Raw genomic sequence first — 63381 nt, forward strand, 5'->3', positions numbered from 1 at the left:
AATTAGCACCTGGGGAACTTCATTATCTATAGGGTCTCCCTCTTCAGTGTGAACTCTGCAATGTAAGTCTTCGGTGATAATGGCAAAAACCTCTGCTGGGAAGACCTCACCTTGTTTTATGTTTCACTTGATATTAATAATCAGAGGGTCCCTGAACAAAGTTATTTCTATTTGAACATACAGTATCCATAAAAGCCAAATATTATTTTGGTGGTATTTGTGTTTGCTGACAAATTGCTAGATTCCTAAAGGTGTTCTAATTAGGCATCTGTCCTCATTCATACCATTGTAGACCATTAGAGCTATAAGGGATCCTGGAGATTATCCAGCCCAACCCCAGTGTCTTATTTGCTAACTAAATCTTGAGCTTCTGGTAGATAAGGCCTTCACTGTATTTTGGGTTAGTGCCTAGCTCACATAGTACTGCATATAAGTAGGCAGTTTGATAGATGAATCAATAAATCAGCCAATAACACAGTGTAAGAGAAAGAGCATTGGCCTAGGAACCAAGGGACCTAGGTTGCAATTTTGGTTTGGTGTGATCCTGACCAAATCACTTAACCTCTCTAAGATACAATTTAAACATCTAGTCACATGGTACTCACATCAGTCCTTCATTCAACAAAAATTTATGGAATGTCCACACAATAAGCACTCAGTAAGGATTTGTTGAACAAATCTAAGGTACTGTGACATATTTTGGGAGCTACAAAGTTGTATTAGAGATAATCCTTGTTTTTAGAAGTATTTAGAATCTAATTGAAGGAAATAGGCATACAGATACACATAACTGTGATACAAGGCATACATTTATTATGATACTAACAAATGCTATATCCTTTTACAAAGTGCTCTACATTTCAGAGGAAGAAAAGATAACTTACAGCTGGATCAGGGAAATCTTCACAGAGAATTTGGCATTTGATCTGGGATTCTTTGAATGATGGGTAAAATTTTATAGGTTTTATTATGCACAAATGGGAGACATTTATTCGGTACAGCTGGGCATCATTGTTTTGAGGATCCAATGAGACAACAGACATTAAAGCTGTTAGAAAGGTATAATGTGCTATGGAAACTGATTATTCATCTATAGATAATATGAAGTGGTAGGAATTACATGTTCAATTGTTTTTAGTCATGTTCAACTTTTTGTGGCTCCATTTGGGGTTTTCTTGGCAAAGACACTGGAGTGGTTTGCCATTTTCTTCTCTAGCTCATTTTACAGATGAGGAAACTGAAGCAACCAGGGTTAAGTGACTTGCCAAGGATCACACATAGTAAGTATCTGAGGCTGAATTTGAACTCAGGTCCTCTGAACTCCAGGCCTAGCCCTCTATCAACTGTGCTACCTAGCTGTCCTTGAATTAGTAGAAAAGCTATAGCTTAAAAGTCTACTATTGTTCTTGTTAGACTAAAAGTCTACTATTATAAGTACAGGAAACATGCCCAGGATTCCTGAATTTCCTCATTAGCAGAATAACAGGGCTGGTCTGTATGAGTTCTAAGGCTGTAACCAACTCTCCCATTTCATGTTCTAAGGTCTCTTTCATCCTCATCCCAGACATTGTATGTTCTAATGCATCTCTTCTCACTTGGAGAACAAAATGTTGCTATGACAAGCTAATGAGGATGCTACGTATATGGAGCACACACAGATTCTTTGTACTCCTGCAGACCAGGGCCTGCACATACACATGCAGTTGTTCCACCAATTCACTTTTCAGGAAACCTGTCTGTCCTTTGGCCCCAGGCTAGCACCAAGGAAAGGCAAAATTGAATCTGTTTTTGCCTTTCTTTTTATCTTGCTATGTGACCTTGAACTAACTTATCACTTTACATCCCTCTTGTCCCTAAGTACTCTCATCTGCAAAATAGAGCATCTCCCTTCTTTTGAAGAGCACAGAGAATAACCAGTAATTAGGACTAAAAATCTCTAGGTCAACAATTCCATGCAATTTGCCAGGGGTTTGTGGCTTTGAGAGATAGCATTTCAGTTTAATTCAATTCAAAATGCATTTATTGAGCACCTCTAAGACAAGCTGACTACCCTCAAAAGGAGATTATAATCTAATAGTTAACACAGTTAAGTATAGTATAGTACAAATTAGAATATAATTGTTTAAGAGGAGTATTTGCTTTGAGATCATAAAGTTTTAGTATTGGACACTAGGACACAAAACATACATGACAGAACACCAGAGCTAGAAGGGATCTTAGAACATTAAAAAAAAAACAACTAACAATCAAAAAACCAAAACCCAGAACATTATAGGAGGAAGAGATCTTTGATATTTATTATCAAGCCAACTCATTCGATTTACAAATTAATAAACTGAGGTCCAGGAAGTTAAATTAATTGCCCATAGTAAAATTAATAAGTGGCAGATCCTGAACTCAAACTCATGTCTACCAACTCTAACTCTTTCTGCTACACAAAAAGGTCTCTAATACCTTCTTGCCTCTTTGAGGTCACCCTTTCTGGTGGTGTTATTCAGTCATATCCAACTCTTCTTGACCCTTTTCTGAGCAAAGAGACTGGAGTGGTTTGTCATTTCTTTCTCTGGCTCATTTTACAGATGAGGAAACTGAGGTAAACAGGATGAAGTGACTTGCCCAGGGTCATCCAGCTACTAAGTGTCCAAGGCCAGATTTGAACTCAGGAAGATGAGTCTTCCTAACTCCAGGCCCAGTCCTCTATCCACTTCCGACACCTAGTTGCTTGTTTCTGGGGCTCCTAAAACATCTTACAGATCTAGTAGCACATGAGATCTGTAAAGCAGACATACATACATCTTTATATCTATCTATCCATATACATACACATATCTAACTTATCTGATACAGCAGAAATGGTACCAGACATGGATTCATGAGATTTGCAATCGCTAATCTGACCTTTGTGTCATTCTAGTTTTATGACCTTATTCAAATCACTTCTCTGAGCTTGTTTCTTCATCTGTAAAATGGGGGTGGCAATACTCACATTACACACCCTGGATGATTGTATAGAACAAAGGAGATAACATACTCATTTCCACGGTGTTGTGGAAATGTAGGCTTTTATTATTAATCAAATCAAAGCTGTGCAGTGCCTTATACATAAAGATGACAAGACAAATGTTTTTGAGTGATTCTGAGCAAATAATTTAGGTCCTTCTTATTACAGAATGGAGTATCGAAAAGGATAGAGTGCTGGGCCTGAAGTCAGGAAGACTCATCTTTGAGTTCAAATCTGACCTAAAACTAGTAGTGTAACCCTGGGTAAGTCACTTAACCCTATTTTCCTGAAGAGAAGGAAATAGCAAACTATGCTAGTAGCTTTGCCAAGAAAATCCCAAATGGGGCCTCAAAGAATAGGGCATGACTGAAATGATTCAACAACAGCAAATATATTAATTAGACAAAATTCTAGGTTTCTCTTACAAACTGAACACCATTAATTTCACATCAAGATCCCTGGATTTGGAGTGAAAACATCTGGATTTAAATGCCAGCTTTGCTACTTACTAGCTGTGTGAGCGATACACACACAAACATATGTAAGTATAATGTATATAACGTATAATGTATAGCATATATAAATATGATACAAAAACATATATGTTCATTAGGGTTCATAAATGTTCACTAATGCTGTTCTAGACTAGAGGAGTCAGTAAAGGCCTTCAGAAAGGAACCAGTGTTTGGTTTTAAGTATCTCAAAAGAGTAGGAAGAAATGCAGCTGGTGAAAAAGGTGCTAGAATGGACTTCCAGGCATATGGAACTTCAGTAAGAAAACTTAGGCTGTTTGGGAAGGACTAAGAATAGTCCGTCTTGGCTGGAGCAAAGCATAAGGTAAATGTCCTGAAAAATTCGGAGGGCCCACAATGTAGAACAATAATACCTCGTATTGATATATTACTTTAAGGTTTGCAAAGCATTTTACAAATCATTTCTCGTTTGCTTCTCCCAATAACCTTGGGAGGTCGGTGTCATTATTAGTTCCAATTTGCAGATGAGAAAACTAAAGCAAAGACAAATGACATGTCCAGAGTCACACAACCAATAAGTGTCTGAGGTCTAATTTGAACTAGGGCCTTCCTGTCCCCAGGCCTCTGCTCTATCCATTTACATCACCAAATACTTCAAATAAGGTTCTTCATGCCAGCAAAGGTATATGAATTGTACTCAGAAGGCAATAGAGGCCACTGGACATTTTATACTGTTGATAGAATAATTTTGCTTTGGGTAGGTGCAGCTGAATCACTATTGACCAAAATTGTTCCAGCGGCCCTTGACTGCTTTCTGAGTAAAGGCCATGTCCCTTTGCCTAGCATTCAAGGCTCTCAGCAATCTGGAACCACACCATCTTTAAGTGACACCATGACTTCTTTCTGTACTGTTATAGTCAGATCCCAGGACTTAGCAACCTTGTATTTTTCCACTTTCTTGCCCATGCCTAGCTTATCCTTCCTCCTTTCCACTGGTGAATTTCTAGCCATCCTTCAAAGCACAACTCAATTACTCTGCATGAAGCCTTCCTTGATCCCAGTAACTATTTTTCCCAGATCTCAAAAGGGCACTGCTTTGCCCCTTTCTTTTGTATTTATCTCATTGCTATCTGTGCTTTTATCTCTCGACTTCCTATTCAACAGCCAATTGCACAGGGGGCTAGACACAGTGTGTCTTAATTACTCTCGGCACCCTCCGTGCCTAGCTCAGTGTTCTGCAAGTAAGTAGATGGTACAATTATTCAGGCTTCCATATGCCAAGGCAGCTTCCTAGCTGCGCAGTCCATGTTGTAAGGTCTCTTCCTGTACTGATTTTCTGCGGCATGCTCTGCTTTTTAAAGGGCATGTCCCCTTTCCCCAAAGATGTGGATTTCCTCTAGCCGGCTGAACTGACGATCAAGAACAATTCTGTAGAGAACGAGAACCTGGTCATTCCCTTGGCTTAGATGATCAGAAGCAGAGAGCATCGCGCTGGCCCACGTGGGTTAGCATTCAAATCTCCCTTCCAAAGGGCACAGGAAGGGCCCTCCCTCCCCGGGGCCCGTTCCCCTGCCCCCGCAGGGTAAGGTCCGTGGCACCAGCAGCCAAGAGGCTGACCTCCGTTGGCTTCCCAAGCGCTTTAACGGAATTCCTCTTCCCTTGGGTCCGTGCTAGCGCAGAAAGCTGCGCGGAGGTTAAGGCACGTGGGGGCAAAGTGGCTCTCCAAGGTCACCAGGCTGGGCAGGGAAGGCCAGGAGCTCTGGGTTTGGGAACGGGGGGAACCCTGCCAGGCCCAAGCAAATTAAGCCAGCAGAGCTCCTGTGAGCCCGGGTGGCGTTCATCAGCACTCTTCCTTCGCAGTTCCATCTTCCACCAACGGCTCTACGGTCCCCCGCCTAAAAAACGAAAGCAAGCCGGCACTGCCGCCGCATGGCCCCAGCTCCATGTGCTCCACCTGCGGCCTTGCTTCCCCAGGCGGGCCCTTTAAGAGAGCCCCGCCCCGCCCCGGCTTCCCCCGCACCCCCTCCCTCCTGCGCTCCCCCTCTCCTTCCACCTTTCCGAATTGCATCAGGCACGTGCTCGCCCCCGTCCCGTCGGAGCCCTCCCCTTCTCCCCACACCCCCACTAGGGAACAGGAGCAGAAAGACTTGGGGGGAGGGAAGGGAGAGAAGGGGGTGGGGACGGAGTCGGGAGTGAGGGGAAGCGAAGCCGTGCGCGCGCGCTCCTCGCCCCCGGTCCCAGGGGCCGGGCCACGGCGCGCGCGCCCCCGCCACCCCGTCCCCGTCCCCGACCGCATCCCCTCCCCTCCCGTCCCAGAGACGCCGCGTTGCGAAGCGCGCCCCCGCCGATCGCGTGGTCTGCTCCTCTCCGCTCCGCTCTCCCCTTCCATATTGCTGCAGCCCAGAGCGGGGAGCCCGGGCTGCCCCCGGGGGGGAAGAGGAGAGGGAGAGGAGTGGGAGAGGCAGCGACTAGAGCCCCCAGGCCTTGAGGGGTGGGGGTGGTGGGGGGAACCTACGACCCCGGGCGAGGAGGCAAGAGAGGGGTTCCCCCCCCCCGCCCCGGCACCGCCGCCGCCGCTCAGGGCCTGGGCTTCTCGGCTGCTCCCTCCGACGGGGAGGGAGGGAGGGGGCCGCGCCCGGCTGTTCGGCTCGAGTCCCCCCTCCCCCAGCACTCCCTTCCTGCTCCGGTCCCCAGGGACTGTGAGGGGGGCAGCCCCTTGAGACAGCCTTCCCAGAGGGGAGAGCGGCCAGGCCGAGCAGCTTCAGGAAAGTTTGAGGCGGCGGCGGGCGAGAGGGGTGGGGGCGAGGCTGCCGCGGCGCCGGCGGGGGCTTCGGTTCGGGGGGGCGGGCGCTCCCATGGCCACCGAGGTGGAGTCGCTCCCGCCCGGCAACCCCCTCCTTCAGGCCGAGGAGCACGGCGGGCTGGTGATGAAGCAGCCGCCGCCGCCGCCGCAGCAGACGCCGCAGCCCGAGGGGAAGGGAGAGCCTCTGGACTGCGGCGACGAAGGCTCCCGGCCCCCTCGGCCGCTCGGCTCGGCCAAGCCTCCCCGGGACGACGGCCCCCCAGCCGAGAGGGAGAGCCTGCAGCTGCCGCCGCCGCCGCCGCCGCCCCGGGGCGAGAGTGACGGCGGCAGCGGCAGCGAGGAGGGCGGCGAGCCGGGCCGCCGGGAGTTCGTCGAGGCCCCCCCGCCCAAGGTGAATCCGTGGACGAAAAACGCGGGCCCGACGGCCTTGGTCACCGTGAACGGACAGTCCCCGCCAGGTGGGTGCCTGCTTCCTCTCTTTCTCGGGTCGTGCTTCCTCGCCGCGCGCGGCCGCAGCGTGGGGGGGGGGGGGGGCGGAGCGGGGACTCCATCATGATTCTCTCTTCCCGGAGGGTCTTGGCAGCCGCCAGCCTCCGGGGTCCTCCCGGGGAGATGGCGCAGGCCCCGGGCGTCTCCCCGGGCTTTGTAGTGGTCCAGGGCCGGACGAGGGCAGGACGGAGCGGCCTTGCCGGGGCCGCAGCAGCTGGCGCGGCGGCGGCGAGGAGCAGGCCTCGAGCCCCGAGGAAAACTACTTTTCTGGTGCCTATGGCCCTTTTCCTCTTCTCGTTCGCCGTCGCCCCACTGAACACTGCCGGCCTGCGGGGGGAGGGAGAAAGAAGAGATTCTCCTGAACCCCGCACCCCAGTTGTCGAGCGTTGCAGCATTGATTGTATTGTAAGCGTGCCCTGGGCAGAACGAGCCGAGTTTAGAGCTACAAATATGGATTCTGGATTTCAAAGTTGTAGAGTGTTTGGTCTCTGGGTTGGTGGATAAGACGACCCCCGACCCGTGCCCTCCTTGGGGGGGATGGGGGGGATTGGAAAAAGCCAACTCTACGTGTCATTGAGGTTATGGTGAGGCACGTGTGTGTGTGTGTGTGTGTGTGTGTGTGTGTGTGTGTGTGTGTGTGATTACTTCAGAGGCTCAGATACGTAATTTTTATAGGCTCTTCTTGGGGCTGGGTCGTGACATACAGAAATATCCTGCCGGGGAGCCGGACTGGAGGGGCGTGGAAATGTGGAGGGGTGGGGTGTGCGTTGGGGGGAGGTGGCGGAGGGCAGTGAAAGTGGGGGCCCTGCCGGGCGGTGCCGGGGTGAGTGACAGGTCGGCGACCGCGGGGCGGCCACGCGGGGCTCGGAGGGATTCGAGGCCCAGTTGCAGGGTTCGATTTTAGAAGGCCGGGCCGGGCGAGGGTGGGGGTGTGTGTGTGTGTGTGTGTGTCTCTCTGTCTCTGTGTGTCTCTGTCTGTCTCAGTGAGCTTCCTCCCCTTCCCAGCATTCCACTGCAGTAAAGACAACGTGGTTTCTCTGCTCTCGCTGCCTGTCTGCCTGCCTGTCGAAAGCTGCATGTGATCGGGGCCAACATCCCCTTGGCTCAGCCCGTCGCTTGTGCCCTCCCCTCATCTCCCCCAGCCTTTGGGGTGGGGTCTCCTCTCCCCACTAGACCGCAGTTAGGAACCGAATTCCGTGAGCTGGGCTGCTGTGTCCCAAGAGGGAAGGAAAAGGGAGGACTGGGCCTGTGCTGGACCAGAAGCTCATGGCCTCGATTTTCACCTTCACCCTCTCCCCCGGGGTGCCTGAGCCGTCCCATTTCGTTTTGGGTTTTTTCCCCCTGGCTCACAACCTATTTAAACAGAGCAGGGTCACTCAGTATTGTATTCTGCTTGGTTCAGAAATGGTGACTGGAAGGGCAGGGACTTACCTCCCACCCCCTTAGTCTTCCTGGCTCTCTCCCATCTAGGATGGTGATAATTCTCCCCTGTTCATAAATCTAGAACAGAAAGTTGAGGGGAAGACCTTAGGGCCTCAGGGAAGTCAAATGGTAGGAGGTAAAAAGCATGCCCTCCTTCAGCTGGCATGAGGCCTTGGCCTGGAGGAAACTGAAAAGCCAGCCCTTAGATCAGAATGTTGCAATGACATTTCTCTTAAGGTTGCTTCATTGGAGGAGGGTTCATTTGGGATTTACTAACAATACCTCAAACTGTGTTTAACCCCCTCCCTTTACAGAGTTTGCTCTTATGCAAAAGGTATTTGGAAACCTCCATTTTCTTTAAGATCATCTCTACCCAGGGGATGAGAGAGAGGGACCTTAAGAGGTTTGGACACATTAAGGTGAAAAGAGATCTAAATGGACTCTCAGAAAGATCACTGAAGGAAAGGGGAATGGTTGGTAGCCATGTGCATCAGACTCCAGGTTGTTTAATGGTGAGGCTGCTTTCTGGATTTTAGATCCCAGTGTGCAACGTCAGATGGCCTACAGGTGCATGTGCTGGCATTTTGTGAAAGCTGATGCCCTCTGAAATGGTGCGTCATCACCATTGTTGACATGGGAAATGTTCGGCCTGGCTCTGGCTTTTCCCCTAACAAGGGGGAAAATAGACATTCCTTTCAAACCAAATCTTGGTCAGATGGGTTTCTGAGCTGTTACCTCTGTCATTGGAATCCCAGTTGTAGTACTGTAGCACTAGTGGAAGCAGTGACACTACTGCAAAATCCTGTCTTTACGCAGAGACAGTTCACTCAGCTTAAAACTAAAACCTTGTTTGGATGCAAAATACCTCCTGGAACCTGGGATTGAGTGGTTTTGAAAATTCTATATTTTGTAGGAGAAAGAAAATGTGATTTGGGTTGGTAGGTAGTATATACCCTTTTTTTTTTTTTTGCATACATGATGTGGTAGACATAGAATAAGAAGATCTGAGTTCAAGCCCTGGCTTTCTTGCCTGTGATAGCTGCGGTACTAGAATTAAATAAAACCCTCTAATCTGAGTTTTATCTGTAAATGTGGAGAATAATATTTGTCTTTCTTGGGGCATGGAGTAGTTGTGAAGAAGGTACTTTGTAAACTGCACTCATGTTGCTCTCAGAATATACTGCCTTGTCTCTCTTTGGTCACATAGGTAATAAGCAGCATATTTTAAGGAAAAAGATGGAGTTCTGGGGTTCTAATTCTGCTGTGTTTCTGACCCACTGTGTCCTTGGGCAAGTCACTGGATGTCTCTGGGCTTGTTTTCCTGAGTTTTTATTAGGATTGGATTTGATTGATTTCTGAGGTGTCCTTCAGACCTAACGCTGATAGAATTTAAATGCAGTTTCATAGATTATTGGGTAAGTTACTGCATTAATACCATTTTCATGTTCTGGCTTTTTGGAAGCTGCAGAACAGAATGCAGACTTGAAGCTGCAAACTTTCCAAAGCTTGCTGTAGAAGCCTGTTTTTATTCACTGGTTTGGCTCTGGTAGTATTTTTGAGGGTACATGCACCCTAAGGAGTAATGAAACATGCTTTAAGGTCAAATACCTGTCTGCAGTTTACTTTCCCATGTAACTGTATCCAGGTTCATTTAAATGTGTAAACTCACCATTATTCACTTTAACTTCTAAAGAGTTGTATTTCTACATCATTTCCTTTACATGAAAAGAAGGAAACCTAGGTTTGAACTTCTGATCCATCACTAACTGCCTTATGACCTTGGGCCAGTCACTTCTCTTCTGGAATCTTTCCTCATGTGTGAAATCAAAGTATACTATCTAAATAAACCTTAAAAATCCTAACACTTAGTTCTGTGAATATTCATTGAAATAGGAAGTGAATTTAGAAGATTGTACCCTAGAAAATAAAATCTGGTCTTGGTTTAACCATCCAAACAGAGGATATGGTTCAGATAACCCAAAGAATTAACTTATTTGGCCTTTGAATCTGTAAAAATAAAGCAATTGACAGTAAATTATTTCTAACATCCTCAATTCTTAGATTTTCTGTTCCAAGTTTTCTTTAGTTCTGACATCTTAAGTACCTTTCCAGTTCTAATGCTTTATTAATATGTGTTCTTAAAGTTGATTTAATTATCTTATACTTAGTAGCCTAGTATCAAAATTAGATTTTGTTCCCTCTCCACGTGCCAAGTTGTGGAGATTCAGAGGGTACTTTGGCGGAATAGAAGAAAGCCAGGCTGAAATTGAGACCTTTCCATGCATATGTTACAGTGACTCCCTATATAGTTAATTTTTGAGAATCCACAGGTGCATCTAGAGACCTTACCTCCGTTCCTCATAATAATTTACAATGTGTATGGTAACACATTGCTTTCCTAAGATGGAGTGTTGTAGCGAAATTGCCTAGTACTATTCCTTTTTTGTAGTTTTCTGTGGTTTACATACTATATCCTAAATGGAACATGAATCTAGATTGGATTACAGCCTCAGCTAAAACTTTTACCCCCTAGTCTAACAAACTCCTCCCCCCTCAAAAAAAAATCTGGACAGCTCCTCTTTTCCCATTTCCCAGAGGTAGGAAATATGATTTTAAACATAACCTCCAATTGTGGTTTAGAAGGCATCAGCTGAACTCATCTCTACTATTGGATTTGGTGCTAAGTTTATGGTAGTCCTTACTCCAAGGATCCATTTAATACCTGGAAACGTTTTGTATGTTTTAGGTGGGTTTTGGTGACTTGACAACATTGCGATATTTGTGTGTGTGTGTGTGTGTGTGTATGTATGTAAATGTGTATATTTGGTATGAACAGGGAGCTGGAACTCCTAATGAGGAATCTTTTGCCAAATGCTGTATTCTGAGCTGTCTTTTCCTCTTTTTACCTTGTCTTCTTCCCCATCCCCAATAAAGCAAAAAGCAGTTGGACTGTAAGATGGCTCAGAAGGCTTCAACCTCATGACAATCTCTCTCTAAGCTCATTTCACATCACCTTGCTAAGGTGGTACAGAATTGGAGAATATTAGAATTATGAGTTTGAAGATCTGAGTTCTAGTTTTGACTCTACTGTAACTCATTGATGTGACCCTGGACAAGTCATTTATCAGCTCTTTGACACTGCCTACCTCTTCAAGTCAAGCTGGACTATTCAAAATCCCCAGAAGACACCTGGTGTTTTCCTGCCTCCCAACCTTACCATTCTTTACCAAGCTCACATGCCCCTTCTTCCATGAAGCTTTCTCTAGTGAATCACAGGATTGTAAATTGCTAACTAGAAACATTTATGGTAAGCTTTACCGAGGTCATCTGGTCTAGTCCTCTCATTTTACACATAATGGGAACTGAGGCCTGGATGTTTTAAGTGACTTGACCTGTGTAAGGTAATGTTACAGAGCTAGGATTTAAAGTCAAGTCTTCTGAATTCAAACATAGTTTTTTCTATACTGCACTGACTAAATCAGAAGAACAATGTGTATGAATCCCACGGTAATATAAGGGGAGACAAGATTGAAAGACTTCAGAATTATGATCAGTGTAGAAAGCAGTCATAAGTTCAGGGGACTGATGGTGAGGCAGGCTTCCTGCCTTTTGGTAGAGAGGTGGTAGACTTCAGGAATGAAATGAAGTATACATTTTTTAGGCATGTCCATTGTTCTTGTTTTGGTTTATATTTAATTTGTTGCAAGGGAAGCATTAGGAAATGATAGATGTAAAAAAAAAAAAAAAGGAAAAGCAAAAATGAAACCTTTAAAAAGGAGGTATAAAACCTTCCCTCATCCCTCCCTTGCCTGCCCCAGGTAGCAGTTTGTGTACCTCTCCTAATTTTGTTTTGGATTCTTATTTAATATATTTATCTAATCTTTGAATCTCCCCCCAACATTAGAGTACCTTCTCTGCACAGAGTAGGTACTTAATAAAATGTTTAAATTGAAGTGGTTGGGCTCATCTCATAATATCTCTTTAATAATTCTAAAAATTGGTAATTTGCTACTTTCTAATCTGTGAAGAGATTGTGTAGTTAAACTTAGTTTGAAATTGGGTATTAGGAAAATAATTTCTATGTGTGAACTTAGTCCAGTTGAAGGAAATCTTTGGCCAGTGTTAACATGTGTGAATTTTGACCAGTCAGTGAATCTGCATACCAACGGGTTCTTTGTTGTATTGGGGTTGGGAGAAGCACTGATTAGGATTACCAGCATTTCATTTGTGATGGTGAACTGTAGTCACTGGAGTTTTTTCTTCTTTATTCCTACCCCTGATAGATCACATTTGTGATATTTTAGGTAGGAGTAAACATTTTACTGTTGCTGTCCTTTAATATCATATCAGTGAATCTGAGCCACAGTGTGTGTAATGAAAAATCGGATTAGAGTCTGGTTCTACTTCCCAACTCTGTCACCTATTGCTTCAGATACCTTGGACAAGTCGTGCTATTTTTGAGCTTTGGTGTCTTTTTAAGCTGTAACATGGAGTCAGACTCTGACCTGCTAAAGTCTCTGCCAGTTTGGAGAATGTGATTTTGTGCTCTTTAAAAAGCCAAGTAAGTAATTCTGGGGGTTATCTACTATATAAAGAATTTAATTTTTTTTAAACCTCAAAACCAGTGTTTGGGGAGGGGAGGGGCTCACACTTAACATTGTGGCAGATTTGAACAGACAAGCAGGGCACAGAGAACTTGGTTTGGTCCTTACAAGTTTGTGTCTAAACCAGGGGTGGGGAATCTGTAGCCTTGAGGCCACATGTGGCCTTCTAGGTCCTCAGGTGTGACCTTTTGACCTAGTTCAAGTTTTACAGAACACATCCTTTTATTGAGTCCCCCCCACCCCTGGGACTGTAAACATTTTGTTTTACAGATGAGGAAACTGAGACCTGGAGGAGAAAAATATTTGCTCACACTCATTAAGTGGTAGGTTTTCCACATACCTCTTTTCTTATTAGAACTCTGTCCCATTACCAAAGTCGTTCTTTGTTTTTAGCCCCTTGCAGAGCTGAGGGTGTCTTGTACTTAGATTTGTGCTAGGGATTCTTTTGAGATCAGCTTTGAAAAACCCAATTTTTAGTTCATTACCTAAGGCTCCAGTGTGAAAGTTTGGATCTGATCTCTCACAAGTTCTCACTTTCTGACCTGGGTGCTGAGGTTATGCCAGAGAGCAAATTTTAGTCTTCGCTTCCTCCCTGGTTTTTCATCCCATGTTCTCCACTATGAAATTTGAAGAGCTCAAGAGACATAGACTTTTGCTATTTGTGCCAGATCTGCACTACCTGTCTGTGAGCCAGGAGAGTGATCTCTGATCATTTTGGAGACAGGAAAGCTTAAGAGATCTCAAAAGTCTTTTCTATAAAGAGCCACCCACCATGTATGTCCTAGGGTCCATAATGCATAAAGTTCAAGTTAGCAGGACTGAAAACAACTGTTCTCTTTGAGAAGTGTTTCATGTGGATAGAGCACTTGCCATGGGATCAAGAAATCAGGGTTCAAATAGTGTTTCTGATACTAGCTGTGTATCCATGGACAAGTAGCTTTTCCTCCCTTTGCCTCAGTTTCTTCCTCTGTAAAATAAGGACAATAATAGCTTTAGTGCCTACCTGAAAAGATTGTTGTTAGACTCAAATGAGGGACTATAGAGGAGTGCGTTTTTTTATTATAATTTTCAAAGATGGTGCATCCTGTATGCCTTGTGGTAGGAAGTTAAATGGAGATTCCCTCACTTTCCTGAGGCTCTGGGAAGTGACTTGGAAAGTACGGGAGAGTTAGGCAGGGATTCCCAAATCCAGGAGAGAAGGCTGGATCATGGTATTAGAAAGAAGAAAAAGTACAAATGTGCCTTTGGTACATGGTGCTGGTTTATCTGGTGCTAGGAGCCAGTTAGTATGATTAGGAAGGCAGCCTTCTCAAGTGCTTTAAAAAAAAAAGCAAAACTTGGTACCCTGCCAAAGAATATTCAGGTGTTGGCAATGGGATGAGGGTGGCGAGGGGAGTGTCTATGGTCCCACAGTAGCAACCTGCTGTAGGGGAACATGGGACTGGGCCTCAATGGGGAAAGGTGGGTTTCTGAAGCCCTAGCATTTGGGGGGTTGTGAGCATCCAGCAACAGATGTGGCCCCTGACAGAAAATGAGTTGTGTATATGGGAGAGAGGGTTGTTTTTATAAGGACCCTTCCTCACATCTCCATCCTTCAAGAATTAGGGCAATAGCAGCTTTCACGGAGGCTGTTTGGGGACCCTCTCTGCTATGCCTTTTCTCAGAGGTACTCCTGCTAACTTGTTGAGCCATTCACTAAGCTTCCAAGTCATTTTCAGAGTCTGACCTTTGATGAAAGGCTCCATAGGTTTCCCTCTGCTGCAAAGGTAAAACCTGCTGTGTACAGTCACACCCTGAAGCTGCCTTTCCTTTGACCTGGGGTCAGTTGACTCAGGCTTGGACCAGTGTTAACATTTTGACTCTGGCTAGTAGCTCTAGCTCCACGGAAGTCTTTGGTCTTACCTGTTCCAGAATGTCTAGTGGGGGTAGCCCATTCTCCACAACTGGTAAGGATCATGACTAGTTTGGTAGTACCTAAAAGATGAACTTTCCAATTCTTTTAGAGGGAAACTAGGCAAGCTCTCCTAAAGCTCTTTGGGGTGATCAACCAGGTGAGTCCTCAAGAAACATAGAAGCTCCAACTCGTTAAATGCTTCCTATACATCATGAAAAGGACCTATTTATTTATCCTTGGATTAAAATCGTATTGGGCTGTTCATATTCCAAATTCTAAGCCTGAACTTGATACATGCCAGTGACCAGGCAGAGTTCTAAGTCCCTTCTGACTCTTGGTGTAGTCTGTGTTCTGTGGTCAGGCAGGCAGGACTGTAGAACACTTTTTCAGTGCTTTATGTTTGTCCCACTCAGAATTAGCTGATCTAGTTGTAATGTATCTAATCTTCAGAAGGGAAGTCCAAGGCACAGAGTCCTGTTGGTCTTGGTACTAGGCTGTCAGAGTGCCACTGTGATGCCCTCTTCTGGAAGTGAGTACAGATGTTGTTTCCTGCTCCCTGTTAACTTTGGGGACTAATATGGACAGTGCCTGGCTAAGCCAAAGTTCTAGGAACATAGAGTCAAAGTTGGGGCATTCATACTGAGGTGAAGTAAGAAAGAGGAATTTGGAGGTCTGGTCTAGCAAGCCTGGGGTCCTAGAACCAAAGTGTCTTTTCCTGCTTTATGTTATTACTTCAGTCTAGAAAATATTTTTGGGTTCTATTTTGTTCTGACTTTTAAATATTCATCAAATGCTTGCTATTAACAGCATTATGGTGGGTGCCAGTGAGATAAAAAAGTTATTTAGGAGTAGTCCATTGTGAAGTTTGCAGTCTAATGGGTATATGCATTGTAGCTGGATTTATGTTTATTGGTGGTTAGGATGACCCTGGGAAGGAGGGTTGAACTTGGATCAATGCAAAATTCTAGTGAAAAATCTCTATATCACTAGATATTGCTCTATATCACTATATTGCTTATAGTGTCTCTAGAGAGCCAAGTCTTGAGAGCAGAGGAAGCTGATAGATTTGTTTCTTATCCTGACCAGACCTTAGTTGAAAAAGTCCCATAGAAGGTGAAACTTGCCAGCTTAATGAAACCCTCAGCATTTTAGAGCAGAGGTTCTTAATCTGGATTCTGTGAACTTGTATATAGTTTTAAGAAAAAACTTTGATAACTTTTAATATAATTGGTTTCCTTCAAAATCTTACACATTTTCTGTCTTTAACATTAACATTATGGGGGGGACATTGTGAGAAGGCATTTTTAGGTGTCAGCAAATTGCTAAAGTTGGGAGTCCCTAAGACATAAAAAGGTTAAGGACCATTGTCCTACTTCATGTCTATAAAGGATATCATATTTCTTTCCTTCTCAGTGGGCAGTGGGAAGGAGTTGGGGGGAAAGAATTTGGAACTGAAAATGAAAATAAAACACTTGTCTTAGAATAAATTCTGGATTGACATACCTTCTAGGTCTACTTTTTTTGACCCTTTCCCCAGCTCAGCTCCCCCGTGGTGTTTGTCACTCAGTGACTGAGGGATCACACTTGCTTAAACCTTGATATAACCCAAGATTGTCCCAAAGCCTTGGAGATGATATAGGTGTGCTATCGTTTGGCCCCAGAAATCTCTGCTCCTGTAATTGGAGACCTTATCTTACTTTGTGGAGGCATTACCCAGCTGAAGACATAGGTTATCTGTGGTAGGGTCAGTGATTTATATCTAGGTACATTTAGAGCAGTGGTATCAAAATCAAATAGAAATGGGTGCTACTAAATGGGATCCCTATGGGCCCCATATTGTAGTTTTAAAAAATAACATTCTTATTGTATATTTTGTTAATTATTTTCCCACTTAACATTTTATTCTGGTTGAAGAAGTACTTGGGATTGTGGGCCTTTAGGCGTTTGATCCCTCTGATTTAGAGAATATCTAGTCCAAAATCATTTTACAAATGAGGAAACTGAAGCCTAGGTTAAGTGACTTGGCCAGTCACAGCAATTTTTCCATTACACCATATTGCCTTCCTCTTCTGGACCTTGTGGTTTAAAAGCATGGCCTTAGGGCAGGGAGTGGGCTGCTCTGTTGGGTTTCTTGCTTTAGCTCTGAGTAGCTGAAATGATTGTCAGAGTCGTAAGGGGACCATAGAACATAGAATGTTATAAGTTAGAAGGAACCTTATAAATAATTTTGACCAGTCCTCTCATTGTACAGAAAGGGAAACTGAGGTCTAGTGAAGGGCAAATGACTTAGCCAAGGTTGTACAGGAAGTTGATGTCAGAGCTAAAACCAAAACCAAATTCTTAACCCCCAGTCTAGTGTGTTTTGGCATTGTATTCCACTTAATATAGTGGTTAATTGCTTTTATTTGGGCCTATTGCCATTCTTTTACTCCTTGTCTCTTTTTCTCCCCCTTGGTTAAAGGGTCTAAAAGGATTGAAAGTGACTTCCCTTTTAAAATATGGATTTCTGGATTTTCACTAATAGTCCCCATTCAAGCCATGGTCATTACCCATTGGATAGAGCTGAGGACCAGGGAAAAACCAGCCATTTGGGTGCATGGTATTGACCCTGTGATGTAATCAGTTCTCTATGGATGAGAGAAGATGGCTGGACTGGAGCTTGCTTTTGGGACTGTCTTCCCATTTTAGAGTGGTACAGGCTTTGGAGTAGATGCTTGTTCAACTGATTAATAAGCTTTGGCGTGGAAGTATTTCTTTTTCCCCTCTTTCTCTCCCACCCTTATCTCCCCAACCTTTGGGAGGAAGGAGTTATCTGAAAGCTAACCTTATGGTGGAATATGGGTCACTGGCATAGGAACATGTGTTATTCTTAAAGCAAGGATGTACCAGTGGCGGGAACCTTTCTCCTATACTGATTCCCCCATTCAATGGCAAAACCTTGAATTTGTGTACAAGTCTGGGAACCAAGAACCCCTGGATCATTTTCAAGCCGAGTTATTTCTCTCCTTTCTGCCTCCTTTGTAGGAGTGTAAATTTAGAGCCAGGAGGAACCTCAGAGATTATCAAGTCTATATGATTATGTTTAGGGAGCCATGATTTGAACCAAAGTCCTTGTTTCCAAATCTAGCACTCTTTTCACTGTGCTGTGTACTACTTCCTCTTACTAGTACTAGTTCATGCTTAATTTTTTTCTTTCTTTAAAATGGTATTGCCTTATATCATTTACTGTTCCACCATGTAGGGCTTCTGTGAGGTATGATGAGTGAGCCTGCTGAGTCCTCTCAGATGAAAGAGGTCCTATAAATTCAAATAATAATTATTAGGGTTTTGAAGACCAGATGGGACCTAGAGAAGATGCTGTCTTGTCCTATTCACCCTGGTATTCATTCCCCCTCCTACCCTATACGCTTGCAGCATGTTTGGGGAACAGTATCCCTATGCAAGTCCTGGCAAGTTATGGGGCTTCGAAGTTGTGGGAGACTCCAGCATGCTAAGGAGACTTGCTGATCACTCCCTGGGAGTTGGGTTTAAGTCCTTAGTTCTTGGATGACAAGGAAATCCAAGATGGTGCCTGCCAAAAGAGGGAGAATTCTGAATTACCCTAGCATCAACTGTACCATGGGAACCATCACATGAGTCTTGGGGACTTAGGCTGGGTCAGGATCCATTGAGTAAAGATGCATTGGTGTTCAGTGTAGGTTGGAGATGTATGTAGATGATACTTCCTTTCCGTAGCAGCAATTATAGCCAATTCCTAGGGATTCTTTAGAGGATTTGGTGCTTCTGGCTAATTCAGTTTTTGTTCCCACCCCCTTCTCATTTCTCTCCAGCTCTTTGCTCCACCTGCTTTTCAGACTCCACTGATTTTAAAAATAACAAGAAGAAGGATGGGTCAGTAGCTGTTTTTGGCAGATTCTCAGTTGTACCCTGGATGCCTTTTCTAGCTTGGGGTGGTGGTCTGGCAAGTTGAGGACCCTTAGAGAGCTAATATGCTGAAGGGAAATGAGGAATGTCTTCTGGGAAGGGGGGGAAGTGCTGCATTTTGGAAAAGGGACAGAACTAGCAACTAAAGGAAACTTTGATTGGAAACAGACTCCTGGCTCAGTGGCTGCTTTTAAGATGGTCCACAGCAGGTCTCCCTCAGCTCAAGCTGATCATGTTCTGGATCCCAGAAATGGGAGTTACCAGACCCAAGTATTAATGGTTTCCTTGGACATAAGCAGTGTGTTTCCGTAGGGAACACTCTCCTTTGCCCATATTCATTCACATCTGATGTTCTCTCTGAACTGTGATGGAAGTAGGTTTGTACTTTTAGAAGTCTTTGTAGGTCAACAGCCACTCATCTTGGGGGGACACATACACAATAGCTAACATTTCTATTGCACTTTAAGCTTGTAAACAACTTTACATATCCTTTTTCTAATTTCCTACTTGTACCTCTTTCTTTTCCTCATGGGTGGGAGGTACTTTACAAATATTACTGGCTTTTTGCAAATGAGAAAAATGAGACTCAGAAAGGAAAATGGTTTTGCCCAAGGTCACACAGTTTTACAGGGTAGAGCTAGAAGGCAAATCTAGTCCTCCTGAATCAGAGTAAATTCCTTTATCTATCTTCTGGAATTTGTAGCTCCTTTAAAGCTGACCATAGGTACCACCTTCTCCCATGAAACTCTCTGATACTAGTTACTCCCAAATTGTCATGCTCTCTCTTCTTAAATTTACTGTATTTAATCTATTTTTAGGTATCCGCTTGCTTAAAATGTAAGCTCCCTAAGGTCTGGTTAAGAATTCCTGCTTTTGGCCTACTTGAAGATAAGACTGTTTGACTTTTCTTACAACCTAGAACAGTGCCAGAAACAGAAAATACACTTGATAGTTGCTGGTTGAATTGAATTTCTGCTATGCCAAATCTGGCCTTAGAGAAAATGGCCATAGGTTTGGTTCTTTGGGGAACTTTATCTCTGCTAAGTCATTAGGGGCTTTGCACCCAGGAAGGAGAAACATTGCTAAGAAATGCTCACATTCTCCATGACTGCATTTCTCTCCCTCTCTACTCTCCTAGTGCCTTGAGGAAGGATCAAATGTGTTTGGGTTTAAAAGCAAATCACATCACATCTCTGGGGTCTCAGCTTCTTCATTCTGTAAAATGAGGGGCTTGGTGGAGTTAATCTTTAAAAAATAATTCTGTAATAACCCATTTTTGTAGTACTTTAAAATTTACAAACAGCCTTTTTGTTGGTATTTTATGATTCACAACAGGTAGCCATTGCAAATATTTTCACCATTTTCCAGTTGAGGAAACCAAGGCTCAAACAGCTAACATGATTTGCCTGTGTTCATGCAGCTTGTAAGTATCAGAACCAGCCAGAGACCATCTAGTCCAACTCATTTTACAGAGTAGGAACCCTGCCATGATTTCTAGATATAGTAGATCTGACTTTGGGGATGGGTAGCTTGCCTTATAGGCATGGGTTTTCTGTTCAACACCTGTATCTTTATTTCCCCTTTTATTTTGATTCTTACTCAGAATTGCTAGTAGCCTTTAGGGCTAAAGGTTACTCATCCCCTATCCTAGATCTTAATCCTTCTGTTAGCATCCTTGGGTCAATAGGAACCATCATCATTGAAGTGCTACAGAAAGTCTTGGGTAGATCTTGTACCATTTTTCTTGACCAAGTCTAGTACCTTGAGCAGGATAGGGAGGGTGCACACTTCCCAGATCCTCTACCCAGCTTCTAATGTCTGGTCTTCAGTTGGTCTTAGAGTAGGGTTCTTAACCTCATTTATGTCCTGGACCTGTTTGGCAATCTAAAGCCTTCTCAGAATGAAACACTTTACATGTATAAGGTAAAATACATAGAATTACATTATATTGAAATATAAATAACAATTAAAAAAAAAAACATTCACAGACCCCAGCTTAAGAACCCCCAGCCTAGAGGAAAGGAGCCATTCAGAGCAAAGGGGCCACTCTTCGGGTGTTAGGTATTTCCCTGACATTTTAGGACCTGGGAAAATGGCTGTTACTTGAGTTGATAAACCGAACTTTGGAAGAGTGAAGGTCAGGTCTCATTACCAGTCCCCCTCTTCCTTTGAAGGGAACCTTAGGATCCTAAGATTTAGCCCTGCAAGATATTGCTGAAGTTGAGCTGGGTGATACCTTTTTACAGAAATCTAGAGCACTGTGCTAGGCACTTAAATAAGGATTTGTTGAGTTGAATTAAGTGACTTCATTAGTAAGTAGTTGTTTGTAAATAATTGGGATTCTAACCCATTGTCTCTGACTCCAAAGATAGTAAACAACTTAATGAACCTTCTGAGTACCATATCTGGAGGCAGAGTCCCAGAAATGTCAATGTTATTTACCTATGGGGCTGAGACTGGATCTGTGATTTCATTGGTATAGGGAATTTTCCCACTCTACGAGTGCACATAGGGACTTGTCATATACCAAGTGTGATAGAGATGAAATTTGAACTCAGGTTTTCCTGATGGAGTCCAGCTTTTTATCCCCTGTTATGCTGGTACTGTTACCTCTGTGACCACTGGTATATAATTTAAACTTTTTTAGACCTCACTTTACTCTTCTGTAAAATGAGGGGATTGGATTAGAAGACCTATTAGATTAGAAGGGTATTCCTAGCTCTGTATCTGTGATGCGTAATTGTTGCTGCTGCCCCAGAGGGGCCTACCTTTTCTAACTGGACATTCACAGTCCTACCCTTAGAGCAGGAGAGCATTGGAGAATGGAAGGTGGAAGGCTGTAGTTATACCTTTGTGAGCTTGGTTTGAGAGCTCTGACTCCCTGGTGGCACAGATGGATTCTACAACTTCCTGAGGCCTCATTGAGCTGTATGAGGATAAATGCTTCCCTTAGTACTTGAGGATGTTGCTAAGAAGTCAAAATGATTGCTAAAGGAGATTGTCTCCCTTTCAGAGAGTCCAGGGATATGGTTGCCTCCATTCCAATGGATGTAGACTTTGGACCTGGGTTTTATCAGGAAAGACATAAGATTCCCTAGCTGCTAAACAGCTCTTAGTCTGGTTCTTCAGACCATCACCTTCTGGGTCAGGAGTTGAACACTTCTGATCTAGAATCATGCAAATTGTGGAAATCTTGAAGAATTTATGTCATTAGTCTTTCAGGGTTTGGTGTCATTATATAAAGCACTAGACTTGAGGTCAGGAAGATATAATTTTTAAATTCTGCCTCTAATCCATATTAGCTATATGACCATGATAAACCATGATGTAACCATGACTTAATAGAGTAAACACTTAATCTCTCTGAGCCTTGATTTCACCATCTGTAAAATGGGGATAACAGTTAATACCTACAGGTACAAAAGTCTTGCTACCCTGGTCTTGAACATGGAACAGTCTTGTCTTTTTTTCTTTTTTCTCACTTTGATCTTTTTTTATTCTGAGCTTAAACACCAATTATAATGGTGTTTAGGTGGCAGAACAGAAAATTAGGATTGTACATAAAACTGCTGCTGTTATGTACGGCTTGCCTTTTAAGTATAGAATGAGTTCATTCTGTAGCTTTCAAAACTTTCCTGCTTGTCAGTGCTCCTTTCTGGTGACCCTTCTGTTCTCTTCTCTCAGATAGTGTGGTGTGGTAGGCAAGGCATTAGGCTAGGCCTCAAGGGATAGACCTGGGGTCAGATTCCAGCTCTGCCATTACCTAATTCTGGGTGACCTGGAGAGAAGTCATTTCTTTCAGTTTCCTTATCTGTAAAGGAAAAGGATTGAATTGGATGGTTTCTAAGATTCCTTCTAGGTGGTTGTTGTTCAGTTGTGTCTTGACTCTCCATGACCCCATGTGGGGTTTGCTTGTCAAGGATTCTGGGGTATTTGCCGTTTCCTTCTCCAGCTCATTTTACATATGAGGAAACTAAAGCAAATAGTTAAGTGACTTGGCCAAGTCACACAGCTGAGTGTCTGAGGCCAGATTTGAACTCAGGAAGATGAATCTTGCTGACTCCAGGCCTGGCCCTCTATCATTATTCCAGCGCTTCTTAAACCAGGGTCAGTTTAGGAAGCACTTTGAAGGGGTTTCAAGTGGAAAAATTTTAAGCCCTGCACCATTCTACCTAGCTGCCCATTACTTCTGGGTACTAACATTTTTAAGTATGAGATCCTTTCCTGCTGTTAATGTTCTTTGATACTTGGAACCACATGCTCACCTGCCCACTAACTCTGGTATGATCTGTGTTTTTGACTGTGGAGTCATTCCCTTCTTACCCCAGTCATAGCATACTCCTTGATTCTGAGCAGAATACAGGCTTCAGTTGCAGGAAGATGTCAGACACTAAGAGCTACAAAGTGGAGATGGGGAGGGGGGGGGTAGTACAAATAAAATAAGGTAACAATCCCTGTTTTTGTGGGATAGACCTCAGAATAGTTACCAAAAAAAGATGAGCACAGAATAAATAATGAGAGTGTAGAAAGAATACTTAGGGTCTGGGTGTCATGAGATTAGGTTTAAGTATTAAGTCACTAACTCATTGTATGACTGAGCAGGTCACTTTCCCTTTCCAGGCCTCAGTTTCTTCCCTTGCAAAATGAGAAGGATTAGCCTTGATTTCTAAGTATTTTCCTCAGGGAATAAATAAACATTTGTTGACTGTTTAAAAATCTGAAAACCAGTGGTTGTCTTGACTTGTATACAGGTCCTTACACTTGTATAGCAAGTGAGTTTGGCATGACAATTTTTAGTTAACTTGATTTAACTGATGGCTGTTTGAGTAAATGAAAGGGGGGAATGAAGACAAAATGATCAGTTCTGCTTGTATTTTACTTCTTGGTTTATGAGGGCAATTTACCCCTCTGGTGTGCCAGTTAGGCCCCAATAAAATAAATTGTCAGGTCACAAATGAATAATATCTAAGATATAGAACTGGAATAGACTAGAAATAATCTAGTTCAACAGCTTCATTTTATAGAGGGGGAAATAAAAACCAGGGAGATGAAATAGCTTTCTTAGGTCCATCAGGTAGTAAGTAGCAGAGCTGCCACTGGAGTCCCAGCCCTCCAATTCCATGGTGGCTCTTTTTATTATTGAGTATAGGGGTTTAGAGATAAGCACTTACATGAACTTGTTGGGGGGAGGGGACCATATGAACCTGTTGTGAAGGGAGGGGACGGCTTGATTGGAAACAAGCCTAGTTTGAGCTGTTACTCTGCTGCTACTTTGCTTAGTGACTTTGGGCACATTTCTCTGTGGCCTCAGTTTCCCCATGTGTATAATAGTTGTGGGGAGTGATTGGAATAGACAAGTCCTCAGGGTCCCTTCTGGCTTTAACTTTATATAGTTCTGTGATATTCAGGCATTGGTAAATCTTGATACCTATTTGCTTTGAAGAAAGGGGGCAGCCAAAGAGCTACTTGTCAGTCTCTAGGGGGCTCTCTCCTTCCCATTCCCACCATCCTTCTGTGTTGTTAGCTTTTGCATCCCTCTTCATTTATGGGGGTTGAGGGAAACAGAAGTTCTGACAGGGGATGTGCCTTCCTGTCTCTGAGGCTGCTGAGTCATGCACTGTCTTCTTGTAGGAGTGACTTGCAGTGAGTTGAGCAAGGGCCTAGCATCATGGACATAAGACCCCTAAATACAGGCTTGTATCTACTCAAAGAAGCTGTTCATTGTCTTGGGGGGAGGCACAGTGTTGCTCTTGGACTTCTGCCCCTTTTAGGGACCTTTGTGAGGCAGATGCACACTGCCATCTTCCTTCCCCAGATGATTTAAGCAAGGATACCACAATGAGCTTGGTTACTTACAGACCCAGAATTCCTAACCTTTTTTGGGTCATGAATTCCTCTGGAAATCTGGTGGAGCCAATGGCCCCTTCTCAGAATTATTATTTAAAATGCATAGGATCCCAATAAAAACTAATTATTATAAGTTCAGGGACCCTAGGTGAAGAACCCCATGGTCTTGGGGAAACTGTTTTTCTGAGGTGAGCAGATATGGATAAAAGTATACTTGGAACCAGATGCTCATCTGTCTGCTAACCCCCGGGATGTGTTTGACTGTGGTGTTATTCATTCCCTTCTTACCCCAGTCACAGCATACTCCTTGGTCCTGAGCAGAATAGGAAGAGGTCAGACACTGAGAGCTATACAGAGGGATAGGGAACGGATAAAAGACCAAAAGGAAACTGTGCTCATGAAGCTCCCATACTTAACACCCAGGGGACACAATTATGTACATATCAGTCTACACGCTAGATGGCGCCATAGTACACAGAGGACTGGGCCTGGAGACGCTAAGACCTCAGTTCATGTTTGGCCTGAGACTTACTGCTTCTGTGACCTTAGGCAAATCACCTAACCTCTCTCAGTGTCCTCATCTGTAAAACAGAGATAATAGTAGCACGGACCTCCCAGAAATGAGATATTTGTAGACAGCTTTGCTAACCTTAAGGTACTATAGACATTAGCTGTTATTGTTATTATTATCATTGTTATTAAAAGGTAATTTGTTATGGGAAGCACTGAATTGGGGAAATCAGGAAAAGCTTCATGTAGGGGATGGTACTTGAGCTGTTTGGAAGGAAACCAGGAATTTACAGAGTCTGAGGTAAGGAAGGAAGGGGGAGGATGAAGTGTTGTTAGTGACAACTAAGCTAGTTTGGCTGGCTCCATAGTTTGGTGTGGGGAGTAATTTTATGGTCTATAAATTCAGGTGGCGGCCAGGTTATGATGGATTTTTAAAGACAGTGACATTAATTGAGTAACATCTCTTCTTTCCCAAATATTAGGGGAAAACACTTTGAAAATCATAAGGTTCATCTCACACCCATCGGATTGGCTAATGAAAGGAAAATGACAAATGTTGGAGGAGATGTAGGAGCATTGAAATGCACTTGCATTGTTGGTGGAGTTGTGAAATGACCCAACCATTCTGGAGAACAACTGTGTGTATACCCCTTGACCCAGCAATACCACTACTATTTCTGTTTCCCAAAGATATTAAAGAAAAGGGAAAGGGACTCATTTGTACAAAATATTTATAGCAGCTGTTTTTGTGGTGACTAACAATTGGAAATTGAGGGGATGTCCATCAATTGCAGAATGACTGAAGTTGTGGTATACAATTGTTATGGCATACTATTGTGGTGCAAAAAATAATGAGCAGGCAGATTTCAGAAAACTTGGATTTACATGAACTGATACAAAGTGAAGTGAGCAGAATCAAGAGAACGTTGGATACAGTAACAGCAATATTGTTTGATGAAGAATTTGTTATGACTTAGCTATTCTCATCAATACACTGATCCAAGACAATCTCAAAGGGACTCATGCTATTTGCCTGCAAAGAACTGATAGTCTTGGTATAGATTAAACTTTATTTTTCTTGGGTTTTTTGTTTGTTGGTCTATGTTTTCTTTTGCAACATGGCTAATATGGAAATATATTTTGCATGGTTGCATATGAATAATCTGTGTCTCATTGCTATCTTGGGGAGAGAAGGTGAGGGGAGAAAGGGAGAGAATTTGGAACTCAAGGTTTTTAAAAAACCAAAAGTTAAAAATTGTTTTTACATGTAATTTGAAAAAAATATAAATTTTCACCACCACCACTCCCAAAAGGAAATCATAGGGTTCTATATCAATCTTTTCTTTGTTCTTCACAAATACTGTGAAATGCAGAGGGTTAGTGATACATATGGACACTAGAGGAAGCCAAGCACCCCAGGCCACATTGGAATTTTGCTTATACTTAAGTGCAGATTAGCACTAACTGCCTAATTGGGTACTTTTTCTACTGGGCTGCAAAATCTTTGTCATGTGCCCAGCCACTAATTTACTAAGTGTGACCAACCATGGACAAGCTACCTGTCCTCTCCAAGCCTTAGGGTCTTGCCTTTGAAGTGTACTTAATTTATCTTGAAGGTCTCTTCTAGTTCTAATATTGTATTCCCAATTAGACCCTAAATTGTTAGGACCGAGTATGGGCTGTGTTGTGGTCTTTTTGTTGTTGTTGTTTTTTTAAATCCTAGGTTTGGAATTGGAAGCTCTAGTTTAAGTCCTAAGTTCTACGGGTAACTACCTGTATGACCTTGTGCGGAAAAAAAACTTGTCTGTTTCAGTTTTCTTTCTTGTGAAGCGATTTCTATGGTCTTTCTAGAGCTAGCATTCTACTTTCTCAGGGCCCTCTCTCTCCAGAATTGTTTCTTACATGGGTTGAAGTTGAAAACTATGTGTGATGAGGTGGGGCAGCTTTAATATCCAGATTATGCCTGGCTCCCATCAAAACTTTTCTGGAGGATCCCATCCCAACTCCGTTGATGCATAGTTACCATTGTCTATAGGGTTTTTAAGAGCCCCACAAATATTGACATTGGTTTGTTTTTTTTTTTTTTTACAGCCTGATGAGGGGAATAGAATGAGAAGTTGAAGGTCTTTTAAATTCCAGATCATCTTCTTACTAGCTGTGGCAAGTGATCTTGAACACGTCATCTCTGAACCTTACTTAAAAGAGTCCCTTACTTCTCATAGAGTTTATTGTGAAGAATATATGAGATAATGGATGGGCAAAACACTATAGAAATGTGAGGTGTTATTTTCACCATAGTCTCTAAAGAGAAAGTGAGAAACAGGTAAGAACAGTTATGAACAGTTAAGGATTAGGAAGGGACACTCATAATTAAATGGAATTATGTACTAGAGACCACTGTATCCAAAGATCTTTCACCTTAATCAGCCAACTGGTACAACTTTGTCAGTGGCTATCATAGGCTTTTCAATTTTAACACATAAAACATAGAATGGTGGGGTCAAAGGAAACATTAGAGTATAAAATGGTAAAGCCAGAAAGGACCTTAGTTTGGGATTAGGAAATATAAGGCCCAATGTTTATAAATCACTCAGGATGGCATTTAACCTTAATTTTTTAAATGAAGAGAATTAAAACCAGAAAGAGAGCCAATTTAACTTCCCTTAGGGAATGAAGGATAGGCTGGGACGGTAAGGCAGATTTGACTCCTTCTTTACCCTGACTTAATAGCATGTTATAATCAGATCACACTTTTAGACTGCAGTCTGGTATCCTTATATGAATAGAGGAAGAAACCGATGCTCAGAAAAGGAAAATGTCTTGCCTAGGTCACACAGCAAATTAGTAGCAGAGCTGGAACTTGAACATATATCTCATAGATTATAAATTCTCTCATAAGACGATATGTTATTCTAACTCTTTTTAAGATAATTTTTAACATTCATTTGTAATAAAATTTTGAGTTCCAAATTTTTTCCCTCCTCCCTAAGACAGTAGGCAATTTGATATGTTATGTATGTGCAGTGATGTAAAACGTATTTCCATATTAGTTGTGTTGTGAAAGAAGAAACAGTTTGCAAAAGGGAAAAAAAAAATCTCAAAAAAGTAAAGTTCCATATGTCTGATCTGCATTCAGACTCCAGTTCTTTCTCTGACTGTGAATAGCATTTTCCATCATGAGTCTTTTGGAATTGACTTAGATTATTGTACTACTGAGAAGAGCTAAGTCAGTCATAGTTGATCATTGCACAATGTTGCTGTTACTGTGTACAATGTTCTTTTGGTTCTACTCACTTCACTTTGTATCAGTTCATGTAAGTGTTACCAGGTTTTTCTGAAATTGGCCTGCTCATCATTTCTCACAGCACAGTAGTATTTCATCATACTCATTCATATACCACAACTTGTTTAGCCATTCCCCGGTTGATGGATATTCTCTCAATTTCCACCACAAATTGGCCACCACAAAAAGAGCTGCTACAAATATTTTTGTACATGTAGGGCCTTTTCCCTGTTTTATGATCTCTTTGGGTTATGGGCCTAGTATCTCTTTAAAAAAAAGTTTTTGTAGATGATGTTTTTTTACACAAGTTGCAGTTATTTTTGGATATACCCAGTATCTACCCACTATCTAGTTAGCTTTATCTCTTATGTTACAGATGAGATAACTAAGTTACAAAGAGGTGAAAAACTTGCCTAGGGTTATACAGCTAGTAAGTATCAAAGGTAAGATTTTTTGTAAACGCTTGTAGAATTTGTAAAGTGCTTCACATTTATGGCAGTTCTGTGAGGAGGCAGGGGTTATTAGATGTTTTACAGATGAGGATGTCAAAGCTGAGAGAAGTTAGTAGACTTGACAAGGGTCATATAACTAGTATTAATTGAGGCAGGATTTGAACCCTGGTCCCCTGACTCCACTCTGTGCCATACTATTTCCTTCACTCAAAACAAAAGTTGAACAAAAGAAAACTGATAATTACCCAGTCTCCCCACTTTTTCGGTGGAATGAGGGAAATGCATTCCCTCCTCTCTTCTTTAGGGCCAACACTGGACGTTACAATTAAACATGCCCTTTTCTCTACAACCAAATATTTCCTGTGCGGTAACAGTTGCTATTATCTAGAATATGGAGAAACCTGATTTGCCTAGCTTTCTACTTATATCCCTTCTTATGTCACTGAAAGGTGCACCCCAGGTTCAGTGAAACCATAGAAAAGTGGGGGAATCTTGACAACAGAAAAATACTGCCTGCACACTTGTCTGTCTCCAGTTGGTATGTTGGCGTGTGCACACATGCATCCCTTGTATTATACACACCTTTCAAGGGTTGTTCAGGCGGAGAGGTGGAACAGGAGATCCTTAGAAGGAAGCATGGTTTCCTTCTGAGGCAGTGGTGAGTGGTCTGTGGTAGTTAACCATTATATGGCTAAATTTAGCTGGATGTGCTTTTGGGGAGGCAGTGGCTGAGTCATGTGACTTCTGCCACATTCCTTTTTTCCTCTGCCCACCCCATCAGTGAAGGGGGATCAGGACTGGCATGATCATTGTGGTAGTGATCAAAGCTAACATTCATTAGCTTTACTCAGGCTGGTCTTGGGGTACATGGGTGAATCTGAGAGGCTTTAGGATTGGGGGTTGGAATATATTCCTCTCTGAGAGGGGGGTCTGAGCCATCCAGGTCACTGTGAACTAAATATAGTTGGCTGGGGTTCTCAAATGGCTGTCCTAGGGTCACATGATGGCTTGTCAGGGACTCCTCCACCCAGAAGCTGCCTTGATGAGGGAGGGACACACATAGCCTAGCCGTCTTCCAGTGGACTTGAAGAAAATGGTTTGCCATTCTTACGTGTGTTCTCTTTCTCTTCCTCCTTGCCCCTTCCCTTCATTTTTCACTCATTTTTCATTGGTTCTTTGGGGGGGGGGGGGTGCATTTCTGAATGCCAAACAGAGAAAAGGGTTCCAGAGAGTAGTCAGCATTTGGAATACAAAGTGAGATGAGGTCCTGCGGTCAATGCTTGTCTCTTTGCTTTGCAACTGGGGGTGTGAGAAGGGGGAGTCTGTGCTTCTTTTCCTATTCTCTACCCTCCTCTGACAGCTGAAAAAACACTTAGCTTTTCACAGGCTTTGCCACCACTCAATCCCCAGACCATGATGGATGGCCACAGGTGGGGAGATGGAATAAGCATCCCCATGTTTCCTCTCCCTCTTTACTACTCCCTGCCTTACTACTTTGCTTTCTGAAACTTCTCAGGAGCTAGAGGACCCTGGCCAGGGATCACTGGAGGAAACTTCACCTGAAGAGGCTTATATGTCTCCTGAGCCCGGAAGGGGTCAAACTCTTGGTAACTCCAGGGTGACTTGGGAAGAGTGCCTCTTTCAATTTACACCAGACCTCGTGCAGAGGACAGACAGCTAGAATCTTCTGGGTTAGGAGACAGGTAGTGTGCATCTCTAAAATTGCTGCTAGAGTTTAGTCTGTTCAAGAGAAGTGAGCTCTGATGAACTTGGGGTTTCTATAAAGAGAATTCATCTCTTTGGAGGTCCAGATGAAGTCTATGAACTCTTTCTCAGAATGTTTTTAAATGCATAAAATGATAATACAGTATTGAAGAGGAAACCAATTATAATGACATAAAGATGTAATTTTTTTTCCCATCTAGGTTCATTTACCTTTTTCCTTTCACTTACTGCCAGATTTTTTTTTTTTTTTTTTTTTTACAGATTGGTTTGTGATTCCCTAGGTCCACTATGCTAATATATGTTGGGAGGAGGGCTATCAGTGCAGTCTGAAGTCCCAGGGAGCCATGCTGTAGTTTTGGACTTCTTACCTGTTGTGAGATGGGTAGAATAATTTGGTGCTTTGGGAGCATAATGTGTACTCTCTGAAGTGATTTAGAAGTCCAGCCCTGGCAGCGGCTGGAAAACCACACTCACTGTAGTCACTGCGCAGCTAAGCGTAGGGTGGATGTTTTTTCATATTGTACTAGGCTGTTTGGTTCTGATTGCTCTAGCTTTTACAAGGGCTTGTCAGGGTTTACTGGGGTCAAATTCCTTTTGGGATAGTGTTACCTTTTGGGAAAAGTGATGGTACTATGGTCTTCTAATCTAGTCTGGGCCATCCTCAGCTCTGCTACCCTATTGCCTCTTGTTTCTTGGGGGTACAAATAGGGTGGAGCACTCTACTTGTTCTAGCCCTGCCTGTCTCTTCCCTACTCATTTGATTCAGGCCAAGGTGCTTTGTTCCCTTGAATTGTTGGGATGCAGTTTTATCATATAACCTTAGCTCCTTTCCCTAATTTCCATGTTTATTCTCTGTTGCTTGTTTTCTAGGGGAAGGCACCTCTGTCTGGAGTTTTGCCTGCCTAACTGGTAAGACCCAGCTAAATTTAGCTGAATGGGCAATAGAAAGGGCAGTAGAAATTTATTCCACAGTTCTTAATCTGGGCTCCATAATATTTTGATCACTATTTCAGTTCAATTGATTTTTTAAAAAAATTCTATATATGTCATTTCATGAATTTAAAACTGTTCTGCGAAGGGGTTCATATACTTCTCCAGACTGCCTGGGGTCCTTGCAATCAGTGACCCAAGAAAAGTTAAGAAGCACTGATCTAATCCAGTCTCATTTTACAAATAAGGAACCCTAAAGTGTGGATGTCATGTGACTCATCCAAGTTCATTAGGTAATAAATTGTAAAACCACAGTTCAGACCCTGGGTCCTCTTAGCACCATGTCCAGTGTTTTTTTCAATAAAACATGCCCTGCTTTCTTGTGTTGCCTTGAGTGGGGTAAGGTTCTCTGATTCTCCAAGTTCTGTGTTCTCTAGTGGGGAGGAGAGAGGACTGGAATTGGTAGGGCCCTCAATAATATGACCCTTGGCACACCCAAAGCTATTGTGAGGTTGGGCTGAACCCCAGGAAAAAGGGAGGTGGCTTCCCTGTCCTAAAAAATCAAGCCTTTTGGGACTTAAATCCAGAGCTGAGTAGGAAATACTGTTCACCTAAGGGCCCTAGGAGCAAAAGCTAATTAATTAATGTGGGTAATGGGGCCAGTGACTGGGTCTCTGTCAAACTGGGAATACTATGTGGACCAAATGGATCTTTGAATTGTAGATTGAGAATTGGGAGGGATCCTTAGAGGCTATTTATTTAGCTCGACCCTTTAATTTTACTGATGAGGAAACTACGTCTCAGACCTGGATGACTAAATGACTTGCCTGAGTTCACTCGGGATTCTTTAACTTCAGAACCAAGGGCTGTTTCCACCCTAACAAGAAACAACTGAGAAATTGAAAAGGGGCTTTGAGTCCATTCTTGGTATAAGTGATAGAGACTTTATTTGGGAAATAGGAGCTTGAGTGCACATGGAAGGGGATTATATAATCTTAAAAAAAATTAAGGAAAAGAAAAGTGGTCCACATGTGCAAAATGAGTCTCAGAGAAGGGAAGAATTTTATTTAAACTGAATTTGGGGGATCATAACTTGCCCTCCACCCAACTAAAGGTGATTTGGGGATGGAGGAGATTTTCTTCTCCAAAATCCCTTGGATGAAGGAAGGGTGTTATTGATGGAATGCTCTCCCTCCTCCACTCCACCCGCCCACTTCCCTGGTTTCCTTTACGTTGCAACAAAAAAACACCTTCTACAGGAAGCCTTTCTTCAGCCTCTCTTAGTTCTAGTGCCTTCCATCTGTTAATCATTTTCTACTTTTTCCATATGTGGCTTACTTTGTATAAATTTGTTTGCATGTTTTCTCTTCCAGTAGATTGTAAGCTCCTTGAAGGCTGGCACTGTTTTGCTTCTTTTTGTATCCCCTGTGCTTAGCAATGGTGCCTGGCACTTGGGTAGGTGCTTAATAAATGTTAATTGGTTGATTGAACTGAGCTAAGAAGCCCTCTGGCTTCTTTTAAAACTCTGCTACAAATGTTTCTTCTCCCTCACCCCCAGCCCCCAGTTCCCCGGAAGCTGCTCTGAAAGACCAGTGTAAGGGACTGGGCTAGACTGGGCAGGGTTTCCTCCTTCACTTACACTGACCAAAATCCATTCTCTGTGGATTTTCCCCCTTCTCTCCCCTAGATATTAATAACACCATTACTTAGCTCTTGTAAAACATCCTGATTGGAGTTGTGGAATTGCTTGTTATCTTAGAGGCTCTTGATGCAGTTTGACAGGGTGGGACTTCCCTAAAAGGTGGGAGGTTGCTATTTTCTCTCTCCCCCCTCTCCCTCTCTCCCTCCTTCCCTTTATCTCCCTCTCCCCCCCAACCTCTTGTATCGAAGTGAGCTGGGGAGTGTGGTTTATACTCAGGCATCTCCTGATAATTAATAATTTTTCATTCATTAAACAGAACCTTTATTTTGAGCATTACTGCAATGAGCTCTGTACATAGAATATACACTTTTTACATAGATTACTTTCGAAATTGCTTCCCTAATGCCTAGTCCTGGAATAGGGAAAGTCTCCTCCCCTTTTGGGACCTGGATTGCTGAGTCAGCTCAGAGGGGGCCCTGGGCTTGGCTTGGTTTAGCTTGGCCTCATTCAGCCTCTTTTGCATCAAATGCAAATGAAACCAAGTCAGGCACCAAGCCCCTTCCTTCCCCCCCAGCCTAATTGATGAAACTCTAAAATCTCTTAAGATTTTCAAGTTTCTTTGTTTCTTTCCATGTTCCCAACTCCATGAACCCTGGAGGATTTTAATAGATTATTGTTTTCTGTTGAAAGATAGAAATGACCCTGAATACGTTCACCTTTCTTATCCCCCATATTTTATTCCTATTGCTAGTAGGAAATCAGGGTTCTGGGTGCAGAATTGAATTTGCAGACCCTGACTCTGAAGCTGCCTTGATATTTATCACCTTGGCTGAGTCATTGCCCCTTTCTAGGTTTTTCCCTTTGTGGGCCTTAGCTGGATGACTGCTTCTTAGCTTTGCGATTTTGTATGTCTCTTAAATATAAAGTAGATTTGAAAGGCATTTATGCTGTTATCATTGAAGTCAACTTTTCATTTATCCATACAAATTGAGGGTTTGGATAACCCAGGGAGTTAGTTTTACTGTCTTTGAAATCTATAAAATGAGAGGTTTGGAGTCTAATGAAATATTCTGCAAAGCAAAATCTACCTTCTTTGGGAGCCTAACCTCTGTCTTTCCTCCTCCCCCTTCCCTCAGATTATCTTCTCTATTCCTCTTTTACTTATTAGTATATAACTTTATTTGTTGTCTCTTTCATTTAAATTTAAGCTTCTTAAGGGCAAGGACCTTATTTTTGCCACCCATCCGTTTTTGTTTTCCCAGCATTCATCACAGTTCCTGGCACATAATAAGCATTTGTTAAATGCTTTTTGACAGATTTACACCAGAGGCTACCTTTAATTTTGAGAAAATCCACTATCCACATATACTGTTATTACAGTTTTAGAGAAGGTGCTAAGACAGATTAGGAAAGCAAAGAAAGGGATAAATGGGAAGATCTTGGCCATGTAGTTCATAGAGATCCCCCAGGAGATGAATACTGTTAGAACATGATGTTTTAAACTAGCCCCTTGATATTCCTTTTGACTGGTAGTCTGGGCTGTATGGACCATGAGTTTGGCTCAGTCTATTCACTATTAGAAATGGAAGTTTTATGAAAGTCTTAACTGAAAAAGGAGTAGGTCTAGGCAAAGAATTTAAGTATGGTAGAATTGACATGAACTTGAGAGTAATTTTATTGATCTCTTTTGTTATTATGTCATAATTATTTCCTGCTCTATCCCCAATGAACTTTTCATTATAATACACAAAAACTAGTAAGTAAAACCAGCACACTGCTTATGCAGTGTTCCCCATCAGTGGCCCCCAACTCTGTATGAGGAATAAAAGAAGTATCATCTATTCCCAGGGCCAAAAAGGATAGATGGATATGATTAGTTTGGCTACTTTTTCAGTATTTTTAAATTTATTGTTGTAATAATCACGTATATTGTTTTTCTGGCTCTGTTTACTTGACTACATCACCTCATGCAGTTCTTTCAATATTTCTCTGAATCCTTTACTATTTTTATTGCACAGTAATTCATTAAAATATGTATTTTCACCATTTCTTGGTCATTAAGCCCCCAATTTGTTTCCACTTTTTATCCTCACAGAAAGTTCATTTATGAGTAATAGTTATTATGTGTCTTTCATCTTGTGGTTGGCATATACCTGGTACTAAGATATCTAGATCAAAAGAAATTAATAACTTAGTGACTTTTTTAGTATAAGTCCAAATAGTTTTTCAGAATGGTTTGACCATTTCATACCTTCAGCAGTATTGTGCCTGTTTTTCTATAGCTTCTCTAACACTGTTTCTTAACAGTCTGATGAATGAAATCAGAGTTGTTTTCATTTACATTTCCATAGTATTGATTTGAAGCATTTTTGACATAGCTGTTCCCTTTTTATGATTCTTTTGATAATTTGTTCTTAACCTTTGACCACTTACCTATTACAGAATGGTTCTTGGTGTTATTTTTCTCAATTCCTTGTATTTCTTAGATATCAGACTTATCAGAAAAATTTATTTCTTCATCTGCCAAATAAGGATAATAATAATTCCACTACTTTCCTCACAGGATCATTCTAAAAAAGTTTCCTTATAAACTTTATGGCACTATAGAAATATGAATTGCTATTTTTGAGGAAGGCCCTTAGTTGGCTCTGCCTCTTAGACTTGTTCCCCAGCCAGTTATAAAACACCTGGAATCCCAGTGCTTTGACCCTCTTACTCCGTTGAATATAAAGGGATACCAAAAGTGAGAAGAATGGGAGACCACAGGATGTGGCAAGGAGGGTAAATTGTTTCAGATGTTCATGTAGATTAGAATCATAGAATTTAAGTGCTAGAACGAGCCTTAAATATGCTCTAGTCTACCTTCACCCTGGCTTTATAAGAAGTCAGGACTCAGAAGGGAAGTGACTTTGGCCCAAAGTCATTTCAGGTATACTATTAAGTATTGGAGCCAGGATTTGAACCCAGGTTCACTCTAAATCTAATGCTCTTGAAACTGTGCCATATAATCAGCCAAGCACACTCCTTAATTTGACATCTTCTACCTTTGTACTTCAAAATTTTTGGAACGTATGACATCAAAGGCAGAGGAGAAGTTCTTGGAAAATTGTGGGGTCAGAGAGGTGTAACATCTGTATTTTGGTCTGCATGACCTAGTTATTGTAACAGTAGCTCACAGTTGTATAACTGAACAAAAAAGGCTTCTCCCACAGACCCAGTTCTGACTTACAGTTGTTAATTTGAGAGTAAGCTAGGTGATTAAATGGATAAAGTAAAGGGCTTAAGAGTCAAGAAGATTTGGGTTCACATTCTGTCCCTGAGTATTAAAATAACCGTGACTTTGGGGAGGAGTACTTCATTTAATCTCTGCCCCTCAGTTTCCTCATCTGACAAATGAAGGTAGTCTTTGAGATCCTTCCACCTTTAAATCTTTGATCTTATATTAAGGTTTATAAGGTACTTTCCTCATAACATCCATTGTTAAATAGCCCATGTAAGTAATTCATTCCCAGTTTGTTTTTGTTTTGTTTTTGTTTTTGTCTATGAGGAAACAAAATCAGAGCAGTCCAGTTACTCAGAATCCCAGGTACTTGAATATTCAACAATTAAGACTCAAATCCAGACCTTTGACCCCACTCTAAGTGCTTTTTCCACTAGCTACCAATGGTTGGGGCAGTGACAGCCTGGTTGGAATTATAGGCAAATGGATGAAAATTATTGTGTACCTGAAAGGAGGGTTTGTGGGTGGCAGGGGGAGACCAGGAGCAGCTCCAGGTTTGATTTGTAGACTTTGTAGAGTGACTTCTGGGGGACTGGCATCAGGAATGTAGTGGTAAAGAGCTGGATGGGGACACTTTTTGCCCATTAAAGGAACATTGGTCAGACTAAAGGGTAGAACATTCCCTTGGTAATCAGCTCAGTGAGTTTTCCCCTCTCAGGGTCTGGGAGATGTCATCCTCCCCAGCTGGTAGCAGCTGATAAGCCAGGAGAGTGGGGTGTGAGGTGAGTGGGAGAAGATCCTCTGAGTATTGAGTCTTAAAAGGTTTGCTGGCTTCAAGATCATTGATCTCTCTGGCTGTGTTGGGAACTTAGTGTCTAGAGGCCTGGTAGAAGGGAGTGGCTTGGTGGTGGAAGTTGCTTCCTCTTTAAAATCTCAGAAGGTTCCTTGCCTATGACCTATTATAGAGTCTTAGAATGTTACCACCTGAGCCACCTCAGATACCTTAGTACACCCTCCTGATTTTATAAGAGGAGGAAGCTGAGGCCCAGCCAGGTAGTGACAGAACTGGGACTCCCACCCAGGCCTTGATTCTCATTATGCCATATTACTACCTACATATTTACATATCTTGGCTCATTCATTCCTCACTACACCTATTTCCATGTTTATTTTTAGGCAAGGGTCTCCTGTGTGGTTGGGGGAAGACTGTCCCTCAGTAATAATCTCTGAACCTCAAGAATCAGTGAAGTGGGAGACACCCAGACTGGCTTCAGATTTGGTTGAATTCTTGGAAGCCCATTCCACTTTTCCTGGGTACACAGTATCATTTTCCCATCCCTGCCTCCTGTGTTCTTCCCTGACACTGCTGTTCTCACCTATGTTCTTACCTATGGCATCATTGGATTTAAAAAGGGAAGGAACCCTAGATCATCTTATTTATAATAGAAGTTGAGTGACTTGGCTTATATATTCATAGTAGATAAGAGTAGTAAAGCAGAAGAGCTAAAAATTAGGAAACTTACTAGTAGAGATTATGTTGGGTCTCTTACTCCCAAATTTGTCCCTTTTCTAGGTTGACTGTCCTTTTGGTGTCCTTGTGAATCTTTCTGTTCTCTAAGCTAGCATCCCTTCCCACGTTGCTTTTTTAGATCTGGTGTAGGCAAGCTTAGATTTGGCCTGATGATCCTCAAATCTCAAGACCTTTATGCCCAATCCAGTAACTAGAGACCTGGGTTTAACTTTTTAATTCAGCGTCATCTTAGTACCCTTGTACATGGGTGGCTGTTTAATAAATGTTTCAGTGATGGATGTGTGTTCGTCATCTTGGATCATGAGAAAACTCACGGAAGTGGAATTTGGCCTAGCCTCATCCCCAACTTTGGACCCTGAAACTGTGAGAAATTTGCAGTAGAGAGTTAAAGGGCCAGAGTCTAAGCTCCTGAGCTTGAGTTTTCCCACCTGCCTTATGTTAGAGGGAATTGGTGCAGGGATTATAGGATCATAGGCTTTAGAAAGCTGCAAGGAGTCCTTAGTGATCATCTAAGGCTTATTTCTTCCCTTGGGTAGTTGAAGCCACTGAGAAAGAATCTCAGTTGTCTACTGCTTTTGAGAATTCTTTCTCTGAGACAGAGTTGGCCTTCCTCTTTCTGCCAGGCCTCTATGGGGTCATTTACCCTGTACCTAAAATACCCCAGGGCTTCTGAAATGAAGACACACACACACACTCACTCACTCACTGAACCTTATTCCACTTTGTGCTCTTTTTGTTGGTTCTCATCTCTACATCTGTTTCCAAGCCCTGCTTTTAAAGCCTGAACAGAGCAAGAGATTTGAGAAGCTGTTTTGCATTGAGTGTGGATCACCCGAGCCTTCTTTGTTCAGCCCCTGTCTTCCCCCCAGCATTGGCTTTATTGATCTTGGGGAGGTTCAGATTTGTGGCCTATTTGGGCAGTAGAGGGAAAAGGGGGACAGGAAATAGGGACTCATTTGGGAGAGGGCAGAATTGTGCTCTTTCTCCTGCCTGCCTCTGATTTAACCAATGTCTTTTTCATATTGTCCCCACAGAGCACTCAGCTCCGGCCAAAGTGGTGAGGGCAGCCAACCCCAAACCTCGAAAAGGTAGCAAGGTATGTTGATAGTATCAACTGGAGATGCTCCTTAGGGGCAGTCTTCCTTTCACTTGGGACCCTATGACACTGGATTTTTAGGTGGGAGCCCTCTCCATCTGTGGTACCAGCTGCTACCTCCCCCTCAGGCTCCTAAACAGCAGCTGTTCAGTCATGTTAGGGATGAGGGTGGTTATTAGAAGAGGGGGGAGATGATCCTAAGTCCTCACCTCACTCTTCAGTCCCCACTGTTATGATGGCCAATATTTAGCCGGGGGCGGGGGGCCGATTCAGACTGTGCTAAATAAAGCATTGAGAGATGAAGGGAGGAAAGGTGATAAGGGCACATCACTGTTAAGAGAATGACATAATTTTGTGTTGCAGGTTAGTGATTTTGGAGATGCTACCAACTGGCCCACACCTGGGGAGATAGCCCACAAGAGTGTTCAGGTAAGAGGCTAGGGTTGGTGCAGTTGAACTCAGCTTGTATATATCCTCCCCCACCAACTCAGTTTCTTAGTCTTTAACTTCAAGAAGCGAGGGACTAGAAGAAAGATAGGGGTGGGGTGAGAAATGGGTGGTATAGAAGTGGAATTGTGCAGCAGTGCCACCATCCCTACTTCCATGATCTGAACTAAGCACATTCCCCAGTCTCTGGCCAGAAGGTTTTTGGGGACCTGAATTCCAGGTCAGGAGGGACCAAGAATAGCTTCCCCATGGACTGTGGGCCTTACATTGCCTTGTTAGGTCTTCGCTGTTCACCAGTTTCTTTATTCCATCCTGCTATTCTGGGACTGCAGGCTGGATAATCTCCCTGGCCAGACCTGTAGGCTGTGACTGCCAGTGTGCTTGAGTCTCTCCCTCAAAAGCTCTTTGCGGGTGGGTAATGTGACCCTGGGTCTGGCTTCTCCCCAGCTTTCCCACAGAGAGGAGATTCTCAGTCCTTTCAGGCCCTAACTTGCTCAGGGCTCCACCTCTCAGATTAAGTAGCCAATGGGCCTGTATATAGAGTGGTAATAATAATAAGATATTGGTGATAACTCATTTCTGTAATGCTTCAAGATTTACAAAGTATTTCAGGAAGTCTGTGAGGTAGATAAGGCAATTATCCCTGTTTTTACAGATGAGGAAGCTGAGGAACCAGGAGACTTGCCAAGGATCACACAGTAAATGTCAGGGCTTGGATTCAAATGCTGGTCTTCTGACTATTTTAACCAGGAATTATTATCTCCCATTTTAAAAAATCATAATAGCTAGAAATTTTGTAGTGCTTTAGAGTTTGCAAAGCCCCTTGCATGTACGATGTCATTTGATCTGCAGAGCAGCCCTTCGAGGTAGGCACTATTATTCCTTTTTACAGATAAATTGAGGTTTGAGAGATGACTTGACTAGGGTCACACATCCAGTCACTGTCTGAGGAAGGATTAGAGCCCCAGGTCTAGCACCATGTACTCTACCTAGCTACTGAAGAAACTCCCAGAAGTTAAGGTCTCTTAAACTATTCAGTATTTCCCCTTCAGCACACTCCCCACTTTGTGGGGTGCTGTTTAGGAAAACATGGTGCGTCAGGGAGGTTGCCTCTGTTCCTGACTTACTTACTCTCTTATCTACTGGATCGTTTGTAAGAGCCCCTTATTTCTCTCCTAGCCCCAGCCCCACAAGCCAGCCCCACTTCGAAAACCACCCCTGAAGAAAGACATGAAGGAACAGGAAAAAGGAGATTGCAGTGACAATAAGGAAAGTCCAAAGGCCAAGTCAGATGAATCTGGAGAAGAAAAGAATGGGGATGATGATAGCCAGAAGGCTGGACAGAAGAAGAAAGGTGAGTGGCTTGACTACTGGGAAGTCCCAGACCTAGAAGTGGGGCATTCTGTCTGTGGGAGGTGTTCTTTTGGAAGGGACTGGGGAAAGGTGTCCCTGGAGAACCCCCTCTCCCCTAACAGTGTCTCACGTGCTCACAATGTCCCCCAGGGAGCAAACACAAGTGGGTTCCATTGCAAATAGACATGAAGTCAGATGTGGCCCGGGACAAAACTGCTTTACGTACCAGTCGCCAGAACGAGCAGCTTCGCCACCCGTCTGCCAGCCGTGGTGAGGTCAAAGGTACCTGAGAGCTGTGCTGGGTGGGGAGGACCTCTTGGTGGTGGGGCTGGTGAGTGGGAAGCTATTAGGGATAGGTAGGAAACTGGGGAAGAAAGGAGCTATCCCTCAGGTGGATGAATCCCACCCCTCCCCCTTCTCTCCAGGACTGAGCCAAGGCCCTCCCTCTTCCCCGGGGTGGCATCCGGACAACAAACAGGAAAGGGCCTGGCCCGACCATGATGAGACGTCAAGCGTGAAGAGTGAGGGGGGAGCCATTCGGGGCGCGTTCCGGGGCCGAGGCCGGGGGCGAGGCAGAGGCCGGGGCCGAGGCCGGGGCAACACTCGATGTACGTGAGAGCTGAGAATGGGGGTGAAGGGAGTAGGACCGAGTGCTTAGGCTTTGGGTAGGGAGTGTTGAACCAATCCCATTCTTCCCCCAGCCAAGCTAAGATCATTGACAGAATGTAACTCCAGATTCCTCTTAAGACCTTCACGTTGACTTAGACCTGGGAGGGGTCCTTAAAATGCAAGATATTAGAACTGAAAGGGGACTTCAGCTATTAGAGTTTAGTGTCTAGTACAACTCCAGAGAGGTTATGACTTGCCTAAGGAAGCAAGGTCAAGTCTGGAATCTGGGTCTTGGGACTCCCAAAATGATGGTCTTTTTACTCTTCCATGTTTTCACCTTTGTCATTCATCTTGGCAAAACACTTACACCAGCTTGATTTTATTCCCTCAGCAGCACCTGTCTATCCTTCACAGCAACATTCCCTAACCAGGAAAGTGCCTGTCCTCCCATTACTCGATAACATCCTTCTCCTCTTTTCTCCCACTCCACAGCCCACTTTGATTACCAGTATGGCTATCGAAAGTATGACTGCTCGGATGGCTCTCGCACCCCAAAGTACCAAAGTAACATCACTTACTACTTTGACAACGTGAGCAGCAATGATTTGTATAATGTGGACCAGGAGCTGCTGAAAGACTACATTAAGCGACAGATGTGAGTTGGGGTTGATGAGGATAGCAGGGAGAATGATAGTGCTCTGGGGCTGGTGGCAGGGAGTTCAAAAGTCTAAAGAGGTCAGGTTTCTGATGGGACAGTAAAATAAGATGGTTTGTAGTAGTGAAGAGTATATTCTGTATTTGGAGTCATAAAGCCTAACTTCAAATATAAGTGATTCTGCTTATTGCCTATGTGACCCAGGACAAGTCACTTTCTCTGAGTGTTAGTTTTCCTATCTACAGATGAGGAGGCAGGAACAGATCTCGAAAATTTCTTCTAGCTCTAAACCTATTTTACTCTGCCCCCTTTGTCTTGTCAGGCCATGTCTATTCAAGTCAGCAACATGAGAGTATCTACTTTGTACCTAGCTCCGTGCTAGGCACTAAGAGGGGAGGATGAGTACCAATTAAGAAGGTACTCTTTGCTTTCTGAGTCCAGTTTGGGAGATGAGGGTAGTAAGTCCAGAGGTTAGGTAACAAACAGTATGAAAATGTATGATTAATAATAACTAGCATTTAAGGTTTATAGAACAGTTTTATATGGATTACCATTTATTTGATCCTCACAATAATCTTATGCAGTAGGTGCTATTGTTAATTGAGACTGGGTGAGGTTGAATTGCTTGCTCAGAGTCACATGGTTAGTAAGTGTTGTAGGCACGGTTAGCACTCTTACCCACTACATCACCTTGCTCCTTCATTGTACATCTATAGGTTAGTTTAGGATCTTAGAGATCTGGGGAAACTGAGGCCAGGGATTTGGTGACTTGCTTAAGGCCACTCAACTAGTATCTGAGGTGGTATTTGAACTTACCATTTTCTTATTCCAAGAGTAGTATACCATAGTGGTACAGTCTGTTATGTCTCTACTACATATGCTGCTGTTCATTTTGTTAGGTGGTTTCTCTTTTTTTTATGGGAGGGTACCATTCCTGGGGTACAGGGCCTTTTTGGGAAGTGAAAGATTTAAGTGCAGAAAAGGGACTGCTGAAGCACTATGAGAAGGAAGATTTCAGTACATGTTAGTGATCTGTGGAGAGTTGTGTACAGAAAAGGCCCTGTGGGGTCCTTTGCCCACCCTCATCTCTTACCTACTTCTTCTTCTTCTTTCTTGGGTGAGTAGTGAATACTACTTCAGTGTGGACAATTTGGAGCGAGACTTCTTCCTGCGGCGTAAAATGGACAATGATGGTTTTCTTCCTATCACCCTCATTGCCTCCTTCCACAGAGTGAAGGCCCTCACCACTGAAGTGGGCCTCATCATCCAGGTGCCCGGGAGTAGGGGCCACTATAGGGAATGGATAAAACAGAGTTGAGGACCTGGAGGGAGGAGGGATCCTGGCTTTGGGGGTAGGGGGAGAGTTTACATCAGTGATTGCCTCCAAAATATGCCCATTTTCTAGAATTCTGGTGAAATCTGATCAACTCTAGTGGGATTCTTATCACTATTACCCACATTCCTCTCTTAGGCACTAAAAGATAGCAAGGTGGTTGAGATTGTAGAGCAGAAAATCCGGAGGAAGGAGCAGCCTGAGAAGTGGCCTCTACCAGGACCCACAATGACAGATTATTCCCAAACTGACTTCTCTCAGCTCATCAACTGCCCTGAGTTTGTGCCCCGACAGAGTTTCCAGAAGGAGACAGGTTGGTGGGGGGAGGTTGGAGGGGTGAGAAGGTGAACTGGGGAGACCACCTATGGGAAGATGTTACTACCTGAGAGGGAGGTGGCCTGCAGGGCTTAGGCAGCAGTTTATAAATGTTCTTCATGGTTTCCTTGGAAGAGGAATGAGAGCAGTTCAAGACTTAGGTCCAAGTGTGTTCTAATTCTAGCATTCCCTCCAGAATCAGCACCAGGTTCTCCCCGCTCGGCCACTCCTGTGCCAACTAAGACAGAGGAGGTCAGCAACCTAAAGACGCTCCCCAAGGGCCTCTCAGCCAGTCTGCCTGATCTAGATTCAGAGAATTGGATAGAGGTGAAGAAGAGACCTCGGCCCTCTCCAGCAAGACCCAAGGTTGGTATTGACTCCATTACCAGCAGTATGGGTGGGGAATTGGACAGGTTGTAAAGACCTTTGCTCTTTTTGTTTTGCCATCTTCATTCAGCTGGGGAGTTTCTGTTGTCAGATCTTTGTTCTACAGAAGGTTAGAGGGCCTTGAGGCCAGTATGATCTAACCCTTGCTTGCCCTGTCCATCCTCATTTACTCCCTGCTCCCTTTCCTCCTAGTGTCTTAGTCCAAACCTGTCTCACTGATGTTCCAGCACATACACACAGGTATCCAGGTGTGTCAGAGAACAATGAGACTCCCAAGTCCCAGTGTTGGAGGGGGAATCACATTCCAAAAACCCTGCACACCCTTGAGGGTTCCTTGAGAACCTGGACTTTCTTAGATAGTTGCAGACCCTCTTTTGGTCTCTTGCCATAGCCCTTGATTTAATAGTCCTCGGTCACTTTAAACCCCCACAGGGCTGCAGTTGAAACCACTCTCTTCTTGCTTTGTCATCAGAAAACAGCACCATTCCCTATGAAGGCCCTTCTAATATACATGAAGGGAATTTGTTTCATCACCTTTGAAAAGGTGTCAGGAATATTTGCTTCAGTCTCCATTTTGCCCTTCCCTAAATCTCCTTGTGGCTTTGGGCAGTTCCCTCTTGTGTAAAATGAGAGTTGGACTTAATTTTGTTGTTGTTTGTTTTTGTTTTTCTGAGTTTCACAAATATTTACAAACAGGATCATTTCTATATACAAAGAAGAACAACAGAAAAAGAGGATTGCCTATGAAACCACCAGTCTCGACGTACAACTTGAGTTTCTTTTCAGTTATTTAATAAATTGAATACGTTCATTTCAAAACTGTCCTGCTTGTCTGTGCCTTCCTCTAAACATGCCCCTCCCCCCATTCTTTTTTCTTCATTAAAAAAAAAGGCATTGATCCTTTTTCCCCTTTTTGGGGGGCATCACTATTGTGAGTCCTCTGTTCTTGTCCCATATCCCTCTTTTCCCTGCCACCCCCTGCCCCCAAAGCACCTTGAAACAAATAAGCAGAATTAAGCACAACATCCCCACATTGCCCATGTCTGAAAAGATCCGTATCAGCCCATACCTCCCATCCCCTATGTCTCTGTTGTGCAGTATCTACACCCACCCACCCCTAGCAAAGGTGAAGGTACCAATTGCATTTTCTTATCTCACTCTTTTGGCCCTTTTAAGTCTACAGCCTTCAGTTCTGACTTTTTTCTCTCTTTTTGTTTCAGTTGTTTTAGTTTCATATGTAATGTTTTCCCAGTTGTGCTTTTTTTACTCTGTATTAGTTCTTCTAAGTCTTCTCATGCTTCTCTGAATTCTTCACATTTTTTGTTTCTTATGGCAAAGTAATGTTCCATTACATTTGTGTACCACAGTTGTTTGGCCCTTCTCCATTCATTGGACTTCAGCAATAGAATTCTAGATTGCTTTCCACATTGGTTAGGCCAGCCCACACTTCACTACTAGTGTATTTAGTGTTTTGTCTTTCTGTGGTCCCTCCAGCATTGCCTATTTTCCTTTCATTTTCTTGGATTTAATGGTTTTTAAATTGGATATTTTGAATTAGTTCTGAAATGGATTCAGCTACCTATTCTGTAGACTTTTCTTATGGCCTCTCTGCCCTCTACTCTGATCTAAGGTCTTCACCTGTCTGGAGGCTAGAAAGAAATTCCAGGAACCCCAGTAAGATATCTTTAAGATGAACTATTCTGGGAGATGGAGGTGAGGAAAGGGTGCATTCTAGACATGAGGGACAGTTGATGCAAAAGCTGTCATTGGGGTACAACAGAAATGTCCATTTTACTGGACTGGGGGTCCTTGAAGAGTAATAGTGTTTATAATAAGGGTTGAAATGTGATTTGGCGCCCAGTTGTAAAGGGTTTTCAAACAAAGACACAGTAGAGAACTACTTTTTAAGTAGAGAAGTGATATAGGCCTATTCTTAAGAAACATCACTGATGATTATTTAGTGGATGGACTGGACTGTTGGGAGACCTAAGGGAAGGAGATTTGAAGACTGCTTCTATAGTGTAGTTGAGAGGTGATAAGGGCTTGGAACGACGGTGATTTCTGTGTGAGAGGATGCTCTTTAACTCTAGAAAGTGCTGAGTTTAGTATAAAGGAAGAGCGTTAGTACCAAGAGAGCTGATATTGAGCGTTTGGTACATACTGGCAGCTTAACGTTGAACATGTCATTTAACCTCTCTTGGTCAAAGGTCTCCTAAATAGGGGCTGTGGCATCACTTCCAAAGAGTATGAGCAATCTGAGAGTGGTTAGATGGATTACATCCTGCTCTCCCTGTGATTGCCATTTTCGAGGCTTCTCCAACACAACCATGCCTACCCTTATTCCTCAGCAATCCCCAGCTAACCTCTTCCCTTTTAGGGAAGTTATAACTTGACCTCTTATCTGAGCACTCTCAGCAGCAACTGAGCTGGTGCCACTGGGGAAATTGACCCCTTCCCCCTCATATCACCTCATCACTGCAGTGGGAATCCCTCAGAGAGCAGGCTTTGCACTCTGGAACATTAACAGGTAAGAGTCTCACTCTTCTGTCCTTCTCTTCTTCATTTTGGATGAAAATACCAAATGAATTTCAGTCACATACTCAGACCTTTCTCCCTCCAAATTATCTCTTCTAATTCTTTTTTTGCTTTCAAGGGCACCACCATCTTTCCAACCAACCAGGTTGGCGATCTTGATTATCTTTATTTAGTTCTTCATTCTCTCTCCCTCTACATATCAGTTGCCACATCTTGTCATTTTCCCTTATACCACATTTCCTCCATTTCTTTCCTTCTCTTACATAACTACACCTTAATTCAGAACCACATTTTCTCTTGGACTGTTGCAATACCTTCTTGCTTGTACTTCTAATCTTAAAATCTCTCATATCCATCTTCCATACAGTGAACCTACAAAATTCAAATGGCTTGTTGATTTTAAGATCAAATGTTATTTCATCTTTATCAAACTTTTAAAATTTTCTGTTTTTGTTTTTAACATCAATAAAATAGCATGTATCTGTAGTTTGTAATTAAAATAGTACGGGTACTCAAAATGTTTTACTTATATATAGTCAAAAAAGTTTGGATGTTTTCTGATCTAAGTAATTCTAAGATTGTGTATTTCAGATAAGGTACTGCATTAGTAGAGGGAGTTTCCTCACCAGGGAGTTCCCTTATGCCAATTTAATTAGTTGCTCTCCCTATAATGGAATTTTTTACCTCAAGGTATAGAACAGCCTAATTATACAGATAAAATTTTCTGTGTTGTACTGTATCCTGTATTGTACTCCTTTCTGTAGTGACCAGTTGGCTAATGCTTATTGGGTGACTACTATATGTTAGTGCTTGCAGAAGTGACATATCAAGGGAGAAAGAATATTAGATCAGACACCATCCAAGATGATGGAATATATAGAAGTAGTATGGCCACGCTCTTCCCCATAAACTTCATAGTATACCAGCTTTATGTGTTTGGAAAATCCAAGAGAAAAAATTATAGCCATTTTTCCAGGCCAAGATGGCATAATGGACTGAAGTCTGCTAACACACTAAAATGTAGAGCATTCTAGCACAGGTTTGTACAAGAGTCTTTTCTTGACTGTGCATCCAGGCAGGAAGGGGTCCCAAAGCTGGCACAGGGGCCTGACTGTATGTAGGGACCAGAAATGGGTGCTGACTGACAGCTCTGCCTCTCACTACCCAGTGTGCTGAGTCACAGATCCAGTGCAGAGTGAGGAGAGGGAACTTAGAGTAGTGATCCACAGCAAGGGAGTATTTTAGACCCCTGGGCTATGCACTCAACAAGTTTCAAGTATAGAAACTAAGTAGCTGTGAGTCTTAAGCCAGGAGCAGAACAAGGTCTCAGTTCATCAACTTGGCTTAGTGTGTAGCCTGCACCAGAGGTACCAGGGCGGGAGTACAAGACTTAAAGGGGAACCTGTAGTTCTATCACTGAACCTACAGGACTTCCCAACTAGCTAATAAGTGGCTGAGCCCCAGCAGCAGTCTACTGTAACTCCCAACTAGGGACAAGCCCACATGTATGTTCAGCAGATCAGACCCAAATCAATGTAAGCCATTTTTATAGAGGTTAGACCAGGAGAACAGCGCTCAGACTACTTTGGGAACCTTTGAAAGCTTGCAGGTCCCCATCTTATTTCTGAGTTTCTGTAATAGAGGAAGCAGCAGGAGCAACCCAAACATTCCTTCCAGAAGCATACAGAACATATCCCTAACTTTTGTGAGGGAAGCATAGAGCACAAATCCATAAGAAGTGAATGACTCCAAATGACCTACAAACAAGTGAAAGAGCCCTCCAAAGAAAACCTAGGTTGGGCACAAGTTTAACTAGAACTCCTGGGAGAAATGAACAAATTTTTTTTAAAAGGTAAAGATATTTTTAGAAATGAATGAAAACATTAAAGGGAAAAATTAGAAGAGAAGTGAGAACTGTAGAAGAAAGTATAGAAGGGAATTAACAGGACACAAGAGATTAAAAAACCATGCCCAAGTAAACTCCCTAAAAATTAGAACAGATCAGATACAAGCTAATGACTCCATGAGATAACAAGAAATGTCAAAAACAGTTAATGTGAAAGAAGAAAATGTGAACTATTGGGGGGGGGAAAGAACTGACCAGGAAAACGGATCAAGGAGAGATCATTGAATTGTAATACCTGGAAACAACACAAAGAAACATAAACACAGTATTTTAAGAAGTCATAAAGGAAAACTGCCCAGATCTCTTATAACCAGAGGTCAAGGTAGAAATAGATCATCTAGTCACCTCCTGAAAGAAACTCCCAAATGAAAACTTCCAGGATTAAAGAAAAAAATTATGTAAAAGAATTCAAATTCTGACAAACCACAGTCTGGATCACACATGATTTAGGAGCCACTGTTTAAAGGAGCAGAGTTTAGGATGCTATATTCCAGAAGCAAAATATAGAAACTTATGCATCAAAATTTAATACAGTCCTATAGGAGAAAGTATTGAATCTAAGAACTACACACAGCTGTACCATTTACTCATTGTGTGAATGAGTGAATCATTTTTACCTTAGTGAGCCTCACTTGACAAATGGGGATATAGTGTGTACCTGTTTAAATCTACCTCATAGGGCTATCATGAAGAATACAGAGGAACTTTATGAAAGGGTTTTGTGATGTGTTAAATGCTATGTTTAATGTGATATTAGTATTATTATTATGAAAATATGGTCCCTGCCTTCAACAAATTTATAGCATATCCCTGGATTCATAATTATCTATAGCAGGGGATGTCCTTTACCATTGAGGTTGATAACAGATCTTACTTTTCCATGTAGTTTCCTAATTGGTCTCTCAATCTCTAGTCTCCCTTTTTTTAGTCAAATCTTCTGTGTGACTCCTTAAATGCTCTTTGTAAAGCTCAGGTCTGATCGTGTCACTACTTTAATCAAAAATCAACTGTGGCTGTCTGTTGCCTCTGAGATAAAAACAAAACTCCTCACTCTGGCATTCATAGCCCTTCAGGGCTTCAGTCTGTCTTCCCAGATTTATTTTACATCTTATGTGCACTTTATTCCAACCAAACTGATGAATTTGCCCCCTGAATTTAATATTCCCTTTCCTACCTTGACCCCTGCCTTGGAATCTTTATTCAAGGCTTGCATAAAATGCCATCCCTTCTGTGTACCTTTTCCCAATTCTTCTAATTTTTCCCCTTCATATTATGTGTATTTATCTGTTTATATGTTCTATCTTCTGATATAGTGATCCTTAAACACTTTCTTAAACATTTTTTCGTGTCATGGACCTCTTATGTGCTGTGCACTCAGAATAAAGTTAATGGACCCTAGGTTAAGATTTGCTGAGCCTTGTAGACTGTAACCTCTTTGTGGGATGAGGACATTTTTCCTTTTTGTGTCTCACCAGCAACCAGACCAGTGTTTTGCATATTAAACACAATCAGTATTTATTAAAGTGAATGGAAATGTCCCCTGGGTTAGAGACAAAATTTGGCAGTGATAGGTGGACTTCATAGACCTTTGAAGTCAATGAAAGTTTGGTTTGTGCCTCGAAGGTGAGGTCCCTCAAAGGTTAAAAATAAATGGGGCAAGTGTGTTTATGCTGGTAAACGTCATCTGAATGGTCAGTTTAGGAAGCTGTTTCCAAGGGCCCCAGATAATCATGTATGCCTTTGCCCTCCTACCCTGCTATGTCTTTTAGAAAGCAGAGGAGCCCAAGTTCCTGCAGCAAACAGCTCCTCTTCAGCAACTGAAATCCAAGGACCAAGATGAACCAGAAGAGTTGGACTTCCTGTTTGATGAGGAGATGGAACAGATGGATGGTCGGAAGAACACCTTCACTGACTGGTCAGATGAGGACTCAGACTATGAGATTGATGACCGGGACGTCAACAAGATCCTTATTGTCACACAGACTCCACCTTACTTACGACGCCACCCTGGGGGTGACCGTACTGGTAACCATACCTCCCGGGCCAAGATGAGTTCAGAACTGGCCAAAGTTATAAATGATGGGCTCTTTTACTATGAGCAGGATCTGTGGACAGAGAAGTTTGAGCCTGAGTACTCCCAGATCAAGGTGAGAGTCTGGGGACACATACAGGGCAGAGAAGAAAGGAAAATTTAGCCAGGGATTGAGTCTCATATCAGTGGAGCTGTACAGAAACATTTATCAGAGGGACTTTATGTTATGTGGCAAGACCAAGGGATAATTTATGGATCACCCTAAGTTTCATGAAGAAGGAGTTAAGAATTGTTGAGGTATAGAGGGATGGGCTGAATTTGGAAAGACTTCTCAGGAAGAGTGGCTTTCATCCTGCTTTGGACCACACTGTATTGAGGAGTAGGTACTGACTAGTCTGGTTGGATGGCTACTCCTAGTATAACCCTGGGACAAAAAGATCTTATTCTCAGATGAAGAATTAACCCCACACTAGTTCTCTCTTAGAATATCCTTAATCAGGGGTCATGCTGGTGTTGGCTAGACTGTCTCTTAATACTCATTCCTCTTCCCACTTTCTGCTGCCCTTTTTACAGCAAGAAGTTGAGAACTTCAAGAAAGTCAACATGATTAGCCGGGAACAGTTTGATACATTGACCCCTGAGCCCCCTGTTGACCCTAATCAAGAAGTCCCACCTGGGCCTCCACGATTCCAGCAAGGTAAGTCAAAAAGGAGGGTCAGAAATAGGGCTTATTCCAGTTCTAGCAAAGTGAATTTAGAAGTTTACTTTGTGACTTATGGAAAATTATTTAATTTGTTTCAGTTTTAGTAGTGAGAGAGTGGACTAAATGACTTCCAAAGCCCTTTCTCTAAATCTTACCCCTTCAGAGATAGAATACTGTTCATACCCTCTCTTGATGAGTCCTTATCACCATATCCACAGTTCCCACAGACGCCTTAGCCAACAAGCTGTTTGGTGCCCCTGAGCCCTCAACCATTGCCCGATCTCTGCCAACCACTGTCCCCGAGTCACCGAATTACCGCAACACCAGGACTCCTCGGACCCCCCGGACCCCCCAACTTAAAGATGCAAGCCAGACATCCCGATTTTACCCAGTGGTGAAAGAAGGACGAACGATAGACGCCAAGGTGAGAGGCTTCAATCCTTTTGAAACTTAGTTTTGAGTGAAATTAATTAAAAAGCATTCATTAATTATTTATCTTATGGTAAATGTTGAGGATACTAATATAGAAGTGAAGTCAGTTTCTTATGGAGCTTACATTCTAATAGGGAAAGGCCACATACAAGGGAATGGGGAGGGGAGTAGAGAGGGAGTTACAAGGATAGTGAATAGAACTATAGGAGAAAAGATTGGTCTGCATTTTACAAGAATAATGTCAATGTTAATTGGACTTAACTTGAAAGCAGAGTGGGGAGAGCACAGGCAGAGGGAAAAATTAGGTTCAAATCCTGCCTCTGGCACTTAATAGCTATGTGGCTTTGGGAAGGTCCCTTAATTTCTTGGGAAATTTTCCTCATCATTTTCCTCAGTTTTCCTCTGTAAAATGAATACAGTGGTAGCTAATCTGAGTAGCTATGAGATTTTTAAGTAACATATGTAAAGTATTTTTGTAAACTTCATTCATAACATTCTATAAAATGTTTTGCTATTTTCCCTCTCTAATTTAGCTTGTGTCTACTGTACATTTCTATTTCTAAGTGTAACAGAAAGTGGTTTCGGATTGAGATATTCCTAACAAACTGTGTGACCTTGGACTGTGCGTTTAAAATCTTTGGGCTCCAGTTTCTTTGTCTGAAATGGAGATGTTATGAGGATCAAAATTATCTTAATACCAGATGCAGTTTAAGGTCCTCAGTAGACTCAAGCCTTCACTAGCAAAATTAAAAACAAATGTTGGAATAACTTCTTACAGATGCCCCGAAAAAGGAAGACACGGCACAGTTCAAACCCACCCATGGAGTGTCATGTAGGATGGGTCATGGATTCCCGTGAACACAGGCCCCGGACAGCTTCCATCAGGTATTTTGAAGTTAGAGGCAAAGCTGTGGGAGAGGTATTTGACATAGACACAGAGGCATCTGGGATTATAGAATGTCCATGTAGGTGAAGAGAGATTGCAACAAGATAACCTCTTTTACATAGAAGGAAGGGTAAAGACTGGGAAAGGACTTGATAAAAGTATGAAATCAGGAAGGGGCAAGGGTGAACAAGAAATTGTCAGTAAGCTCTTAGACACTAGGAATAGGGGACTGCCCTTTGAATTCTGAAGGAAGTGGCTATTTCAGATGAGAAAAAGTAGTGGAGAGAGTGGTTGGGGAACTCTTATTCCAAGTGATGGTATGGGCTAGAAATATATAAATAGTTTCATGAAGAGTTTTAAAATTTATTAATCAGATATACTGTGTGATACTAAGGGATGCTCTATGTTTGACAGAGTTCTTAACTCTTTGAAATCCTGCCAGGAAGGATAAGGGTAGTTCTTCTTTCCTTGCTGCTATCATCCAGGCTAGATCAGGGGAGTTGGCCCAGAAAGACCGTGCCTCTGAGCTAAGAAGAGGCTAGTGGAATGCTGTCATTCATTTCACAGACATCAAGTACTGATGATTTACAGTGTACTTTGCTTGGTACTGAGGTAGATAAAGGTTGTCTTTGTACCTCGATCATACTCTAGTAGGGGAGAGAAGACAAGAAGAATATCAAGTTCTTGGGGGTGAGTTTAGGAGAGGGAGATCACGTAGAGCATGGATCTGTGTTGGAGATCCATGAAGATCTCATAGTGGATTTGGTGTTGGGGCCACAGTGCATGTAGTAGGCATTTCAGAAATACTGCACTGTATTGTATTGTAACTTTGACTTTGTATGATGGAAAGAGCCTTGGACTTAGTTCCATCTCTGACACTAACCAACTCTCAATAGTCAGCTTGACTTTTCTGAACCTGTCTCTAAAATGTGGAAGTTGGAATAGATAGGAATAGTCCTGAGTCTGTGGATGTGAGAGTTAAAGTACATTTGGTCCTGGAGAGAGAGGTGCTTGGAACAGCATGAACAAAGGTGGAAAAACAGAGAAATGTAATTGGCTATTGGTGGTTCCTGGAGCACAGCCTTAGGTTCTCCCCTAGGAAGAGAGAGAACGTTTTAAGAGGCTGAAGAGAACATGGGATAATAAGGCAAGTCTTGTGTGTTGGTTCCTACAGCTCCAGCCCCTCTGAGGGCACGCCAGCTGTTGGCAGCTATGGCTGCACCCCACAGTCACTACCCAAGTTCCAGCATCCTTCCCATGAGCTGCTCAAAGAGAATGGCTTCACACAACATGTCTACCACAAGTATCGTCGGCGCTGCCTTAATGGTAAGAGTCTAGAACTGTGGTTGGAAGAGAGCAGCGTTAGTCTGTCTACCGGGTGCCAAGAGTACAAAGAAAGGCAAAGGACAGACCTTGACCTCAGCAGGAGAAAGACAGCATGCAAAACTATGTACAGACAAGATCAATACAAGATAAATTGGAGATAATCAACAGAGGAAGGCACTAGTCTTAAGGGGAATTGGGAAGGGCTTCTTATAGAACTGGGACATGAAGGAAAATGGGTAGTAGAGATGAGGGTTACGCTTCAGCTGATAAAGAATAGGAAGGAGGTGCTGTCCATCTCCGTCTGGAAGAGAACCAAGAAAACAGCATTGGCATTGCAATGAGAGGTGCAAGTCAAATTGGGTCCAGAAGAAGAGTGGACCTTGGTGTGCTGGGAACACTCCTCTTTTCCCTGATTGGCTAAGGCGTGGTGGGTGTGATTAAAGGGACCTTAGAGGTGTCTTCCAGGTTAGGCTGGGGTGGGAGGTGTGGATGGGGCATGGCTGGGGTATAGGCTCTCCCCTTATCCTGATCCCTTGTCTTCTTCCCTCGCTTACAGAGCGGAAACGGCTTGGCATTGGCCAGTCCCAGGAGATGAATACCCTTTTCCGCTTCTGGTCCTTCTTCCTCCGGGATCACTTCAACAAGAAAATGTATGAAGAGTTTAAGCAGCTGGCCGTGGAAGATGGCAAGGAGGGTTACCGGTGAGATGCAAGCAGAAACTTAGCTGTGCATCAGGCAGAAAGGAAGGAAGCCAGGACAGGAGGATTTGGGAGTTGCTCACACCTCTTGCATTTATATAGTGATTTAATGCAGCAGTTCTTGATGAAACATGTGCTTGCTCTACTGTGTAAAAGGCTCAGTGCTGGGAGAAATGATCTCTGCCCTCAAGGTGCTTACAACCTTGGACCAGGCACAGATAATTATGATATGTTGATATTTTCATAAAAAATTCTGCTTCTCCACAACGTTAGGTCATTCTTCCGTGTCCTGTTGAATAACAGAATTTTACATTTGGAAGGGACCAACCTAATCCAGCCCTTCTGCAACATACTTAACAAGGAGTTACCACCCATCTTTTAAACTCATTTATTTATGTTTGATTTTCAACATTCATTTCCGCAAGATTTTGAGTTCCAAATTTTCTCCCCATCTCTCCCCTCCCCCCACCCCAAGACACCAAGCATTCTGATTACCCCTTCCCCCAAATCTGCCCTCCCTTCTTCACACCCCTTCCTTATCCTCATCTTCTCTCTTTTCTCACAGGGCAAGATAGATTTCTGTACCCCATTACCTGTATTTCTTATTTCTCAGTTGCATGCAAAATTTCATTTCTTAAACTTTGAGTTCCAACTTCTCCCTTCCTCCCTCCCCACTCATCCTCACTGAGAAGGCAAGCAATTCAATATAGGTTATACATGTGTAGTTACGCGAAAGACTTCCATAAAAATCATGTTGTGAAAGACTAACTATATTTCCCTCCATCCTGTCTTATCCCCCATTTATTCTGTTCTCTCTTTTGATCTTGTCCCTCCCCAAAAGTGTTTACTTCTAATTACTCCCTCCTCCCATTTGCCCTCCCTTCTATCATCTTCCCCAAACCCCACTTACCTCCTTCTCCCCTACTTTCCTATAGTGTAAGATAGATTTTCATACCAAATTGAGTGTACTTATTATTCCTTAAGCCAGATCTGATGAGAGTAAGCTTTACTTTTTCCCTCTTGCTTCCCCCCTTTTCCTCTCCATTGAAAAAGCTTTTTCTTGTCTCTTTTATGAAAGATAATCTACCCCATTCCATTTCTCCCTTTCTCTTCCCAATATATTCCTCTCTCACCCCTTAATGTTATTTTTTTAGATATCATCCCTTCCTGTTCAACTCACCATGTACCCTTTGTCTCTATATGTGTATATAATCTCTCCAACTACCCAAATACTGAGAAAAGTTTCAAGAGTTACAAATATTATCTTTCCATGTAGGAATGTAAACAGTTCAACTTTAGTAAGTCCCTTATGACTTCTCTTTGCTGTTTACCTTTTCATGCTTCTCTTCATTCTTTGTTTGAAAGTCAAATTTTCTCTTCAGCTCTGGTCTTTTCATCAAGAATGCTTGATAAATTTTTCAGTTCATTGAATTCAATTTCATTGAATGACTATATTTTTCCCTGAAGTACTATACTCACTTTTGCTCGGTAGGTGAGTCTTAGTTTTAATCCTAGTTCCTTTGACTTCTGGGATATCATATTCCAAGCCCTTTGATCCCTTAATGTAGAAGCTGCTAGATCTTGTATTATCCTAATTATTCTACAATATTTGACTTGTTTCTTTCTGGCTGCTTGCATATTTTCTTCTTGACCTGGGAACTCTGGAAATTTGGCTACAATTTTAAAAGTGTTATTTTCTTCAGCATTTTTTTTTTGGGTCTCCTTTTGCAAGCTGTTGACTTGCTTTTCATGATTTTCTTGCATCATTCTCATTTATCTTCCCAATATTTCCTCCACCTCTCTTACTTCATTTTCAAAATCCTTTTTGAGCTCTTCTATGACCTGAGACCATTGCAATTTTTTTTTGGAGGTTTTGGATATAGAAGCCTTGACTTTGATATCTTCCTCTGATGATATACTTTTTTCTTCTTCATCTGAAAGGATGGAAGAAAATACCTTTTCACCAAGAAAGTAACTTTCTATAGTCTGATTTTTTTTTTTCCTTTTTTCGGCATTTTCCCAGCCAGTTATTTGACTTTTGAGTCCTTTGTCAAGTGGAGAAACCTGTATGTTCTCAGTTCCTCTGAGGAGTCACAATCAAGGGAGAGGAGTTTACTCTTGTCCTGGCCTGTGCTCTGGTCTGGGAGCAACCACAAGCTTTTCTGCCCAGGATCTGCATGTAGAGTTCCCTCTTCAGAGCCTCCACCAACTCTACCACACCAGTGTTCCTCCTTACCCCAGGGCCGTCACTTAGGACTGAGACCCAGATGTGCTGCGCAATTCCCCCAGGGTCTTTAGGCGGATGGCTCCAAAAATGGACACTGCTGTGGCTGCTGCTGCCCTGGGTGCTCCCTTCTGACCTGTGTGAAAGAGCTTTCTCACTGACCTTTGAAGCTGTCTTGAGCATTTGTGGGTTGAGAAATCTGACAACGGCAGCTGCTGCCTGTGATTCCATACCCTGAAGCCTACTCCATTCCTGTCCCTTCCAGGCCACGTGGCCAAGGCTGGGCTGCACTCCGCTCTTAGCCGGTGCGATAGACCTTTCTTGTCGGCCTTCCAGGCTGCCTTGGGCTGGAAATCTTTCACTTTGTCGTTTTGAGGCTTCTGTGTTTAGAGTCATTTTTTACAGGTATTTAAGGCTGTGGGAGGGAGAACTAGAGCAGGTCCATTCTTCTACTCCGCCATCTTGGCTGGGGCACCCCTCCCCCGACTTTTAAATTTCTTCTAAAAATTGAACCTAAATTTATCTCTTTGCAACTTCTGCCTCTTATTCCTGCCTTCTGAGGCTAAATAGAGTAAGTCTTAATTTTTCCACTCAGTATCCCTACTAAGACTTGAAGATAGCTTTCATGACTTGAATATTTAACTATAGTTCTTTCAAATTATACTTGTACCACATTAACTCAAGGCCTTTTATTGACATTGGTTGCCCTTCCTGTATCAGAGGATTATAACTTCAGAGCTGAAACTTTAACTTTAGACTTTTAACTCTAGCTAAAAATAACCTTAGACCTCCTTATAGGTCATCTAATTTAACTCCCTCGTTTACAGATGAGGATACAGAGGCCTAAGCAAAATGCCTAAAGTTACATGGAGCCAGTTGTGGGTTCATCCTTTATCTCATCAGAAAAAATGCAGTGTACTCTAATGGAAAGAATTTAAAACATTGGATTTAAAACATGTTCAAATTATGTGTCTGCTACTTACTTATTTGTATGTTAATTAACTTAACATCTACCTGGGCCTGGATTCCTCTTCAGTAAAATGGGAATTTTGAACAAATGACCTTGGAGTACTTTCCTACTTTTTATCTATGCTTCTGTGACTGGGTTCAGACTCTGTCTCTGACATTCACTTTATCATCAGGTCAACCTTTCTGAGCCTCACTTTTCTTATCTTGTAAAAATTGGGGTAATATCTATATTGTGGGTTTATTCGCTCTCCCACACATTTCCATCTCTTGAAGTAGTAGCATTTGTCTTTTAGAGGCCTGGATCCAACATCCTTTGCCTTGAGCTCTCCTTCCTTCCCCCTCCACCAAGAAGTGATTCTATCCTTTAGGAGCCCATCATATAGCCATGTAATTCATGCATACTTTTACTACTAATGATTTGCACTTTATTTCTTCCCTTGTAACTGTCAAGTTATGGGCCTTACTAGTTTTCTTTGTATTCTACTATACTTAACACAAAGTCTTGCTCATTAAATATTTGCTGATTTGATTCTTAGATGAGAAAGTGATACTGTCCCATTTCACAGTTGAAAAAACTGAGGCCCAGTTTATGTCTTCTGCTCTTTTACAGGTATGGTTTGGAGTGCCTTTTTCGATATTACAGTTATGGTCTGGAAAAGAAGTTCCGACCAGATATATTCAAGGATTTCCAGGATGAGACTGTGAAGGACTATGAAGCAGGTAAGGAACTCAGAGTAGACTTTTTAAGTTGGTAGGTTGGGGAAAAAAGATGAATCGTGAACCCAGGTCTCTAGATTTCCTGAGGCCTTGATCAAAGGTCTAGGCTAGCATATGGACAGATTCCTCTGGAGTCAAGCCTATAGGCTCTCAAGGCTTGGCCAGCTTTCAACCTTGTGTTTTCCCACAGGGCAGCTGTACGGGCTGGAAAAGTTCTGGGCCTTCTTAAAATATTCCAAAGCCAAAAACTTGGATATTGACCCCAAACTTCAAGAATACCTCGGCAAATTCCGACGTCTAGAAGACTTCAGAGTGGATGTGAGTGAATCTTGCCACCTCTGCCCACCCTAAGGTTATTGTGTGTATAGTTACCCTCTTGGTCACTGGATTGTAACTTGGAAGCTGAAAGGATTGTTAGAGGCCTTGTAGACCAACCTCTCATTTTACAAGTCGAGAGTAGAGTCCCACAAAGTTCAATGATAAACATGCCCAAGATTACTGGGTGAGAGGGCCAGAATTCAAGCCCCTGTCCTCTGACTGAAAATTTAGTGCTCTTTTCACTGTTTTGCATATCAATAGCCTTTCTAAAATATGGTGCTTAGAACAAAGCTCTGTGCTCCAGAGGTTGTCTATCTGAGGAGAGCAGTTGCTTAGCCTTTGTTTCCTTGCCTAAAGGTTGGCAGAGTGATTTCTAAGTCTCCTCCAAATCTTAACATTCTATCTTCTACTAAGGTTCATCATTTCTGAGTCTCTGACATCATGTTGTCTATACCCTTCTTCTTCTCTGTGAAAATGCCCCGACAGTGACACCCTGTGGTTGGTCCTGGTTATTGTAATTCAGTCTGTCTACGGAGCCAAGATTATCAGTCACTTTGAGAGTTGTTCTGCAAAATTGAGTGATAGAGACATCTGTGGAATTGCACATGAGACTAGGTTCCTAGGTTCTTAGAAACAGGAAAGGGGAGAGTCCTTTCAGGAATTACATAGTCTAGTCAAGGGGAGAGAAGATTTAAAAGTTGAAAAGTACAAATCAGTAAACCTTTCAGAAGTGTAGGCCCAGAGAGATGCAAGTGTTTTTGCTGGCAGCTCTTGGGGTTTCAAGCTTCATTTGGTTAGAGACATTCTTCCTGCCAGGCTCTAGGATTCCTATTATTAAACTTGAGTGAGATCCTTATTCTAGTGCTGAAGCTTCATTGAACCCCAAAAGGTGTTTAGTGGGTTCCCAAGGAAAGGGGGTTGGCTGTAGATTGACCCTTTGCATAAGGTTGCAGGGTTAATAGTTTTTTCAGTTGATCTTTACAAAGTCGCTGTGAGACAGGAAACAGTGGAGCTTTTATTGATTATCTGTCTTTTACAAATAGGGGGTATAAATAGCTTTCCAGAGAGTACCCAGAATATGAAAGTTTGGGCTGGATTTAGAACTCATAGAAATGTAAATATAGAGCTGAAAGAGACTTTTGATACCATCTTCTGGTCCAACCCAGTACACATAAGAAATAGACTCAAAGAGATTAAGGAACTTGGCCAACATCAGATACCTGAGTGATAGTGCTAGGATCTGACCCCAGGTCTCTGTACTATGTATATAGCTTCTTCTTGGCTCTGCAGCTAGAAGCAACCTCAGAAGCCATCTAATCCAAACCCTTTCACAACTTGCCCAAGGTCTCACAGGTAGTAGTTGTCCAGTCTTCAGTTTGAACCCATGTTCTCTGATTCCATCACCAGTGCTTTCTCTTGTACTGCGCATGTCTCCACTCGGGGTGACATATGCCTTGGATGAGGAAAGAATGGAGAAGGGGGCATTATCTGTACCCCAATCTCATGTTGGGCTTGTGTCCTTTCTGTTTCAGCCCCCCATGGGTGAGGAAGGCAGCCACAAGAGGTACGCAGCGCCGGGAGAAGTCAGGAAACGGTATCCGTCCCAGTCTTCCAGCAAACCGGCCACAGCACCCAGCCAAGCCCACGTCCCACCTGCCAGCCAGTGTGCAAGGGAAGATGCCAAAATATCAAGCCAGCCCTCAGACCTACAGACTTTGGGAAAGTGAAGGGCTGTTTCCCACTTGGACTTGGGGAAGGAAGGGGACAGAGAAGGTCATGAGAATGGAGAGATTGGAATGAAGGTGGATAATCCAAGAACAGGCCACTGCAGTGCATACAACTTGATAACAAGAGACTGGCTTCTGGCCACTGTGATGACCCATCAAAAGGAGACTCCCATCCCTACCCCTCTCTTTCCTTCATAAGTCTTCATGTCTTAGCTTATTTGGCCTGGGGTGGGAAGGGGAGAGTTTGAGAGAGAGAGATATAGATATATATATATAGATATATATATATGTGTGTGTGTGTGTGTGTATATGAGTCTGTGTGTATATCTATATGAGAGATACAGATATACACACACACGCATATATGTTGTTTTAAATTATTGACAGAATTTCGTCCATATTACCAAAATCACTCTTCAACCCTACAGCTGGCAGCCCACAGCCCCTGCTACCTGGTCCCAGAGACTTTTTCCTCTCTTCTACCCCATCAGTTCTACTATGCAGCCTGCACAGAGCCCTAGAGTGCCATCCGACCAACCCACCCCCAGGCTGGCATTATCCTGTGGAAACTGCCAATCTCACAGTCAAACAGAGACTTCTCCCATTTGGGAGCCATAGACCTGTTTGGCTCCTGGGAGGATGATCTACACCTTCTTCTGGTGGCCTGCACCACCATTCTTAGTCCTCCCGCCCCCCCACCTGCTTCCCAAATCTCATCCCTGCTTTGCCCTTCGGACCTGCAGACCTTGGAGGAGGAAACCAAAGGATCCAGCCTGGGGCTGGCCCAGCCAGTGGCTGCTTGGGGAGGGAAGGCAGGGCCCTCCCCCTCTCACATACACTTTCCAGTCCCTAGCCCCTCCCCAAGCCTGGAGAGACGCTGCTCACTGAAGAAGAGACCCTGTTAAAAGATGATTTATTTTATTTTACTTTTTTGTCCCTTGAAAAAAAAATGACAAAAAAAGGACAAAACGTACCACAAAAGACCAAAAAAAAAAAAAAACACCCAACCCCAAGCCACAAAAAGCGACTTCTTGCCCTTTGTTCTTTTGTCCTTAAAAATAATATTTAAAAAAGTTGCCTTATTGTGGAGTGGGGATTTGACACACACATGCCTGTTTTCCTCTGTGGAGTCAAAAGGCTGGCCTGGGATCACAGACTAAAACTGACTTGACATCAGGAGTTCTTGCTCTGGCCCTTGGCTGGCTGGATATAACTGAGTTTCAGTGGGCTGGAAATCATCCTTGGGACTGATACCACCTGCACAGCACCCTTCTGCCCCCACCCCCCACCCCATGTGGCTGGAAAGGAGAGCCACAGCTGTGGAGGGGGTGGTCCCCCTGGTTACCTGCCGATGTGTAGTTTGAAGCTGACATTCTGTGTATGTACTGTGCTGTTGTCGCGCCGCCATCCCCTCACCCTCTACACCCTGCCTTTTCTTCATATGCCTCCCCCCCAGGGTCCTGAACATCATTTGAGAGAAGATGTGGGCTCCAGAGTGACACCTTCACCTTCCCCCCATCCTCTTGATTTCAATCAAGGAAAGTGGCATCCTGGGTGCTGGAGAATCAATAAGCTCTAGTCTTATGTCAGCTCCTGCCTTTTGAACTCCATGTGCTTCCTGTGGCAATAGGGGGAAGCAGAACACATTCTCCCAGATTGCTGGGTTGGCTAAACGGGTGGGTTGAACTGACTTTAGGGGCCATTGAAGACAAAGTTTTCTTTGTCCTTGTTCCTAGTTGCTCCCGTCTCCTGGAATTAGTCTAGTCTGTTGAAGTTGGAAACCATGGAGTAGGCTTTGGCCTCCCCTACGGGCCAAGAGATCTTTTCTTCTGTGTTTCTCATGGTACATTATGTATTTGGTCCCTGCTTTTCGTCCTCTGCCTAGTTCCCTACTTCCACATCTGCTTGGCCCTTGGCTACCCCACCCCTCAAGGGTAAAATGTGGCTACATTTATTGGGGGTGGGAGGGGTGGTGTTTAAAAGGTCAGAATTGGGAGGGGATCTCCCAGGACAGACCACCCCCCAGCCATATGGTAAAGGCTCCATAGGGACCTGGTGCTCTAGCAGCTACTTAGCTGCTAACCACTGGTCAAGTCTCTGGGTGATAATGGAACTAAAGCAATGAGTAGAGCTACCATCATGAGCAAAGGTGGGTGATCGGTAGCAGTTAGGTCCCTCCTTAATTAGAGAAGGAAGGCACAAAGGGAAGTGAATGTCTTCAGTACTTTCAGTCTTACTGTTGCCATCCCCCACCCCCCACTTCTTCCCCCAGACTCTAGATCTTGGTCTTCCTTTCTAGGTCCAAATCAGCATTTGGAGGGTAGGAGACCACTTGGTAGTAAGAGCCATTGATAGAACTAGCCTCTATAGCCCATTGTTCGACTGGAACTAGCTTCTCTGCTTCAGGGGCCTAAAATAGCACCCCACCTTTTATTTTGTTCTTAACTGCTCCCCCATCCTAAAAGCATTTTAGGTTTTGTCCTTTCTGTTACGTGTGGCCCAGGAGCTGGTCTATAAGCTCCTCCAGCCCTCTGGGGGCCCAATCACATCTGAGGCAACAGAGTTGGCAATGGAGGGGAGTTTGCCTAGCCTTCATCAGGGCAAGGGTTTCTGAGGCCCCCTTGCCCTGGTTTGGTGCTTGCCTTGGCAGTGGACTCCACTGGGCATTCCCCCCCCCCCCTCCATATTTTCCTCCCTTCAGACTGACCAGCTCTGGTACTGTATCTCTGATACCACAGTAACCTCAAAGCTCAGTCCTCTGCCATACTTGGGGTTGGAAAGCAGGGAGGGCCAACCAGGATAAGCTAGAGGCAGGGTAGCTTCCCACCTCAGCCATTCTGTAGTGGCTGGATACCCAGATTGCCTGCTGGGATTTCCCTGTGACTCCCCTACAATCTGTACTTGGCTTAAGTCCCAGTTCTATGGATTCTGCCCTTGGGTCCATGGTGGAAGTCTTGTAAGGC

At 43.1% G+C, this 63381-nt stretch overlaps 1 protein-coding gene across 12 annotated transcripts; it reads left to right on the forward strand.

Annotated features, from left to right (window-relative positions):
* The first annotated feature begins 6280 nt into the window (after nt 1-6280).
* LARP1 (La ribonucleoprotein 1, translational regulator) lies at nt 6281-60702 on the forward strand. Of its 12 annotated transcripts, none has more exons than XM_072630806.1 (20): nt 6281-6735; nt 31298-31336; nt 38785-38846; nt 39210-39275; nt 40473-40647; nt 40830-40928; nt 41072-41254; nt 41748-41910; nt 43036-43180; nt 43382-43556; nt 43755-43924; nt 50156-50533; nt 50992-51115; nt 51340-51545; nt 52332-52438; nt 53614-53765; nt 54322-54466; nt 58267-58376; nt 58564-58691; nt 60224-60702. In XM_072630806.1, exons 1-20 carry the CDS (start codon nt 6330-6332, stop codon nt 60416-60418), a joined length of 3228 nt encoding a protein of 1075 aa, XP_072486907.1. In that variant the 5' UTR covers nt 6281-6329; the 3' UTR covers nt 60419-60702. The 12 variants fall into 12 exon arrangements, with proteins under 12 accessions (XP_072486907.1, XP_072486906.1, XP_072486909.1 ...); XM_072630805.1 differs by having other exon boundaries at nt 6282-6735; nt 40797-40916; XM_072630804.1 differs by having other exon boundaries at nt 6283-6735; nt 40797-40928.
* Nucleotides 60703-63381: the final 2679 nt, after the last annotated feature.

This window comes from Notamacropus eugenii, chromosome 1 (genome assembly GCF_028372415.1).
Source record: "Notamacropus eugenii isolate mMacEug1 chromosome 1, mMacEug1.pri_v2, whole genome shotgun sequence".
In the NCBI taxonomy this organism is placed as follows: domain Eukaryota; kingdom Metazoa; phylum Chordata; class Mammalia; order Diprotodontia; family Macropodidae; genus Notamacropus; species Notamacropus eugenii.

Bases quoted from the DNA above. Each gene is read 5' to 3' on its own strand.
- LARP1 (XM_072630804.1), top strand. From the start codon at position 6,330: ATGGCCACCGAGGTGGAGTCGCTCCCGCCCGGCAACCCCCTCCTTCAG. The intron at 31,337-38,784 runs GTAAGACCCAGC...TTGTCCCCACAG, and splicing joins GAGTTTTGCCTGCCTAACTG to AGCACTCAGCTCCGGCCAAA. The intron at 43,181-43,381 runs GTGCCCGGGAGT...TTCCTCTCTTAG, and splicing joins AAGTGGGCCTCATCATCCAG to GCACTAAAAGATAGCAAGGT.